The 72,089-nt window shown below is 35.7% G+C and overlaps 2 protein-coding genes across 2 annotated transcripts; both read left to right on the top strand.

Moving 5' to 3' along the window:
• Positions 1 to 32,340: 32,340 nt before the first annotated feature.
• On the top strand, positions 32,341 to 39,805 carry LOC122000762. Its single transcript, XM_042555216.1, has 4 exons — positions 32,341 to 32,512; positions 32,597 to 33,215; positions 36,298 to 39,309; positions 39,493 to 39,805. Exons 1-3 carry the CDS (start codon positions 32,484 to 32,486, stop codon positions 39,220 to 39,222), a joined length of 3,573 nt encoding a protein of 1,190 aa, XP_042411150.1. The 5' UTR covers positions 32,341 to 32,483; the 3' UTR covers positions 39,223 to 39,309; positions 39,493 to 39,805.
• A 6,554-nt stretch (positions 39,806 to 46,359) lies between these two features.
• Positions 46,360 to 66,637, top strand: LOC121999851 (MADS-box transcription factor 3-like). Its single transcript, XM_042554485.1, has 7 exons — positions 46,360 to 46,555; positions 50,439 to 50,520; positions 65,887 to 65,948; positions 66,026 to 66,125; positions 66,214 to 66,255; positions 66,352 to 66,393; positions 66,467 to 66,637. Exons 1-7 carry the CDS (start codon positions 46,374 to 46,376, stop codon positions 66,635 to 66,637), a joined length of 681 nt encoding a protein of 226 aa, XP_042410419.1. The 5' UTR covers positions 46,360 to 46,373.
• The last annotated feature ends 5,452 nt before the right edge of the window (positions 66,638 to 72,089 follow it).

Raw genomic sequence — 72,089 nt, 5'->3', positions numbered from 1 at the left:
TAAAATGCCAAGGCATTTAAAGAAGAAGTAATTAAGATTATAAGTATTTTACTTTTAAGAAGAGGCTAGTACCCGACATCCAAGAGCTTGTTGTTAAACAAATCCAGGTGACCATTTCCGAGGTCTTGGCCCTGGTAGACCGAGGTCTGCTCTTTTAGGATTGGTGGCTCGCTACCCCAGCCTATTAGGGAACGCGCATAAGATGGTACTATGCCTGGGCCCAAGAAGAAGTTGATTATTATTTTGAAGTATTACAAGTATAAGCTTTTGAACTAATAAAACAATGTGTTTACAAAAGTTTACAAGTATTAAAGAATAAGTTTTAAATAAGTAAAATAAAAGAATAAGTTATTAAGTAAGTTTAATAAGAATCAGAAAGTGTTTATAATTCGGTAAGTTAAATTCTTTATGCTAGCATGATAGTATAGACTTGTCTTACATTTTTAGCCTTTCAGTATGTTTCTTTACTATTAGGAGAGCATGAGTTAGCTTACTGTTATTTGTTATTAATAAGCATGAGTAGCTTTGCATGTTCGCATTCAGTTTTAGCATGTTTCTATTTATATACATGCATATCGAGTTTTTGTGAGTTAGATAGCGCTTACTAAGCAAATTTTGCTTATAGACTACACTTCCTCTTACTGCAGATACAGGAAAGGAAAAGATGTAGAAAGGAAGGCGACAAGGAGGTGTTCGAGGGATGTGTGATGCCAGGACTATGGAAGCCTTGAGACTTAGTTTAAGAATTTATTAAGAATGTATTAGATGAGTCATTTAGCCTTCCGCTGTTAGTTAACTGTATGTTTTTATTTTGTTTCCGCTATTTATTACTTGCATGCTTTGATTTCATTAAACTGCGTGGTGATGTTATTCCTTTTGGTTGTGAAATATATGTTCCAGCCGCCTGTGGCTGAGTATAGTTTGTTTGTATTATTGATTTGGTCACCGGTACAGGGGAGACTCTGCCGAAATTTTTCGGTAGGGTTTCCATGTGATTTTTAATCATACCGGTTAAGTAGAGTTAGTAGTTAAGTAACGGTCATCCTTAGAGAGTAGTAGTAGTAAGAAGGGTGGTCGTTACAGGTTCCCATTCTCCAGCATCACACATCAGCACCATCCTTGCCGTCTTCAAGTAAGAAAGTATTTAATTTTCTTTTATGCTTTCTTTATTATTTGCAGTATAGAGTACCTGCTTATATGTGCTTAGGAAAGAAGACAATTCATGTTTTAATTTTCTATGTTTCGATACATATGCTTAGGAAGAATAGAGACAATTTTAGCTTTGTTTCTCTTATATTCATATGCATAAGTATGTTTAGAAAGGATAGGGAAGATATCAAGTCTTCCAAAGACCACTAATGGGTACGATGCGAGATGAATACTAGGAGACTGAGAAGTTAAGAGATTAAGACACAGAAAGGTACCACTAGTAAAGGATAGTATAAGATAGAAATATCCAGAATTAGTCTAAGTTCGAGGACGAACTTTTTATAAGGTAGGGAGGATTGTAACACCCCAAATTTCATGATTTGGAGTCCCAAAAGACCTTATTAAAATCTAGAAATGCTATAGAAAATTCTAGAGATTTTTAGAAATTTTTAGACTATTTTTATGCGATTTTTGGAATTCGTTTGGTATTTTTACTTAGAGGAAGAAGTTTAAAAAAAAAAGAAGAAAGAAAAATGTTGAAGCTGGGTTTTGAACCCAAGACCTCGGGCTTGACCCGAGTCTTAACCGAACCCAGACAACCAGCTGATCCACAGCAGTTTTGTTATAATTTAAAGGAATTAAATATGATTAAACAGTGTTAAGAAACGAAATAAAAATTCTGTTTAAAAAGAAGCCGAGGGCGGCTCGAACCCGAGACATTAGGGAATTCATCTTTCCAGCGGACCAAGCGCGCCAGCTGGTATTTTGTAAACAAATTTATAAGGAATTGGTCTTAAGTCATAACTGAATTAGAAAAATGCCTAAGTTATAAGAAGAGATTATTCCCTACCCCGTGACCTAACTTTCCCTTCTCCTCTCCTCGCGTCTCTTCTGCGCGCAACGGCCGTGCTCGGGTGTTACAGTTGGTTTTCCTTAGTACATTAGATTATGGACGCTAACTAATGCATGTACAAGGTAGAGAACATGCTATAGAATTATTCTAAGTTCGAGGACGAACTTTTTATAAGGTATGGGGGATTGTAACGACCCAATTTTCTTCATTAGGAGTTCTAAAAGTTCTTAAAAATATTTAGAAATATTTTAGAAATATTCTAGAGAGTTTTAGAAATTTTTAGAGTATTTTTATGCGATTTTTGGAGGTCGTTTGGTATTTTTACTAAACGAAGGAAGTTTCGACAAAAAATGTCCAAGCCGAGAATAGAACCCGCGACCTTTGACTCGGTCAAAACACGACTGACCAGGTGGGCAAACGGATTTTTCTGTTTAGAAAAGGTAGCGAATTTATTTAAGATAGTTAACAGAATATTGGATTATAAAAGGGATAAGTTGATCTTAGATTTGTTTGTTTAGAAAAGGTAGCGAATTTATTTAAGATAGTTAACAGAATATTATAAAAGGGATAAGTTGATGTTGGATTTGTTTGTTTAGAAAAAGTAGCAAATTTATTTAAGATAATTAACAGAATATTGGATTATAAAAGGGATAAGTTGATGTTAGATTTGTTTGTTTAGAAAAAGTAGCAAATTTATCTAAGATAATTAACAGAATATTGGATTATAAAAGAGGATAAGTTGATGCTCTGTTTTCCCGTGACTTAAACCATTCTCTCCTTCTCTTCTGCGTACGATGGCGGAGCTCGGGCGGAAAATGAAAGGGAGTTAGGGTATCATCTCCGGTGAGCGGCCAAGGTCCTAGATGCCCTTTTTGTTCGGTTGTGAGTCCAAGAATCAAGGTAAGTGCTTCTCACCTGCAGTAGGAGTAGTTTCGGACTTTTGTTCTTCTTGAATTCGAAGCATAAGAAGCGCTTATAGTGCAGATTTTTAATTAAGCCTATAGTACAGATTTTAATTAAGCGCTTATAGTACAGATTTTAGATAAGCTTAGTATGCAGATTTTAGATAAGCTTAATAGGCAGATTTTAGTTAAGCTTAATATGCAGATTTCTGTTTAAACTTGTATGCAGATTTTGTTTAAGCATTTCAGTGTTAGAATTTGTTTAAACATTTCAGTTTTGTAAGAAGCATTCTTTTAAAGAAAAGTATAAGAAAGATAAAGAAAAGAAAGAAAAGGCCTAGGCCTTAAGTAAATCCTAAAGTCAAGACTTTAGGGGTTTTAGGCACACAAGGTGCCTATTAAAATGCCAAGGCATTTAAAGAAGAAGTAATTAAGATTATAAGTATTTTACTTTTAAGAAGAGGCTAGTACCCGACTTCCGAGGTTGTCGTTAAACAAGTCCAGGTGTCCAATTCCGAGGTCTTGGCCCTGGTAGACCGAGGTCTGCTCTTTTAGGATTGGTGGCTCGCTACCCCAACCTATTAGGGAACGCGCATAAGATGGTACTACGCCTGGGCCCAAGAAGAAGTTGATTATTATTTTGAAGTATTATAAGTATAAGTTTTTGAACAAGTAAAACGAGTTTTACATAAACATAAAGTATTAAAGATTAAGTTTGAACAAGTAAAATAAGTTTTCACATAGTTCTGAAAATCAGTAAGTTTAGTTCTTTATTCTACCATGTTTATCTAGTGGATGAGTAGTTTTCATGTTTACCTATTAGATGAGTAGTATGATTAGCTATTAGAATTACATGAGTAGATTCCTTAGCTTTTCTTTGCTATTAGTTTGACATGAGCAGTTATGTTTATGCTTTATTTCTTTTTAGAGCATATAGTTTCTAGTTCTTTTCGTATACATGCATATTCGTGATTTTGTGAGTTAGATAGCGCTTACTAAGCAAATTTTGCTTATAGATTGCACTTCCTCTTACTGCAGATAGAGAAAAGGAAAAGTTATAGCAAAGGAAGGCGACAAGGAGGTGTGGATGGATGTGTGATGCTTGGACTATAGAAGCCTTGAGACCTAGCATAAGAATTTATTAAGATTGTCATTTATTAAGAATGTATTAGATGAGTCATTTAGTCTTCCGCTGCTAGTTAATTGTAAGTTTTGAGTTCTCCGAGAGTTTTAGGAATTACTATCAACATGTGAATAAGGATAGTTAAGTAAAGTTAGTAGTCCAGTAGCGCTCCGCCCTCACAGTCCAGTAGCGAGGAGGGTGGGGTGTTACAGGAAGGGTTCCGGGCGCCCGAAGCCCAGAATGGGTTTGAGCGCCCGAACCCACAAATTCAACATAGTTAACTTTTTCGGTCCGAGCCCTTTGCTCCGGTTCTGCTCGCCTCTGTTCAGGTCTTCCACTCCGGCTCTGTTCGCTTGGGTGATTTCGATCATCTAGAATAGGGCTCACCAAAACCCAACTTCCGGCCTTCTCGAGCAACCTTCCGTTTTGGCTTCTTGTTCATCGGAAACACCGCGCGCCTCCTTCTCGTCCGCCCGCATACTCTTCTGCAGGACCTCATCCCTCAAACGCACCAAGCCCGTTGGCTCTCTACTGTGTCATCCTTCTCACTAGCTGCGTCTTTTGCTCGACTTCTTGTGTTCCTAAGCTCCTGTACACTTAGACACAAGGTTAAACACAACAGGACCTAACTTTAACTTGTTTAATCATATCAAAACAACCTTGGGGTACCAACAATCTTCCCTTTTTTGATGTGAGCAACCCAAATTAAGTTAGGGTAAACCAACATAAAGTACTATAAAGTAAAAAATAATAAATTTTGTAATAATGTGCAAAAAGTGTAAAAAAAAAATTAAGCTACCTCCCCCTAGACTTACTTAATTTTCTCTTTTCCCCATTTGATCACATAAAAAATAGAGTACCATAATATCTAAGGGTAATTCTGAGTTTCAAATAATTTTGAAAAAACTTATCAAAAAATTTCTAAGTAAGAAAATTTTAAGCAGAAAAATTTGCTAAGTTTAAAAAATTTGTGCATCGTATAAAATTTTGGTAAAACAAAGTTTATAAAATAACTTAAAAACTTTAAGTTAAATAGATTAAAAAAATGAGAAATTTTTCTAAGTTAAACAAAATTTTTAAAAATAAATTTTGTAGAAATTTATGGAAATTGAAGCTAATAAAAAAACCTTAAGTTTAATTTCTAAGTAAAAATTTTCCAAAAAAAAAAATTCTAAATTAAGGATACTATAAGATATTTAAGTAACTATTAAAGCATTATCTAATTTTAATTTTAATGCTCTATCAGTTAGTCAATTAAACATTTTATTTCAATATTCGACTTCTAGGCTATGGCGAGATACTAGACCTTCTTGGTTATTGGATCATCAACCACTTTTAGACAAAGCCTCTTAAATAAATTCAAATATTTAATTTTCTCACTGAAAGTGTTAAGTTTAATTAAAGTTCAGGTTAAACAAGACTTTGGAACCCAATATAGGTTCTAGCTAACTGGGTTAATTAGGAATTTCTTAGAGACATATTTCTTTGAAATGCTTCTAATTTATCCTTTATGATATCTAAAATACCAGTTCAAATTATATCTTCTAATACCTGTACTATATGTGCATGTATGATTTTTCAATTTTTTTTATTTCTTTTTGTAAATTGTCATTTTCTAGCTTTAATTTATCAAAATCTTCTAATGGACATGGTTTTTCTAGAATTACTTTTAACTCTTTAATTTCTCTTTCTAATTTGCAACAATCTTTAGATAATAATTTAACGAATTTAAACATTTTATCAGGAGGAAGAGATCGTACCTGATTTACCTTGTTGATCTCGTTGTCCGTGGCTCCCCCTGAGCTGCTGCTTTCTTTCGATGTCGCTCCCCCTTCATCGATGCTCTTGATGCCCATTTCAAAAGAGCTTTCTTCGTGTTTGTCTTGATTACTTGCTATCAACGCAAGCCCGAAGAAAGCCTCAACTTCCGATTCGAACGACGTTTCATCCCACGCCGCCTTTAAAGTCTTGTACTTATTCGTTTGGATAGGCTTCTTTCCTTTATCATTGTTTCTCAACTTAGGGCAGTTGTCCTTAACGTGCCCTTCTTCATTGCAGTGGTAGCATCTGATTATCCTTTTCTTTCTACCCTGCAGATGGTTAGTCTTTTTTTAAATAACCTTTTAAAATATCTTACCATCATTACCATTTCTTCGTCGTCGAGAGAGGATTCTGACTCATGTTCGTCTCTCGTTGCTATGAAGGCGATGTTGTGCTTTGGCTCCTTCATACCTGCACATCTTGATTCATGCACTTCAAAAGTTAGAAAAAAAAATCTTCTAAGGTAATAGATTCTAAGTCCTTAGAGATATAGAAGGCATCTATTAGTGATGCCCATTTTGTATTTATAGGGAATGCATTAAGAGCGTACCTTAGCAAATCTCGGTTGCTTACCTTTACTCTGAGATTCGAAAATCCAGTGATGAGCTCCTTTATCCTCGAGTGAAGGTGTGCAATCATTTCATCTTTTTTAAATCGCAGGTTGGTGAGCTGGTTGTGAAGTAAGTCTCGTCTCGCGAGCTTGGCTTCGGACGTCCCTTCGTGTAGTTCAAGGAACTTCTCCCAAAGCTCCTTTCTTGAGTTGTAGGTGCCGATCCGGTTGACTTATTGTGGTGGAAGGATGCTCACCAGATGGAATTCTACTTTGTCGTTTGCCACGTAGTCAACCTGCTCCTTCTTCACCCACTGGTATTTTTCCTTATCCTCGGGTGCTATAAAATCGAATTTCATTATTAATAATAATTCAAAGTCAGTTTTAAAGAATACCTGCATTCGTTTTTTCCAGCTAACGAACTCCCCCTCGAACTTCGGTGGGTATATGCTCGGTCCGGACATTGATTCGGTGCTTCGATTGGCGATTAGTCCTCCTAAAATGTCCTAGCTATGATACCACTTATTGAGACCTATTGGTCGGCTAGAGGGGGGGGGTGAATAGCCCCTGCACAAATACAAAAATAAATAAACCTTTCTTGACTTATAACTTAAACAAACACTTGCATAAATAAAAGATAAACTGAAAGACAGAGGCATCAAAGTTTTACTTAGTTATAACCGGGGAGGTTGTTAATCCAAGAAAGTGGAATGTGCTAATATCTCCTTTAGGTGGAGAAGCCTCTTTACAATAGTGAAAGCTCAGAAAAGAAGAAACTAATTGAAAACTGAAAGTGTACAAGTGTTGTTACTCAAGATGCTTGTTGTTATTTAGCTTCTAGACCAAGGCTGTATTTATAGCCTTGGTCGGAGCGCTTGGAAGGGTTTCAAGTGCCTGGAGTAGGATAGAATTCTATCCCCGATACGTCGGTCAATGTCCACGTCGAACATGATAAAAATCAGGTTCCGAGCGCTTGGAAGGGTTCCGAGCGCTCGGAAGGGTTCCGAGCGCTCGGAATGGGTCCGGACCCTTTGCTCCAGTTCTATTCACCTCGGTCCGGGTCTTCCACTCCAACTCCATTCGCTTGGGTGATTTCGACCATCCGGAATAGAGTTCACCCAAACCCAACTTCCAGCCTTCTCGAGCAACCTTCCGCTCCGGCTTCTCATCCCTCAGAAACACCGCGCGCCTCATTCTCATCCGCCTGCGTACTCTTTCGCAACACCTTGTCCCTCAGACACACCAAGCCCGTCGGCTCTCTCCCGTGTCGTCCTTCTAGCTAGTTGTGTCTTTTGCTCGACTTCTTGTGTTCCTGAGCTCTTGCACACTTAGACACAAGGTTAAACAGAACATGACCTAACTTAACTTGTTTGATCACATCAAAACAACCTTGGGGTACCAATAGTTTAGGTAGAAGAGAAGAATTTGGGTATGTAGATTGTGGATAACGGTTGCTCAAGACGTATAACCGATGATGTGAGTAAGTTCTCCACAATTAACTACATAAAGAAAGGAACAGTATCTTTTAGAAATAGTGGGAAGCTCGGTAGAGGTATACTTGAGATATCACACACAATTGTTATTCATAAAGTCTTATTGATTAAGAATATGAAATTTAACTTAGTATAAGTCAATTATGTGACTTCAAGTACAATGTGGAGTTTCAATCTACTAAGTGTTTGGTTAAACATAGTAGTCTAGAAAATTTCATGCTAGTTGGATATAGGAAAATAAACATTTATTATGTTGATCTTCCTATGCTTCTAACATTTCTACTAAGTGTCTCATATCAAAAGAAGAAGACAAGATCCTACTTTAGAGATCACAGTAGCTAGTCAAATTGCTCTAATATCCCAATGTGAACCAAAATCAATTGATGAATCCTTAATTGACATGGATTGGATCCTAGCAATGCAAGAAAAGTTGAACTAATTTGAGAGAAGTAGTGTATGAGAATTAGTTCCAAGACCCAATGAGAGTACAATTGTTAAAGTAGTATTTCCAATGAGAGTACAATTGTTAAAGTAGTGTTAAACAAACTAATGAAGGAACCCATGTCTACCAAACAAAATATGCTAAGAAAATTATCAAGAAATTTAGTTTGAAAAGTGCTAAAGTAGTATTTACTTCTATGGGAACTAATACCAAGATAGATAGTGATTAAGAAGGAAAAGTAGTAGACCCAAAATAATATAGGAGTATGATTAGTAGTTTGTTATACCTAATCATTAGTAGATCGGATATACTATTTACAGTAAGTATGTGTGCAAGATATCAATCATGTGCCAAAGAGTCTCATTTAGTAGCGGTAAAGAAAATCTTGAGATATATCAAGAGTACTCTTAATGAAAGTCTTTGATAGCCTAGGACTCAGAATTTTGACTTGATTGAGTACACCGATTTCGATTATGTGAGTTATAAATTGGATAGGAAGAGAACTAGTGGTGGATGTCAATTTCTTGGATCTTCCTTAGTAAGTTGGAGTAGTAGGAAGCAAACTTGTATTACTTTGTCTATAATCAAGGGTGAGTATGTGGGCATAGGTAGTTGTGTGACTCAATTACTTTGGATGATGCATATTTTAGAGGATTATGAGCTTCACTACTCCAAAGTCAAAGTTTTGTGTGATAATGTGAGCACCATCAATTTGACCAAAAATTCGGTGCATCACTCTAGAACAAAGCACATTGAGGTGAAACATCACTTCATTCGAGATCATGTGGCAAGAGGAGACATTGACTTTATTTATGTTGAATCTAAGTCTAACCTTGCCGACATCTTTACCAAGCCTCTGCCCGAAGCGAAGTTCACCTTCCTTAGGAGAAAAGTTGGTATGTGCTTTGTAGAGTAGTGGGTCTAGTCTTGCATGTGTTAGAGTGTATACTAAAAGTTTAGATTTTTGTATAAACATATAAGAATCACATTGGTCAAATGTCTACATTTATGCTAAGTGTAGTTGTCCATTAAATTTATATTGTAGATAACATAGTGTGAGGAGACACACAGAAGATCATGTTATCAGATCCTTATAAATTATAAACAGTTGCTCACAACCAAGATGGAATAAGACAAACCATTGGAGTGGTTGTAGTGTAATTAGGTATTAGTTTATATTGACTAATAAATTATACTAGTACACTATGAGTGTATTGAGCATGACCAATTGAAGTAGTATTTTTTTATACTGACTATATAAAAGAACAATACCTCTGTTATTATAGAAGTGTGTACTCTTAATCATGATATAATAACTGTAGGTGCAGTAAGCATCCAACGATCGAACCTCAGTTTTGATAATGGCAAAGGGATTCAAAGTTAAGATTCCTTGTTATCTAGCGTGGTTATATAAGGTTTCAGGAAAGTCCTAACGGTGGTTAGGCAGGGGAAAATCCTAAGGGGGGGGGGGGGGGTAACCTTAGGTCCTAGGGGGTGGTAACCCTAGGTGAAGGAAAATCCTAAGGGGGGTAACCTTAGGTCCTAGGGGGCGGTAACCCTAGGTGGAGGAAAACCCTAAGGGGCGGCAACCTTAGGTCCTAGGGGGCGGTAACCCTAGGTGGAGGATAACCCTAAGGGGCGGCAACATTAGGTCCTAGAGGGTGGTAACCCTAGGTGGAGAAAAACCCTAGAGGGCGGTAACCCTAGGTCCTAGGGGGTGGTAACCCTAGGCGGAAAGTCCAGTCGGTCTGGAGGACTGGACTGGCATCAGGTAAATCTCCTGAGTGGAGTAGGTGAAGACGCGTTCCCCGTAGAGGGAACAGTAGGCGTCGGGTTGACCTAGGGTTTCCAGTCGGAAATTCGAAGTCGGAAATTCGAAGTTAGACTCGAACAGTCCGGAGACTGTCATTATCATATCTATTATGTTTTATGTGCTAACTTTGTGCTGCAGGGTATATTTGGGTTTAACATATCTTGCAGAGACCAAAGTGCAAAATTGGCCTCGGATGAACAGTACCGAGGCGCCTCCATGGAGCTTGGAGGCGCCTCGGGTGCAAAACCTGAGTTGGTTGTGAAGCAAGCTTCAAGGCGCCTTGGAGAGGCTGAAGGCGCCTTGAACAAGCTGATGAAGGCGCCTTGGAGAGGTTGAAGGCGCCTTGAACAGGATAAAGTTCGACCAGGTGAGTTCTGATCCACGCGGGTGACGCGGCCAGCCTGGAGGCGCATTGGAGGGGTTTAAGGCGCCTTGAACACCCTTTATAAGCAGTGTTCGACCAGCACCTCAGAACATCTTCTTCCAAGCAATCCTTCTGCGACTAGCTGCTAACGACACGATCCCGAAGTACTGCGACAACCACCCGACGACCCGGAGCTCCGAATCTTCATTTCTTAATTGTCGTCGGTATAATTAATTCTTGTCAATTATTGTACTTCAGCTTGTAATTATTCCAAACTTATAGTTGTTGCCCACAGAAAGCGATCAAGGATCGCGGGCCTTCGAGTAGGAGTCGTCATAGGCTCCGAACGAAGTAAACAACCGTGTTCTTGTGTGTTTTCTTTTTCTTTATTCCGCTGCGAGTTTTAACTCCGATAGTGTTTAATCGAACGATTTACGATTCCGAACCAAGTGAAAGCCACGAGCGTTATTCACCCCCCCTCTAGCGCTTCTCGATCCAACAATAACAAGCACATATACTTTGTATTTGTTTCTTTGATTTATCAAAGGGTGTAATTTAGCTCGTTAAATCAATAGTCTCGATAAGTTGGGAAATGATATTATTTATATGGTGTGTCGTTGATTATAGAATGAAACTGTGTCCTAGTAATCTAAGTTGATAATGTGCCCTTGAGGAGCTCATAAGGATTGTCATATAAACCTTGCAGGTGGACTTAATCCGACATGACGATAAGGTTGAGTGGTACTACTCTTGGAGCTAGATATTAATTAAGTGAGTTGTTAGTAACTCATTTAATTAGTGGACATTCAATATCTTAAACACAGGGAGACTAACACACTCATGATAAGAAGGACCCTATATAGTAATATGGGATTGGTGCGGTAATGCAATAATAACTCTTTAGTGGAATGAGATATTATTGATGAACTTGAGTTGGGTGTTCGAGGCGAACACGGGAAGCTCAAGCTCATCGGGAGACCAAAACTAATTCCTTCTCTCGGTCCCTATTGTAGCCTCTTATTTATAAAGTCTTATATCCACCCAAACCCAACTTCTTACCCACCTTAAGGTGGTCGGCCAAGCCAAGCTTGGAGCCCAAGCTAGGGTCGGCCAAACCAAGGTTAGATGGGTTCAAGTTGTGGTCGGCCCTAGCTTGGAGGCGAAGCAAGGGTGGCCGACCACATTGAATTCAAAAGGAAGTTTTATTTTGTAAAATCCTTCCTTTTATAGAGATTCATTAAAAGGATTTAAAAGGATGATTTTAATATAAAACTTTCCATTTTTAGATCAGTCATAAAAGGAAATAAAAGGAAATTTTTATTTTGTTGAAAACTTTCCTTTTATGTTGGTTTTAAAAGAGAGTTTTAAATTTTTAAAATCTTTCCTTTTATAGCTTTCTACAAAGGAATAAAAGAGAGATTTGAAATCTTTCCTTATTTGTAGTTATCTATAATGTGAAAGAAAGATTTTAATTTTTTGATAAAACTTTTCTTTCTTGAAACCATGTTTTATTTTAAATCTTATCTTTTATAGATATCCATAAAAGGATTTAAAAAAGAGAGATTTTAAAACATTCCTTTTAGAACTATCCACAAAAGGGATTTTTAAAAGAGAGATTTTAATTTTTGTTTAAACTCTTTCCTTGCTTGGAGAACAAGCATGTGGTCGACCATGACAAGAAGAAAAGGAAGTTTTAATTTTTTTGTTTTAAAAGTTTCCTTTTTAGTCATTGGCAAGGAATATAAGGAAGTTTTAATTATGTTTAAAACTTTTCTTATTTGTCAAGACCAAGGAATATAAAAGAGAGGGTAGAGGTGCCTCACCTCATAACAAGAATACATCTTCTATTCCTCTCCTCTCTTCCTTGGTGGTGGCCGACCCTTACTCTTTCTCTCTTCTCCTTTGTTTTCCCTCTTGGTGGCCGGCGACATATTGGTGTGGAGATCCATTGATGGCCAGTTGCTTGAAGGAGAAGAAGAAGAGAAGGAGGTTCTCTTGTCTAGCATCCCTTAGAGGAAAGTTGGTGGCCGAACTTCATCATCTCTTGGAGAAAGTTGGTGGCCAAAACTTGAAAGGAAGAAGAAGGCTTGGGTAGATTCTCATTTTGGTAGATCGTCGCCCACACGACGTCCGAGATAAGAAGAGGAATACAATAAAAGATCAAGAGGTCTATAAGTTATAAGAGGTATAAATAGTTATAAGTTTTCGCATCATAACTAGTGCATCCTTTTGTATAGATCTTGTAAAACCAACACAAGAGGTTATCGATTTTAATTATCATTTTTGTTATCGATTTTCATTTCGATTTCATGTTTCGATAATGTGTTTCTATTGAGGTCTCTATTGTTAAACCTTGTTTACTGTGAGAATTTTAAATATCCGATTTCTTTGAAAGGTTTTGTCTAGGCAGTGGTGGATGATCCTATACCCAAGAAGGTCTAGTGTCTCGCCACGTTTAACCTGGAAGTCGATCCTTGAAATAGATATTTGATCATCTTCTGTAATATGGTTTAACTTAGGAAGATCACATCGGTTGAACTTGAAGTAAGATGTTAAGTTTCGTTCCCAATTCAAGTTTAACTTCTAAAGGAAAAATTTGGATTAATAATCTTAAGCATCATTTGCAATCCAAATTTAATTTTAGTAGAACACATGGGTAGTTAGGATAGTTCTATGCTTGTACAAATTTTTGAATAGGGGAACTAGGACGATATTCTGAGTAGCAACCAACAGCATGATCCCATAGCTTAAATTTAGGACATGAAACCTTGATTTTTGTATTTCTTTAATTAGACATCGTGTGAGATGTTAGGAAGATACGTTTGGCTCATAATTTTAGTTATGATGCATTATTTTGGGCCAAAATGACATCTAGAGACATTAATACTTTATTGTACCAATCATTGGGAAGACTTGTGCAAAAATTAATGTGCACATAACTCCTTGAATATGATTGGAAATTTCAATCTTTGGATAAGCTTCATGCATAAAAGGTAAGAATTATGTTATATTGCATGAAACTTGGTTTTAGATGTCTAAACACCATGTAAACTAATGCAATGAATGCATTATAGTTTAGTACGGGCGGATATATTAAGAGAAAACTAAAACTTAGACTTTAGGTCAAGACTAAATTGAACCATTTAGATAAGTTTTGAGTGTTGTATCTATCTTACGATCCGTGATGAATTAATTTTCAAGTACATTTTTCTCAAATAGAAAATGGTACAATAGACCTCTTTATAAAATTTGAGAATTTTTTGAGGTCTAGGAAATTTTTTATGCATTTCTAAAATTAGTTTCAGAAATAGGATGAATTTGTGTACCAATCGACTGCATCAGACATCAGTCGACTAGTAACAGTGTTCTTGACAAACAAAATGTCTATGTAAGTTTTTTTATAAGAGCAGATGACTAATGCATCCATTAGTCGACTGGTAGGTAGAGTTTTATAAAAATAATTGGCACGGGTAGCGGCGGACATAAACCCTAGTTTCAGTCGTCTCTCGCTTTTCTCCACCGTGAAATCCTCCCCTTCTCTCTGACCATCGAAACCCTTCAAACTCCTTGGATCTACTTCCTCAAGCTCTTTCCCCTTCAAGTTCTAAGATTAGGGTTAGGGTTTTAGGTTAAAATAACATCACCTTCTTCCTCTACACTCTAATCCATGGAAAATGGAACAAAGGTAATGATTTCTCAACTCAACCTCTCATTTTTTATGTGATTTATGACTTTCACTCTTATGCATGTCTACCATGCTATTTCTCTTGATTGGGTTCATTTTAGGTACATGTGTATTGCATTAGCATGATTAGGATTAGGCAAAAATGTAGGACGGGAGAGGGAACCTCCCGGCAACGCCCGCATGATCCCACGGTGCCCTGGTTTCCTTCTGAGGTTGCACGACAATGATTCGAGATGACTGATTTCTCAATGATGAGTTGTCAGTATTTCAATCAATCCTACTTTACTGATATAACTCTTGACATCACTAAAATTATCATGCATTTTGGTTTAGAGAAGTTAGTCTATTATACGTAAATGATAAATATAGATCTTTGTAAAGAGTTCTAAAATAATCTTCGTGCCATTAGTACTAATGGTAGGACGTATGAGTCTCTTATTGGAGGGACCACATTGAATTCTCTTCTAGAGCATTGGGTTCATTTTTAGCATGTAGGAGGTCGAATAGCATGTTTACATGCTTCCCTCAGGTTGTTGAGCCATTCACTGAGTCATTCTCACATTTGTCCATAGAGATGATCCATCAACATTACTTTAATGCTCCTCGCCCCCCCCCCCCCCCTCCTCAAGCACATTTTTGATGCCACACACATGTCTGCAATCAATAACATACTTTATAAGGTTGTCATTGCTTGTATCTTGCCCATTGTCACTAAAGGCCAATGAGAGATATGGTTGCCTCGTCTAGTCCTCATGTATGCACTAGAGTAGAGGGTCGACATTGATGTCATTCTATAAGTCTTTTCATCTATCATGCATTTTGCTGGCCATGTCCAAGGGAAGTTGTACATGTCATTCTTCCATGTCTTGACCACATTTTTTTTTTACATCTAGAGGTATAGATTCCATTAGGGGCCAACAACATTAGCTATCCAAGGATTTTAACTAGATCGGGTCCCGATAGTTATCTCTAGCAAGGATTGAGCGGCATCAGGGAGTGATGGTCTAGCGTGGATAGGCTATAACGGATTCTGATGACAAGGAGGAGGGTGTTCCTACTCTAGCACCGGCACATATGACCATGGAGGATTGGATGACTCATCTAGAGGAGACGATCCACCCAGGAGTTTCGGGGGGTCTACCAGGACATTGGTGCCTTTTAGCAGCGTCAAATGGAGATATTTGAGATGATGCGCCGTTGGGATTTGGCATAGCAGGGTCCACCTCCTCCACCTAGTGATGATGTTCCTTAGGAGTATCACCTTTGAATTGTTCTATCCAGATGGTGTTGGGTTTGCTATTTTTTAGCCGTGTTATGTCTATTTATCCATCGCAAATATCATTAAACACTAATATAGCAACTTTGAATTCCCCGACTATGTTATTTCCTGACATGTGACTTTTTATGCTTACTTGTTGGTTTGTTATGTTTACTTATTAGTGTGTGTCATTTTTCTATGCTATGCGCAGAATCATATTCATATCTTACTTGTCCATATGTTTTCTCAGCACTGCCTTCTAGATACTTCTTCATATTTAGTTTTCAATTTGCATATGCACTATTATGATAAAGTAATTTATTACCTAAATATTAGAGACTATTTTGGTTTAAGGGGGAGCAATAACCTTACAAGGTTAAGCTAATTTGTGATACTTAGGCTTGCATTGAGGGAGAATATAGGTTATGTTGGTGCAGATTGCATTAATAATCTAGTTTTGATGTATGACAAATAGGTTAAAGTTAAATGTATTATTTGTCTAACCCTTCTATCAAGTGTATAGGAGCTGACTGGTCGGAAGGACCATACACCAGGCTAAAATCTAGCTAGGTCTGCGGGACACGATAGCTGGTGGGAAGCTCAGATAGGTCTGTAGGGCTCGATATCTAGTGGGAAATCCAGTTGTGTCTGCGGAACCTGACAACCAACCAAGCCTAGTTGAGTCTGTAGACCTGACAACTGGTGAGAAGACCTAGTGGGTCAAAGGCAAGTTAAGAGACTGCAGTTGGTAAGTGGAGGTAAGCAACTGGAGGAGAGATCCAGTGAGGATGCATTCCCCATTGAGGGAACTATAGACGTCGGTCCAACTTATGTCCATTTGGAAAACCTAAGTTGAGACTTTGATTAGATCTTGGTCTCAAGGAAACATGATCTAATTACTACCACTATTTTATTATATTGTGTTAACTCTATTTTATAGGGTAAATATATTTTCTATTGCATGCACTAACCTTTTTGCAGGGAAGAAGCTGTTAGAGTATATACTAAAAGCCTAGCTTTTGTATAAACATTTATTTAGAAATAAGAATCACATTGGTCAAGTATCTACATTTATATATACTGAGTGTAGTTGTTCAATTAATTTATATTGTAGATAACATGGTGTGTGGTGTCACACACAAAAGATCATGTTATCAGTTCTTTATAAATTATAAACAGTTGCTCACGACTAAGATGGAAAGGAACAAACCATTGGAATAGTCGTAGTGTAATTAGGTATTAGTTTATCTTGACTAATAAATTACACTAGTACACTATAAGTGTATTGAGTAGGATCATTTTAGGTAAGTTCTTTTTATACTGACTTGATAAAAGAACTAGACCTTAGTTATCATGGAAGTGTGTGCTCTTAATCCTAATATAATAACAAACACATATATTTAGTATTTATTTCTTTGACTTATCAATGGGTGAGATTTAGCTCGATAAATCAATTAGCCCGATAAGTTGGGAAATGATATTACTTATAGTGTATGTTGTTGATTATAGAAGAAAACTGTGTCCTAGTAATCTAAGTTGATAATGTCCCCAAGAGGAGCTCATAAGGATTGTCATGTTAAACTCTGAAGGTGGACTTAGTCTGACATGACGATAAGGTTGAGTGGTACTACTCTTAGACTAAGATATTAATTAAAATGAGTTGTCAGTAACTCAATTAATTAGTGGACATCCGACATCTTAAACACAGGGAGACTAACACACTCATAATAAGGAGGAGCTCAAAACGTAATTTGGGATTGGTGCGGTAGTTCAATAATAATTCTTTAGTGGTATGAATTATTATTGATGAAGTTAAGTTGTGTGTTCGAGGCGAACACGGGAAGCTTAATTTCATCGGGAGACCAAAACCAATTCCTCTTCTCGGTCTCTATTGTAGCCTCTTGTATATAGAGAATTATACCCACCTATACCCACCTTTCTACCCACCTAAGGTGGCCAGCCAAGCTAGCTTGGAGCCTAAGCTAGGGCCGGCCAAAGCTAATGGTGGAGCCAATTTTAGGTGGTCGGCCAAAGCTTGGGTCCCAAGCTTAGGTGGCCGGCCACTAGAAAATAAAAAGGGATTTTTATTTAAAATTATTTCTTATGTGGATATCATGGATTTAAAAGAGAGTTTAAAATTTAAATCTTTCCTTTTATAGCTTTCTACAAAAGATTAAGAAAAGATTTGATATCTTTCCTTATTTGTAGATTGAAAGGAAGATTTTAATTTTGATAAAACTTTCCTTTTTTGTAACCATGTTCATGATTTAAAAGAGAGTTTTAAAATTAAATATTTCCTTTTATAAGTTTCTACAAAAGATTAAGAGAAGATTTGATATCTTTCCTTATTTGTAGATTGAAAGGAGATTTTAATTTTAGAGAAAACTTTCCTTTTTGGAAATCATCCACATGTTTAAAAGAAATATTTTAATTTATAAAATTTCCTTTTATAACCCACCATGAAGAGAAAAATTATTAGAGAAATTTTTTAATAAATTTCCGAAAACAAATTAGGAAGTTTTAATTCTTGTATGAATTAAACTTTCCTTGATTGGAGCTAATAGGTGGCCGGCCATGTTGTTTAAGAAAAGGAAATTGATTTTTAAATTAATTAAATTTTCCTTTTCATGGCAAAAGAATTAAGGAAGTTTTTATTTAAATTTCCTTATTTTCCAAGGCCAAGGATTATAAAAGAGAGGGTAGAGGTGCCTTCATGGGGAACAACTCTATTCTATTTCTTCCTCTCTTTTCTTCCTTGGTTGTGGCCAGCCGTAGAGGTTCTCCCTCTCCTCTTCTCTTCTTCTTTAGTGACCGGTTTCATCCTTCTCTTGGAGCTTTTGATGGTGGCCGGTTCTAGCTAGGAGAAGAAGGAGAGAAAGGAGATTTTGTTTCTTGCATCCCTTGGAGCTTGGTGGTGGTGGCTGAAATTCTACATCCTTGGAGGAGTCTTGTTTTGGCCGAAACTTGCAAGGAGGAAGGAGAAGGGCTTGGGTGGTTCTCATCTCGGTAAATCGTTGCTCACACAACGTCCGGGATAAGAAGAGGAATACGGTAGAAGATCAAGAGGTCGTTGCATACAAAGGAAGGTATAACTAGTAATTATTTTTCGCATCATACTAGTTTTTCTTTTGTATGAATTCCAAACACAAGAGGCATTAGATTCTAGATTTTCGGATTAGATATTCGAAGTTGTGTTTCTTTTCTTTTATTTTTTGAATTTGTGATTCGATTGTTCCTTTTGGTTAAACCTAGAGTTATATAAGGAAATTAAATATTAGCTTTCATTAAAAGACTTTGTCTAGGCGGTGGTGGATGCTCCCATACCCAAGAAGGTCATGTGCCTCGCCATGCAGTCCTGGAAGCTAATTTTGGAAATTAATATTTAATTGAATTTATAACATAAGTGGATTTGGATCAATAGTGTTAAGTTCCGCTTGCGATCCAAGTCTAAACCATTAAGAACAGATAAGTTAAATTTGGAATTAATAATGTTAAGTTCCGTTTACGATTCTTAATTTAACTTCTAAAGAATACAATAGGTTATTAGGAAAGGTTTGACACTTGTATAAAATTTTTGTACAGTGGAACCGGTACGATCTTCCTATGACCAACCAACAATTGGTATCAGAGCTAGGGTTTGCCTCTATGTGTTTTGGTTTTCAAATTAATTATGCACATGTCATACATAATTTAGGCAGGATAATAGTAGGATGTGCTAACTTTGTGGTTGCAAGCTCCGACTATTATGGCATATAGATATTATGTGTGATTGGACCCTTGGACATGTCAAGGGCATTATTTTTGTGTATGCATGATTGTATGTATCAAATACAGCAGGAGCTGTATTAGTTTTAGAATTTTATTTTTTTTTCGATCTAGAATACATGTACATTCCTTTGTGGAATATAGGATCAATATATGTAAAATTTTATATTTCTCACAGATCATATCCTTGCAAGGCATGGTGCTATTGGAGGACCAAAGGTGCAGCGGAATAAGAAGCAAGATAGATGCGACAACTCGACCTGATGGCAGTGGCTAAAGATGGCAGTAGCTAGGGTTGGAGCAGGCAGAGGACAGTGATGGAAAAGGCCATAATAGTTGGAAAATTAAATTTCAAATTTATTGCTTTTATTTACTGTGATGTGTGTGTGCATGTGATGTATGCTTGCATAGGTTAAAATTCCTCCCCTTAAATAACTAAGTGGGAGAGGGATTTTTAAATAAATTTCACGGTCTCCATTACTGGTTTGTAAGTGATGCAAACAAACTTACGCGTTGGCTCTGAGTGTCTTCCTCCTATCGATGAGTTTGTTTGTGGATCACTAGATCAAACTTTCATTTTGGATGGTTATAGGAAATTAATTAAGAGCGTGTGATCTTCCCCATCGGAAGGGGCATAATCTTATTTAATGGACTAAGTATCAAGTAATGGTATACACTTAGGCTCATTTAATAATATCCTCCCTATCGGAGACACTGCTATTATTTGTGTGACCGAAGGAAAACCAACTATTAATTTGTCATAAAGATAGGTTGACAAGATAATAAAATTATAACCCTCCTCTTACAAATGTTGAGATTTTGTATACGTCCACACTATCGCGGCATACAAAATTCATGGTGTTTGAGGAAATTTTATTTGTCAGGTTGACAAGATAATAAAATTAATGAGTAAAACCCCTCTTACAAATGTTTGAATTTATATACGTCCACACTATCGTGGCATACAATATTCACGGTGTTTGAGGTAATTTTATTTGTCATAAAGATAGGTTGACAAGGTTATTAATGGGTATAACCCTCCTCTTACAAATGTTCAATTTTGTATACGTTCACACTATCGTGGCATGTAAAATTCATGGTGTTTGAGTTGTTGGTGAATTTAAATGATATTGTTTTGATAAATCAATATTATTTTAAATTCAAAGTTTTGACCAAATATTTGATCAGAGATAAACCAACTATTAATTTTATTTGTCATAAAGTTAAGTTGACGAGATAATAAAATTAATGGATAAAATCTCCTCTTTGATTTTGTATATGTCCACACTATCATGTCATACAAAATTCATGGGGATTTTAAGGTGTTAGTCTTGACCAAATATTTTTGTTATTCTTAGGATTTCAAATGTTAGTCAATCCCCTAGCTATTATACTATAGAATAGACTTAGTAGTCCCAGTTATGATTGGAAACAATACTTGGACTCTAAGATGGATTGTCTTTTCAGAACCAAGAACAATATAGGTGCATTTTATTCATTAGTTGTTGAAACATGATTAATGGTGTTATCTACCGGTACCTGGTATGTAGATACGGGAGCCACTGATCATGTTTGCAATATATTGTAGGGGTTCCAGGAATCCGACAACTATATGAAGAGAAAATCACCATGGGCACTGCTGCAATAGTAGCAGCTGTTGCAGTGGGAGATGTTTATCCTCCGATAGGAATAAAACATGGATTTTGAGAAATTATCTTTACATACCAAGTTTAGAAAGGACTAGATTTCAATTTCTAAACTATTCAAAGAACTTGATATTCTGCCTCTTTTATTAACAAAGTTGTTATCAAGAAAAAGAGGGAAGTTATCTGTTCTGGTACGTTGGTTGGCAATTTAAAAAATCCAATAACTCCCACGATGCAACAAATGAAAATTAATAACATATTTTCTAACTCTAATAAGAGAAGGCAACCTTCGAAAATGAATCAATCATATCTTTGGCATCTAAGGCTAGGTTATATTAACTTAAGTAGGATTCAATGGAGAATAGCCAATGAACTTTTGGGTTCATTGGTAGTAGAAACCTTTCCAACCTGCGAGTCTTACTTGGAAGGAAGAATAACCTAGAAGCTTTTAAGTCTAAGAGGTATAGAGCCAAAGATGTGTTGGAATTGATTCATTCTGATTTATGTGGATCTATGACTATCCAGATTGACTTCAAGGCCCTCAACACAATCTAGTGCGGGCTAACAAAGGAAGAACTAAATCGTGTCAGCCCACACGAAAATGCGAAAGAGCTATGGGACAAACTCATAGAACTACACAAGGAAACCAACAACACAAAGGTAACAAAAAGGAACCTATTTTTAAATAAATTATTTAACATAAAAAATGTAGGAATGAGAATTTGTCAGTCAATTGCACACGAGGATAAAGGGCATCCTCAACAAGCTCCATACAATCATCCATCAAATGGAGAATCAAGATTTGATAAGGTATGCTCTAAATGCATTTCCTTGAAATGCACTGTGGGCATCCATCGTGAATGCTTATAAAATCTTGAGGAATTTATCTAAATTAAAACTAGATGAGTTGTTTTGTGAACTTGAACTCCATGAGCAGACTAACTCAAAGCAGGTTGAGAAAGGTATTGTATTTTTTACAGGTTCCTCAAAAGAAACCAAACATAAGAACAAACCAGGACCAGAATTTGAATCTGGCTCAGAAGACGAAGAAGAACAATTCATGAACATGGGCAGAAAAATGTTCACAAGAAGAAAGAACAAATTCTTGAAGAAGGGCCTACAAAAGGTAATCAAATCAAATGACATGAAGGCGAAGATCACATGCTACGGGTGTAACAAGAAAGGACACTACAAGCACAAGTGTCCGAAGATCAAAGATGACAGACCCAAAACAACTATAAGGAAGAAGGCACTCAAGGCGATATGAGATGAATCATCTTCAGAAGAATTGGATGTCAAAGATTAGAAGCATCACAACTATCTCGCACTGATAGCAACCGGACTAGAATCAGAAAGCGAGTAGGAGTAAGATGACGAGTTCGAAGACGAATCAAGCCATGAGTCTGCACTCATTTCTAAAGGTTCAAACGAGGTATCTTCTATCTTAACCTCTAAATTTTTTAGAATAATTGCATGTTTGAATAAAAAATTAATTAAACATGAAAAACAAACTGAAACACTTCTTGAGGGAAATCAACACCTCAAGGAATAAATTGAAAATAGAAATCCAAATCAAGATATAAAACTTGAGGAGGAAAACACAAATTTAAAAAGTGAAATTAATAAACTTAAAGGATTATTAGAAACTTTCACCACTAGATCAAAAAATTTAGATTTAATTCTTAAAATCCAAAATATCGTATAAAATAAGTACGAGCTCGGATATAAGTCCAGCTCAAAAAACAAAACTTTTATATCACTTATAAGTCAAAATAAAAACCTAACTAAAGCTTGGGTTCTGAAAGCGTGTCTAACTAAGCAACTAGGACTCAATCAATTCTATGTACCTAAAAATAAAATTCATTATCTAAAACCAAATCTAACTAAACCTATTAACTCAAAACTAAACCAAAATAAACCTTCAAAGCTAAATTCCAAACTTAAGAATAAAATCAAATCAAATAATTCAAACTCAAATAGAAAACATAAATTTAAATCAAATAACTTCAAAGCTAATGTAAATTACCATCAAATTTATTTTAACTACAAAAATAATCGACATAAACCTAAAACCTAAACTAAAAAGTTCAATAATTTAGGGAGATACTCCAAACTAGTGGCACCTTCAAAACAATAGTTTACCCGACTGGGTAATTAGGATTAGGTCAAAAAAAGGCAAAAGTTTAACTTGAAAAATAGCACTAGAGAAGTTTTGTATGATAGTAGGTTAGAGAAGCTCTGTCTATGCATGTCTAGGAAGATATGTCTTCGACCTGGTGCATTTGTCTTAGTGGAACTAAGTGAAACTCTCTATTACCAATCCTAGCTGATTAGACCAAAGTTTTGTTATTAAATTCGATGGATAGGACTATTTAGAAAACCTCGAAGGCGTGGTTACTTTAATGATATCTAGATGACACACCATAGCTTAGAAGTTTATCCAAAGAATGTCTACTTGTTGAACCCAAAGCTAAACTTGAATCTAACACAAGTTAAAAAAATCTCTAAAATACAACGTAACTCATCTCACAAAATAATAGGACCCCTTTTTGTCTAAAAATTTAGACTAGTGAGATGATTAAGGTCAAATTAAAGTAAATAAAATTTAATCCTAAAATTCAATAATTATTTTTTTTTACTTTAGATTAAGGGGGAGGACATTTATACAACTAATTTTCAAATTCTAGGAAAACTATTTACTTTTCCAAAAAATTTCTCATCTCTCTAGCGTTGTAAAAATTAGTTTAGCCTTAGTCTAGATCGTACCCATAGAAAGCATGATCCTATACATCTAGGAATAGAGTATCTCACAAACACATTAGGTTTACCTTGATTGTGTATTCAAAAACATAAAATGACGTGAGATGGTAGGCCTCTTGCCTGGACTTGAGATGCTTATATCAGTGCATCAATATAAGTTTGGGCAAAAATATAACAGTACATTAATCAAGTTAAGTAGTTCTTTTTCAGCTATTTCTAACTGGACATTAATACTTAACTTAACTAATTAAGTGAACACTGCTATCTTCTTATAGTCAATTAGTAACTGAATGTTAGACATTTAAGGACCAATTTTAGATGATACTTTTAAACTAAGTTTTTTTTGCTAAATTATTCTTAATTAAATTTTTTACATAGTCAATATTATAAATTCCTAACTTAAGTTATTATTTTTAAATAACTTAGTTACTAAACAATTAAACTAATTACTTATTAAACAACTTAATTAATCTCTACCATAAATTAATTCTCAAATTAAATTAATCTTTTATTAAACAATTAAAATAATTAATCTCTACCATAAATTAATTCTCTACTTAAATTAATTTCTTAATTTAATCAATTTTTAACTTAATTAATTCTTAACCTAACCTAATTACTTCTTAACTTAAATCTATCTTTCAACTTAATTAAAATCCTCTCTAATTAATTATCTCTACTTAAATTTTTTCCCTAATTAATTTTTAAAACAACTTAATTATCATTTAACTTAAACTTAATTAATTTCCTAACTTAAAGTTTAACTTGATATATTTTTAACTTAATCAATTTCTCAATCTAAGTTAATTCCTAACTATTCAATTAATTAATTTAATTAACTTTTATACAACTCAATTAAAAAAAAATCTACCGCACAAACCAAGAGCCCAAAACTAGGGGTGGGCCCCCAGTATCAAGCTCCGGGCGCCCGGGTAGAGTTTCCCCTCTCCCTCACTTCCTTTACATTTCTGCTTATCACCGAGCTGAAGAATTGCAAGGGAAAAATCAAAATTTAAAATTTTGTCCACAATCTCTTAAACTTTCCTCCTCAGGTTATTGAGTTGTGGTGCTGCGAATCAATCGAGATCGTCAGTTCTATTATAAATATTCATGAGGCGTCGGTAAAATTTTAAACCTAAACTTTATTTTTCATTTTTTTGTTTAGAATTTTATTTTTAGGATTTGTTTTGTTGTCAATTAGGAAAAGATAATATCCTGGTATTGGTCCCTCGATTGCTAGTACGATCCTCAGATTTCCTATTGATTAACTTAGGATTAGATTCTCGTCTATTACATATGTCATGTTACTATCTAGATATCTAAATAGACACTTTTTCATGTAATCATGCATTCTATCTGTAGAGGTTATTGACTATTACAGCTTACAGCGTTTAGTTTATTGCTCTAGCTCAGTTAACATAGGTCTGTGTGTTGAGTTGTATAGCAACTTAGTTAGAGTCGATGATCTTATCTACACCACTAGGGTCGTCGGTACAAATATTATGTTATCCCCCACTATTATTCGTGACTTTTTAGGATTGCGCCCATCCGCATGTCCCTTTTAGTGCTACCCTCCTCGGGATCCATCATTTGGTGATCCCTACTCGCATATCACGCACGATACGATCTATTCATATTTGTTTAGGGGGGTGAGCATGTACCTACTGTGACCCTATTTAGATCAGTCACCCTTAGAGTCCAGTCTATGCCCTTTATAGGGTCTTAGTCACATGCATTTTGCCCTTGACCACACGCAACGTAGTGATGATGTGTCCTTTCCATTTATTTCACCTTTATGCATTATATCATAGGTTAGATATAGATATTAGTTTGCACATATTTCATACCATCCTCTATTCAACTAGTATTACCACTAGTTGGCGGGTCCACATGCCCTATTGCTACATTTTGACTATCTACATAGCCTCATTGGGCATTAATATCACCATAGGTGATGTCAGAGCCCTAAATGAGTTTGATATGGTAGGTGCTAGAAAGTCTCCTTAGCTGGTGTACATATAGATGATGAAGGTGTCCTATCATGGAGGAGAGAGGCCCAACACCAGCTTGACCCAACTGCTCAACCTCTACCTGATCCGGCAGCCCAACCCTAGCCTGATCCTGCCGCCCAGGATCAGCCTGATCCAGCTCCAGGAGAGGAGGCAAAGCTAGATGAGTACATCGTTGATCTTTTTGAGGTACCCACACCTCCAGTCCCTCATACGTTAGATGACAAAGTTACCAGACTTGAGAGATCTATGATGAGTTTTCGACAATAGGTCTCCAGCCTTCAATAGGAAGTCTCCAATCTTCGAAAGGAGGAGCAGATTTGTCATACTGAGTTGATGGATCTGATACGATCTTTGTGTTCTAACCCCTCTTTGTCGTCCTCTTAGTAGATCAACTTCTAGTTTATCTGACTAACGTCATTTAGTGTTCCCTTGAGATATATCTTCTATCATATTAGATTGACTATTCATGTTCACCGTGGTTACTAGTTGTTTTAGCTCTTTTATCTCATTATTCTTATGATTTCACCTACTTTTCTTTTAATTGTTTAATACAAATATCAGGTTCAAGGGGAGGATTGATTTTTTTTTATTTTTTAAAAAAACTTTTCCTTAATTTTTTTAGAAATTTGTTTCTACTTTTTTTAGAATTCCCCTTTAAAATTTATTTAGAAAATATTATTTAGTGAATTTTCTCTTAAAATTTTTTTCTTACTTTGGAAATCTTCCACTTTGAAAATCTTTTTCTATAAAATTATTTTCAAATTTCTTTTCAAACTAACATTGAAAATCTATCTTAAATTTTTTTTTTCAAATTACCATATTTTCATTTTTTTCAAAATTAATTTGCTTAAATTCTTTGAAAATATTTTTTCAAAATTATTGCAAAGTTTCAAAATTCTTTATATGTCTTTGAAAAGTGCATATTTGAAACATGTTTTTTATATACGGTTTGAAAACTTCCTTGAAAATATTTTAAATCCTCTTAAAAACATTTGAATTTCCTTCAACATTTTTGAGAAGATTGATTTCAAATTACTTTAAATTTTTTCCTCCCTAAAATGAATCTGAGTTATTACCTTTGTTTTTGAAAACACTTTCCATTTGAAGTAGTTGGTTCTTCAAAAACTTACTTGCAAAACTGCTTGTAGTAGTTGATATAATTATTTGAAAACTTACTTGAAACACTAAGTTTGCAAAGTCCTTTTTGATAAACTTTTGGTTAATTATTTCTGCTTCATGCATTAATGTTTGATGTATGTCAAAGGGGAAGGATAGTGGGTTAGGTTAGAAAAATCAAATCATGTTAACTCACTTTTTTGTTTGATTACTTTACTACATTTTTTAAAATTGAACTCAGGTTATCATTACATTAAAAAGAAAAAAATTATTGGTGCAGATTGTACTAATAATCTGATTTTGATATATGATAAATAGGTTAAAGTTAAATATATTATTTGTCTAACCCTTCTACCAAGTGTGCAGAAGTTGTCTGGTCTGAAGGATCTGATACCAAGCTAAAATCCAGCTAGGTCTGCAGAATCTGATAGCTGGTGGGAAGCCCAGATAGGTCTGCGGGGCCCGATATACCCCCCCTCTAGAATCTTTCCAATCCTATAGGTCATGCCCTAACCTTAAAATTTCTCCTGTCCTCACACTTCTGGGTGTTGCCTTGGTTACTAAGTAAACTCCATTTATTTTGATGTATGTCAAAGGGGGAGAAATAGATATGTTAAGTTAGAATCTTCATTTTTTTTAAGTTGAGCTTTAGACTCATATGACTATACTTATGATTTATGATTATTGTATCTTTAAAGACCTGACTTAAACATTTTTCTAAACATCAAAAAGGAAGAGATTATTGGAGTAATCTTGCTCCAAGTATTATTTACTTTTGATATTTAGCTAAATAAAGTTTAAGTTATGTAATATTTGTAATCTAACATGAATGTTGAGTAACAGGTACAAAGGAGAGTTCAGGTATGAAGACTTGGCAAGAAAAATTCAAGAAGATAGTCTTGGTGAATGAAGTCCCGAAGTATGGCTCTTGGCGGTAAAGTCTCGAAGGTGTGGCCTCTTAGTAAAAGAAGACTTATCATGACGTAGCTGAAGGCAAGCGCAAGGATGAGGAGTCACGGGCTCAAAAGTATCCTAAGGGCGCGAGGCTGATGGAAGGTACTTGAAGGTGTAAGTCTAGGATAATGGTAAGCTTCAAGTATGAAAGGATTATAGTTGAGTTGTTTAAAACTTAACTTGAGGTGTATCAGCCGACTGATGATTATATCAGTTGATTGACGCTTGTATTATAAACTCATAGAGAGTTTGCAGCAACCTATCAGTCAACTGATATATAGTATGTTGGTCTCTTTGGCGACCGGCTAAAGGGGGTGAATAGCCTACACAACAAAAATACAAAAATACCTTTCTTGACTTTATAGTTTAACAATAATCAACACTTGCATAAAGGAAATAAGAAACTAAAAAGGAAGAGACACAACGGGGTTTATTTTGTTACAATCGGGAAGGTTGTTAATCCAAGGAAGTTGAAAGCTCAATAAACTCTCCTTCAGGCAGAGAAGTCTCTTTACAGCAATTAAAGCACTAGATCAAAAAGCTAAATCAAAAGAGAAATGATTACAAGTGTTCTATCTAAGCTTCTAAGACCAGAGCTGTATTTATAGCCCTAGTCGGGGCACCTGGAAGGGTTCCAAGTGTCTGGAGGATAAACTTTTATCGCCGTCGCAACAGAATGTGGCACGTCGCATTCCGAATACTTTTGAGATTATCTATGGGTGGAACCCATCAAGGGTTCTGGGCTTAGCCATTGTTCCACGTGCAAGACAATTTAGTTCTAAAGAAGATGAGATGGCAAAGCGTCTTCGAGGCATTCATGAGTAAGTGAAACTGACAATTCTTGAGAGCAATATCAAGTATAAGACTTCGATTGATAGTCATCGTCGTCAGATGGTTTTTTAGGTCAGAGATATTGCCTGAGTTATATTAACTCATGATCATTTCCCTATTGGTAAGTATACTAAATTGAAAGAACGGAAGATTGGACCATGTGAGATATTATAAAAAATCAATGATAATGCATACAAGTTGCATCTTCCTAGTCATTTGAAGACTTCTGATGTCTTCAATATGAAGCATTTGACTCCTTATTTTATGGATACTGATGACATTACAACAAATTTGAGGATGAGTTCTTTTCAACCTGGGATGACTAATGTAGGACCAACATGGAATACTCAATTTTCAACGGATCATAACTTTTGCATCAGAACTCGGAATTAGGATCTGTCTGTGCTTACATAGGTAGAATTTAAAGATCTACGTTGTTACTTGAAAACTTGTAACCTCAAAGTTTTGGCCCCAAAAAAATCATTTAGGCCCTTTTTGGAGTCTCCGAATATATTCTTTACTATTTTTAGTAACTTCAATTTTTATAGTATTTAGAGTATTTTTGGTATTTCTGGTATTTATGGGTTAAGGATTGTCTATATAAGCATATGTCTAGATAATTTTTTTTCGTTATGAATGTTCTTTTTCTAATAGGATTTTTTCCTTTCTTTACAAGATAAGAATTGAGGTTTGTATATTAGGATTTCTTTCTTTTTTAAGTTGTAGGATATAGAGTGTATATAAGCATCTGTTTAGCTGTTTGAGGGATTATCCTCTATTCTGAATAAAGTTTCTTTTTTTAGTAATTCTCTTTTTGCCTTTTACTCTAATCACCTTTTTTGTTAGCCCACAGGATAATCACTATCTTATTCGACATTAGTATTCCCAACAATCCTCCCTTCAAACGAAGGACTACCATTATTCTCATGATCCGAGCCTCCCCTCAAGTATCTGGTCACTTTTGAGTTGTTCTAATTCTCCTTTCAAGTATCCAATCACTATTGACCTACTCTGCGTCTTTCCTCAAGTATCTGGTCACCATTTGATCTGCTCTAGTCCTCTAAATCCTTTTCACCACTTAGTGTTCACTTTCCTAAGATTTTCGCCAAGCATCTAATCATCATTGACTTGCTTGGACTTTTTACCACCTAGCGTTCACTCCCCCAGGATTTTTGTCAAGCATCCGGTCATGCTTGACTTGCTTGAACCTTTTACTAAGAGTTAGCTCCTTTGGAAGTCCCCACTTCCTTCATTCAAGATCACTATTCTGTCAACATGGTTAGATTTGAATCATGGCTCTGATACCACTTGTTAGGACTAAACGAATTCACATATCTTTATAATAATATGATATTATTTAATTTGAGCATGGACCGTCATGAATTTATTTTTAATCTTTATCCAAAAATCTCAAATTAATAGAAATATCTTTTATTTATAAATACATAATTTTTTTAATATAAAATTTTAATTGTATCTTCAACAATATATCATGGGCTGGGCAAATTACAAAGAGATAGACGAACTATACATTTTCAGTCAAAGTCAGCGAAGGAAGGAGTCATTCTAAGAGGAGCGTTAATGGCTGATTTCATCAACGGGCCACAATTATAAGTGCGGAAATAGAGGCGTGAGTCACCACGGTCATAAAAGAGGAAGGTTACGTAGTCACCTGAAATGGTATAGTCGCCCATAGTAAAGGTGCTACATAAAAGCAGGAAAGGGGGACCAGTACAGGGAAAACGTCTTCTTCTTTTGCTGTTTCTATAAGCCAATGATCCCAACAGATAAGGTATGCTCTCTTCGCAAAACACATTACATTTCTTCTTTCTTCTTTCAGCCTATTTTTTCCATTCTCTACGGTGTTAGTATCGGAGGGGCTGAGCCGGATTCCTCTCGACCGCTCTCTGACCTTTTGTGTAAGTTTTATTTTCCCTTACAGTTGCTAGGGGCGGACATCTACTTTCAGTTGGAAGAGGAACATTTCAGTAGAAAGCCTACTCAGGAGGGGATGCATGTCAACATTTGGCTATATGTGGCACAACGTCAAATCAACAACATCAAGTTCCGTGAGAATTGATCCATCCCTCCGATTCGGAACGGAACACATGCTCTGTTGGGATAGAAGGAAGGAAGATTCATTAATAAAAAAGAAATGAAGGGAAGAAGAGGAAGTGAAAAGAAGTAAAGTATTTAATTTTTGGGATGAAAAAAAAGTTATGTTACTTTGTTTGGGAGGGAAGGAAGATGAATGAAGGTTAATTAGATATTTTTAATAATAAAATTAATTTTTTTATATTATCATTTAAATTAGTTATTTTTTTAATAAAAAAATAATTTTTGTTACTATTCATAACAAAATAATAAATTATCGATAATCAAGTAATTAAATGAGAAATAATAAAAATAATGATTTTAGAAATCTTAAATAAAAAATTTGAAAAATAACGCTCATAACGAGAATTTCTATTCTTTAAAAACTTATTAAATTTTGATGGAAAAATTAAAAAATAGTATATATCCTCTTAAATTTTGAATAAAAATGATTTCTCCCTCCAATTCAGTTAGAAGATATGTCGGAACCCCTCCTCTAATAATATGGAGCAAGCGAGCTATGAAGAAGGCGAGAAAATTGGACTCTGACGACATAGCAAATTTTGAAATTGGAACATTTCTTGAACTATTAAGAACAGGAATAAAATTGGAATAAAAAATTTTTTGTTTTCTCTTCCCCTTCCTTACATCCCAATTCGGAGTATAAGAAAAAAAATTTTCCATAGGTAACGAAGGTTAAAACTTATCCTTCCTTACCTTTTCTTTCTTTTGCTCACTCCTTCCCAAATAAAGTTCAAAGTTTCCCTTTTTTTTATTTCTCCTTCCTTCTCCACCCTCACCTCTTCTCAAACAGATCGTAAGTGTAAACATGTTCTAGGATATAGTATAGATTTCACAATTAGATAGAGAATTATAAGTTTTTGAAATTAACATAATATAAATTTTTTTTATCACGATCTCGTTGTATAATTTAACAATTGATTGAGACAATCATTGTCTATAATAATCAATTGATAATGCAGTAGCAATCAATCAACTACTAATAAAGAGATAGTTAATGGGAAATGAGTATAAGTTTTGTTAAATATAAAATTTAGGTTCGTATTTTAATATTTCGAAAGATTACCTTCTTAGTTCGGTCCCTTTAATTTCTTTTCCTTGCCCGGTTATACTCGCTCCGCGTGCCCAGCACGTGGCCAGGGGGGGGTACGTGCGATCGGATCGCGACCATCGATCGCTACCCGTTTCGAGGCGAGTGACCACCGAAGCTCCTGGGCCCGCTGTCGTCGCTACGGTATCAGTGTCGAGACAGAGGAAATAAACAAGGGGCACGAAGCCACGACGTGTTTTCCCCGTCTGTATACCTAGAAATCAGTGGCTTCATAACTTTCTGATCGTATGATTAAACTGGTAGACACTTGAGTGGTAGAGAACGGTGCGCCAGCAGTGCTGCCGCAGCGGGACTGGATCCATGTGCGACCACCACGGCCGTCGTGCCAGCGACAGCACCAGCCATCATCATGAGAGTGGGGGCGCATCCCGCACGATCACGACGCAAACGGACGGCCTATAACGAGTCCACGTCGCCTTCGCATTGTGATTAAATGCTCCATGTCGCAGCATAGGTCGCTTTCGATAATGAATGGAGTTTAGGGGTGAAGTGGGGTCCGCCTTCGGGGATGTTGAGCGGGAAAAGAAAGGCTGTTCTTTAATTCTGAGAACATCTCTCTCGTTCACTAACTTTTATTATTATTACTTTTATTTTTTTGACCTTTTGCTTTGATTCTTTCTTCAGTTCTCCTCTCGTCTCCCGTGAGGCTCTCTCTCCTCCCTCGCCCGTCCGAGAACTATTAAGATTCGTTCGCCCTGATCCGTGTACCCGATCGAAGTCATGGCAGTCGCCGAGATCTTCTCGATTCGGTGGGTATTTTTGATTGATTTTCCCTTTATTGACCGGATTGTTTGGTTTGTCGATGTCTGATAATTTCGTCTCGGAAATGGAAGGGAGTTCGCGTGGAAGATGAGGGGCGTCGACTATGAGAAGTGCTGGCCATTTTTGGAGGACCGGAAAGGGCGGTCTCTGCCTCCGATGCCGATTCGGAAGTTCCAGTGGTGGGCAGACGAGCTGCGGGAAGTTCGATCCGTGGTCGCGGCGGCCGGTGGTCTTGATTTACGCAAGGTTTCCGTGGATGCTGCTGCTGTCCAAGTACAGCTAAATATTTCGGCAGAGACTTCTGGAGTCGACCTGGAAAGAGACCGAGAAGCTTCAGCGGAGGAGCGGCAGGAGAGAACTCGCCCTCCGTCTTCCCGGGCAAAACAAAGAACGCCCAAGAAAAGGTCCATTATCGAGCTCTTTGCGGTGGCCCCGCCGATTCGTATCACACATGAGGAAGATCGCCAAGATCATCGACGCGGTGGCGGCAAGAAGCAAGGAGCTGCCGTCGCGTCACATAGCAGTTTGCGGGTTGGGGAAGGGATCGAAATAAGGGAAAGAAAGAAGCGGAATAAAGATGGATCATGCCGGAAGATGCTGATGGATAAGATTGGGGCAAAGAAAAAGTTAAAGCCTAAGACGAAGGTTATGAAGAAACACAAGCAAGATGAGATCCGTGCAGCCAAAAAGGTATGCGGCAACTTCTTCGAACGACAGATTTTACCCTCATCCTTTATATATCTATATGTTCGGAATAATTCCTAACTCAAACACTGTGCATAGTAGATTAGTAATGTGTGGCTGTAGCTGTCAGCTGTCGACTGTAGTCGTGCGGATCTTGTGTCTTTTTTTTTTCCTTATCATTAATTCTTCCATATGTTTTACAAGAATATGCATTACTTAATCAAGTTACGTGGTCAGTGGAGGGAGGCCACTTGTGGGTATGGAAGTTTGGCAACTTTAGGAGCCTAGGCTACTGATATTTCATGCGGTAAACATGCTTGTAGGGGCCCGACCATAGCTGGAATATATAGACTAAAAAACCTACACTGAACCAACTAGCTGTGAATTGAGTGTTTATGTGGTGTGTCTTAAAAGCACACCTTTCAATTTTCATCCTTTCCTTTTAGTAATTTCATCCAATAACGGTATCTATTTTTCAGAGAACTTTGAGTTCAGTGCTTAATACTAATGGTGTGGTCCTGGTACACGACCCACGGATTTGAGCTTATTCTTACTTTCTGCAAATTGTTCCTTCTGTAGTTAACTTTGTTGTACATGAGATATACACAAAAAAGCTGTTATCAACAACTTAGGCTAAAGTTTCCATTTGGAGAACATAGTTACTAAAAATAATAATGATTGTATATGAAAAAATTTGGCACCTTGACTGACTATCTCCGAGGCAATAATTCACTTTTATACCTCATCTTAAAGGATCATGTAGATGTAGCGACTTAATTAAAGGTCTCGTTCACATTTGAGTCAAGAAATTTATCTGAGTTGATTATATCTCTAGAGTGTAAATGGTAACTGTAGATTAATCCATCTTCATATCTCAAAAAATACTACATTTTGAACTTATAAACTCGCTAATTAAGCTGGCAATGTTGTGAGTGTAACTGTAAGCACAAAGGATATAATGGACCTCCACTCAGTAGGTACTGACTGAAAAAATTGAGGGCAGCAACCATAGCCACTCAATAAGCCCTCCTCTGCATATATATTTTCAACTTAGTATTTTCATAATTAAGTTAGCCATTTGGTCCTCTTATTTTTGTATTAGTGGTATTCAATCGGGTGTTCAGATAGGGTGAGTAGTTAAACTGAAATGTTGAGGTGCCAATTATTCCAATAGAGTTGGCCTTGCCTCATTTTAGTACAGGATGCGTAGCTTTGCCTCCCGAATCTCAATCTAGGACATTTGGTGTGTATGCCATCCCTATGTTATTCTATATGATTTAATTTGATCTACACTACTATACATAAAGAAAATGATAAGCTTTTTCGTTTTTATCTAATAATTTCCTCCTTTATTTAATGATTATGATGTTTGGAAGATGAAAATGGAAATTATGCTGCAATTTTAATATGATTATGGTGAATAGTGAATTTAAGAGATGAGGAGCCAAGTTAGAATACATCTCTGAGTGATGTTGTTCACTTGTATTAAAGAAATCATTTGGATATCAATCAAGTGATGCTAGAGCCGTAACCTAACCCAACCAGTTGTTATTAATGAAATTTTTTGGAGATTTATGGGAGAAAAAAAATATATAAAGGAGGCACAAAGCATAGTAGAGCATACTGCAAGAAGAGTTTAAAAGAAATCATAAATTTTGAAAAATTGAATTTGTCTTTAAGAAGAGATTTAGAGAATCCTAAAAAGGAGAAGGAAAAGAAAAGATGAACTATTTTAAAAAGTTCATGCTGATAATGAATCATGTGAGGTAATATGCAGATAAAATTATTGATGAATAGACGTGCAAAATATTTTAATTGACATGTTAGAGAAATACGATTATGAAATATAGCTTCTATCAAAGAATCAAATATTGTTTTGATTTACCAGTTCAAGTGATGAGCTACTTTTATTATCTTTTGAGCAAAGGAAGTTAAGAAACCTTGATGAGTTAATGAAATGCATTTCAGTGTAAGTTAAATTTCACACTTAACAAGATTGTGAAGAAAAATGATAAACAAATCAACAATGAGAAGATAAATCCTAAAGAAACAACAATAGAGGTATGAACTCCTTCAACTAAAAAGTCTCATGAGATATTTACATGAAGACAAATTATAGTATTAATCAATTGATAGTGGAAAGGAAAGTTTCAATGCAATATATACAATAAGTTAGGCCTTGTTACAGATAGTTGCAGATGTGAAAAAAGAAAAAAAAAAAAAATCAAGTCAATTTTTTTAAAGAGATGGTCAATCATTCTTCCATATGTTAAATGCATTTGTAGAAAAGATAACATTGGAGCAAAAGGTAAAGTCATCATCTTAGCGGCCCCTCAGGGCAACCCCACATTCTCCGAAGGAGGGTAAATCACAGGGGGCATTTGCCCTAGTGCAGTAGCCTTTTGCATGGGGAACTCAGGCACTCAGCAAGACATTTTGTACCCACTGGTAATTGACCCCAAAACCTATTGGAGCAACCACTCATAAAGATACCAACTGCGTCAATCCATGGAAAAGATAACATTGGGTATATACATGGTAGTTGTAGTGATCATATATGTTTGGAAATAAGCGTACATTTCTCGACACATAGATACTACAGTTACTTCTAAAGTCAAGATGGGAAATGGAGATGTAATTGAAGCTAAGGGCAAAGGTACCATCAGAGTAGAAACTAAAAGAGAAATCAAGTATATAAAGATGTGTTATATTAGCATCTGATGCAACTAGTAGGGCATTGATATAATATCCAGTTGAAAATTGAGCCATGCACATTTTTTGACAAATATAATTTGTCGATTACAAAAGTCAACACGGAGAAGAATAAAAATTAAAGGGTAGGAAGAACTATAACTTTGGTTATGCAAAGTCTGAGAAGCTCTAAAACAAGGAATACAAACTAAAAAGACTCCTGTAAAGCAAATAAGTAGAATGAGTAATGCACGTTAAGAATTGAAGTTTTAAACATTCTAATTGTTTAAGAGTTTGTTTTTGTTACGTTCTCCTCTTAAGGAGAATAATCTTTAAAGGAAGTCTCCTGCTTTATGCTTATGTGCTTTTCTTTGATCACTTGCCCTTCCTCTTCCAGGAGGAAACTTGTAAGCTTTACATGCCATCTCCAGCTGATGTGTACAAAATACTGAGAAGCAAAGTGCATGAGAAGCAGGTTATAAAGATGCACAAAAAGCTTGTCCATAAACAGGTGAAGACAGCAACCATGAGAACCTTATTAAAGAAACATATCTTTAGACTTGTTCAGACTTCAAAGTTTGTACCCAGAAATCAGGGGGTCACAAGGATACCTCCTGGAATTACTAGAGTCAAGAAGAGAAAATGGAGCAATTCTACAAAGAAGAGAAAGAAAAGGGTGAAGCCATTGGATAGTGACCTTGTGGAGCTTTATCATGATCCAACCGAAAATTTGACTATTTCTGGTAAAGGTGACACTCTACTGAATGCCAGAGGCAGTTTACCTCTGCAGCTGCCTCATTTGGGAACACTCTGCAAAATAGTTTCTGATGTTTTGACTGCATCATCAAGTACAGACAGTTTAAGTAAATATCCTTCTGCAAGTGAAGGAGCTCAGTTAAACACGATTGATGAAGAAACACAAATAATTTTGAATGGTAAAGAGCTTATTACTAACAGCATCCCACCCAGTGAAACTTCCTCAGAAACTCAATTCAATGGCTGTTTTGCTCATGCTGCTGCTAATTCCTCGATCGCAAAGAGGACTCCCATGATTGAAATTTTGGATCTGAATCATCCAGTCGATGAGAACGTGGATTTAAATTGCATATGTCAGGATGGCTTCATGTCAACACCTAGTTCCAACTGCTCAGTTGATATGAATAATCTTGGACTGGTAAATAATAGTAGGCTTGATCCAGAAACTGGGGTCTGTCAAGAACAAAGTCTTTCTATTTCAGCAGACCATACAAACAGGTCAAAAGATCCTATAGGCAAGGGTATTTCAGTTTCTAATGCATGTAGTAATCTTACTCTTCTCTGGAACCAAGATAGTTTATCTTGTTTAGGCCAAAGTCACTTGAACCCAATTGTTGGAAAAACTCATCCAATGCACCAAGTAATAGATGCATGCAATGATTTCCCTAAATTTCACCAAACATACCAGTTAGCAAAAGATACATTAACTAGCACTCACTCTTCTGTTTATACAAAAACTTTTGTAGAACCAACATCAATTGGAGGACCAATTAGGAGGGACAAGTTTAATGAAGGTTTCATCGGATTGCCTCTTAATTCACAGGGAGAGTTTATCCAGTTTCATCCAAGGACAAGATATGATTCTTGTGAGATGGATAAGGTTTCAAAATCACAATTAAGCTCTCTTCAGTTTTTTCCTTCCACTAGTCATTGTCTGCCACACTCTAGCTATGTCTGGACTAGAGGTAAGTTTCCTTTTATTTCATCAAACCATGATGTTGATCAGAATTGGTTCTTGAAGCAATACAATTCACTTGGACAAGCTGTGTTATCTGACTTGGGTTCTGTTGAGTTGCAAGCTCTTGAGAAACTGAAGAATCAAACCTACGATGAAAAGGCTCAATTTAATCACTGTGATCCTGGACAACTGGAATTTTCTCATCCCACTTGTAGGGATCATATTATAACTGAAAGTTGCTCTGATAGTATTGAGTTTCGGTCAGACAGAGCCTTTGAGCTAGGCATGCAATCTGTCATCCAACCAACAATGCGCTTGATGGGAAAAAATGTGACTGTTGGTAGCTACAACAAAGAATACCATGCTACAAATTGCCACAACTTGAGGATGTATAAACCTGTTTCAAAGAGATCGCCTCATGACGATTGCATTGTTCAAACAGAATCTGGGTCATTGGAGATCCCTTCAAACTATTGTTCCATATCACCAGAGAAATGTACACCTAATTGTATGCATCTTGGTTTTGGATATGAGTGGACGTTGAATGGTGGATGTTCCTCAACCAGTGGAGACTGTGGGTTTCATTTTGACCTTTCACGAAGTTTAGTTCCCTCTCAATCATTTATGAATAGACACTCTACGGTTCATGGCAGAGTGGAAACTCAGTCTGTTGATGTGGAGAAAAGGAAAATGTTTTGGAGTCCATATCCCCCAAACATACGCCATCATATGCTAGTAAATTCAAACAATTGCGAGCATGGTCAAAGTCTATCTTATAGTGTTCCATCAACTTCCCATCCCACTTTTCCGAGTCAAGTTTCTACTCAAGCATCAAGAGCAACGCCTATACAAAAGCTTCCACAGTGGATGCAAGATTCAACAAGTTCCCATCATTTTATTCGTTATCCTACTTCAATGTACCATTCGTGCAACATGCAGGCCAATAGTGGTTATCCTCACGCTTCCATGCATCCAAGACCAGTTGTGTCTTTCCCTTCCAGTAGTAACAGAAGTTCACATACATATGAATCATATGCTCCCATCATGTTTGACCCTTCCTCCATTACTGGGTCGGCAACAAAAAATTACAGTTTCACATCCTCAAATTATGGAGACAAAATCAAAGTCAATTATGGCGGTGGATTCATCTTTGTTCATAATAATAGTCAAGATCATTCAAACAAAGGGAGAAAAAGATTTGCTTCTGCAGACGAGAAAGACATGGAAACGGCAAAAAGGCCTAACCTCAAACTGCAAAAAGACTTGAATTTTACAGCATCAGTGAGCAGAGAACAGCCAGTTGGACAGAAAGATAATGCAGTTGCATCCGAAGTGAATGCTTGTGTGAGTTCAGCGGTTGATGTCAGCTGTCCAGTTACAGATAATGAGAAAGATAATGTGGTAGCTTCTGGTGGATTTGTTTGCTCAAAATCTAGCCATAAAAGATCAGGACCTGTCAAACTTAGTGCAGGAGCAAAGCATATACTGAGGCCCAATGGAAGTCTGGATCAGAACTCTCCACCAATTTATTCGACTGTATATTTTACTCAAGCAACTAGTTCTAGCAAAGATGAAAAGGAGAAAGCAGAAAAAGTCTACAGGTTGTAAATTCTTACCGAGACATTTCCTCCATGCAATGGGATTCCAGAATGCTACTTTGGTTTGATGGAGACATCCTTAGTAGGCTTTTAACGGGTAATGTCTATTTGTTATTATCATAGGGAAGGAATGGTATTTAATATCCTTCTGTCTAAATTCAATTAGATTAATCATTGTGCTTAAAAGTTACTCTGTATTTTCTCACTGTTATGGGCACCTTTAAATTGTATCAGCAAGCTGCACATTTTGTTAATATTCCATATCTTCTACATGCCCCAGGTTCGGTCGTTTAGTGACTCTATGATAACGTCTAGCTGAATGTGTAAGTATCGTGCCAGTCAAAAGGAGAAATTTTGCGGGCTTAATGTTGCCAAAAGGAGATAATTATGCCGGCTTGATGCGGACTTTATCCGTGTTCGCAATAGTGAAGCGTCTGTTTTCATCAACAAGACAATGTGGATTGTATTCTATTGTCCTCTGTTTATTAGGTTTGAAAGTCATATTTCTGCTGTTACTTTATAAATCATAAATGATGCATATTCGGTGTTAGAACCTTATGTGACTCTAATTTCAGCGGCATTCATATTCTTTATGCACTGGTGCATTTTTCTTTTGGCGTCTAGTACTGGAAATAGTAGTTGTTAAAATTGATTTTGAAGATTTTTCTTGCCTCAGTCCTTTGAATTTGGTGTGTTTCAACTTTCAACGTGTACAATTAGAGAGCTGCTTTTCCCCCTCACGGCCTCACATCCCCCTCCCACCTTCTCTCTCTCTCTCTCTCTCTCTCTCTCTCTCTCCCCGTTTCAAATGTCTCTTCTACCCTTTTCTTTTTATTTTCTTAATTTTATTTATTTTTCATTTAATTTTATTTTTTTATTAATTTTGTTTAAAAATAACTCTCATATTTATATATCTTTAAATTTATTTAGTTTTATTTTTAATTAATTCAATTTATTTTTTTATCAATAGGATATTTTTTTATCAATTTATTTTTATTTTTATTTATTTATTTATTTTTATGAATAAGATGACACTTATATAAAAAATTTGGAGGCAATATTGATTAAAAATTATAGTTTTATATATTTGAATGTTTTTATTGTATTATTACATATACTAAATAAACAAAATTGATTAATGAAATAAAACTAAATAAAAACTAAATAAAATTAAAAAATAATAAATAAAATTAATTTAAAAAACTAAATAAAAATTAAATAAAATTAAGTATTAATGAAAAAGCAATAAACAAATTAATTAAAAAATAAAACTAAAAATTAAATAAAATTAAAATATATATAAGTATTAATGAAAAATAATAAACAAACTTAGTTAAAAAATAAAACTAAATAAAAATTAAATAAAATTAATATGTATATATATATATATATATATATATATATATATAAGTATTAATGATAAAATAATAAACAAAATTAATTAAAAAATAAAACTAAATAAAAATTTTAAAAATCTATTAATGAAAAATAATAAATAAAATTAATTAAAAATCAAACTAAATAAAAATTAAATAAAATTAAAAATATATAAGTATTAATTAAAAATTAATAAACAGAATTAATTTAAAAATAAAACTAAATAAAAAAAATTAAAAAGGGAGATAGAAAAGGTCATTTGAATGGGTTTGTAATTGTAAAGTACTTTGGCAATGTCAACTGTTTCTGAGAGCTACTTTATACAGGCAGTTAGGACGCTCTCTCCTCTAGTTTTTGTTTCGCTTTGTGCATAATCTATCTTTCATTTCATTGTCAAAAATACTCAAATGCTAATTTCATTACTTTTTCCTTGATTTGGTCATAATATGTACTGCATGGATTTCGATTAGGAATAGTTTATTAGTTTCCAACGGCTTGCTATCACTCTATGCCCTGATTTAATATTAGTTTTCCTTCCATCTTGGAAACTGTTAATTAATATATATAATTAGTATGCCTGGAAATTCCTTTTCTAGTTTGCTAGACATTATCTTAAATTGGAATATAATGCATCATAGATTTTTAAATTGTGCTGCCAATGCCTAGCTCATGTCTATATGCGCTTTAATATGATGCCTATTCAACTGTTACACCATTGAGGAGATGAAAATGAATGATTGTGGTCTACTTTGTTAATCATTAGCAATTAATTCCGTTTTTAAATATATTTTATAGATGCTAGACCAGCATACTAAAATTACTAATGATGGAATTTGGGTATATTTTGCACCTGAGATAATTTTATCTTCCATACACGAACAAAGTTACTGTATTTCAACGCGCAATGTTGCCAACTATAACAATCTAAAACGATTGACTGTTATTGAAAGATGTTGGATTATCGAGGATTTGCATGCATCTCATTATAAATTATGGTAAAACCTGACCTGTTCAGTGGAAAATGTGTAGAGAAATTATTCATATTAGACAACTGTAGACTATCCTCCGAGTCTGAGTCTCTGAGATATCAATTTCTATGCAAGAATTACTTGATTTTACTATTTGTTTTTTAGTAAACTCAGTTTTACAAATATCAAGTTCACTCATAGGTTAAAGCTTCTAATCTGGATGAACACTGTTTATATATATGTTGTGATGATGGTTTGCCGATCGATTAGCAACTTAATTTTTCTCCTATATTTTATTGTGAATATTAAATGATTCATATTCATAAAAATCTCTTCACTAGTTTCTCATGATTATACGAGACGCTGCCTCACTTTCCTACACAACAAGAAAAGAAAAGAAAAAAAAAAAAAAGATAATCAGATTGGTGTTAGAACTGATCTCTTTTGATTTTGGGGGCAGAGAACCATTTTTAAATTTTGAATTCAAATGGATGGTTCAAAAGGTCAATAGACAATGTAAAAGGTCCTTTTTGAAAGAGTTAATGACTCAAAAATTACATATAATAATTTTTTTACCAAAATAATTACATGAGATTTTTTCTTTAAAATTTAAATCTAAATAGATTATAAAACCAATACAACCATTTATACTAAAACTAATCAAAATATTTAAAAGTTATTACCAAATGAGTTTTTTTTTCTTTTCAAAATTGGAACGGCAAATTAAGAATCACGTATCTACAGTTTGTAAAATCATCTAAGTTTAAAATTATCAAATTACATATCCTATACTCATTTTATCCCTCTTTATTATTCCTAATTAATTATTATAATATAACAATCAATATGAGATATTATTCACCAACATAGTAAGATCCTTAATCGATAGGCATATATGGTACCAATTGATTATTTTTTTAAAAAAAATTAAAATGATTGATTTATGTTTAAAAAATTATTTTTTTTAATATAATATGTCAAATTAATGTTTAAGAGTGAATATAATGAAAAGAACAAGATAAATACATAAGATTTAGTTCTATGTTATTCCCAGCTCTCTAGATCCATCAGTCTAATTTTAGAAGAAACCAACTGATGGACCTAGGGAATTTTGAATGACATAAAATCAGATTCTGTGTTTATCTAATTTTCTTAATTATATCTATATTCTTAAATATCAATTTAGCATAATATATTAAAAGTAATGATTTTTTAATATAAATCAATTATTTAAAAATAGATGAATTATAACATTGTGACAATTGATTAAAGTTACTTTTCATAGTCGAATGATAATTACACGATAGTAATCAATTAAAAAGTTTAATTTATGTTTAAAAAATTATTATTCTCAATATAGTATGTCAAATTAATATTTAAAGGTATAAATATAATTCAAAGAATTATATGAACACATAGAATCTAATTTTATATCATTTCGAGTTCTCTAAATTCATGAGTCAGTTTCTGCTAAAATCGGTTGATGAACGTAGGGAGCTCAAAATGTCATAAAACTAGATTTTATGTATTCGTCTAATTATTTTGATTATATTTATATTCTCAAACATCAATTTGACACATTATATTGAGAGCAGAGATTTTTTTAACATGAATGTATTCGGAAATTTTAATTTATATTAAAAAAATCACTGCTTTCAATATATTCAGTCAAATTGACCGGAATCAATATTCAGTTAAATTGATCTCTTGATTCCATTATATTACTACAAAAAGTCATACGTTGACCTCGAGAGCGCCACACATCTGGCCCGGAGTTCTTTGTAGAGAGGTAAATCAAGAAATCGAACAGATTATCATATGGGAGGGTATTTTTCTGTCGGCTTCGTCGGAAATCAATCCTTACCCATTTCTACAAATCTATCACGTGGTGATCAACTTGACTATGCCTTGGGGTTGTTTAATTCCATTATATGTAGCAAAAGGTGATTATGTTCATTCCAAACGTCTCTCACATCTCATCCTCAAATTATGTGAAGAGAGGTAAGTCACGGGATCAGTTTATAGTCAACTGTCAAATGATTATGGGATGAGAGGAGTTACTTGATTTTGTTATATTTTTTACAAAAGATCATATGTTAACCTCGGATATCTCATACTACCGGTCTCACCGCTATTTATAGAAAAATAAATTAGGAAAGCAAATATGACCATCACAAATGAGGATATTTCTATCCGCTTCCTCAGAAATCAGACTATTGCCCATTTTTATAAATCTCGGCCACGGGGGCAGCTTGATTCCGTTGTAGAACCTTGCTTTGTTGCTGGGGTGGGAATAGGATTTTATGTATTGGTCGGAGCACATTTGACCACCTCGTCTCCTACATTTCCTTTTCGATGTTTAACTTGATTCCTTTCTTTCTGCCTCTCTCTCTCTCTCTATCGTTCTCTTTTCTCTCCCTGTAGTCTGTAGATGCCTTGATCGCCAGCCTATTCCCTCCCCCTTTTGGCCTTCCTGTCACCCAACTGGCCAACTATATAAGAAAAGCTTGCTCCAAAGCTGCCGTGCTCTCTGCACCCCATTAATTAGGATCATGTGTTAATTAGTAATCTTGTTCCAAGTTCCAACTAATTAGAAGACAGAGGTTGCGTGCGGTGTGTTTATTTTGTGATTGTCCAGACTGATGCTTTATCTCAACATAGACGTGCAGGTAAAGGAGAGTCCCAGAGTGTTATTTAGACTTACACAGAGGGTAAAGGGCCGGGGTTTCAGGCCAGGTTGGGACTGGCCGGCGGAGCTCTTGGAGGAGGTGAAGCCAATCATTTGGTGGAATCGATGGCGTGGATGAGAAGGGCCAATGGCGATTCAATTTTTTATATATCAAGCCTTCAGAATATATCATGGATTATTTGTATTCGACGCGCGAGACAAAAGCCCTTCAAGGCACACCCTTGAAACTCAAAGCTCTTTTACCCCTCTTGAAGATATCCCTTTCTAAACTTAAAGTGCATTTTTAAATATTTTAAAAAATAATTATTGATAAATTATAAGCGCTTGGAAAAAGCAATATTATCACTTAGAAGAGAAAGAGTCCAAATTTTATCTTAGATAACTATCAACAATATTAATTTGTTAACTATTAAATCTTACATCCTAAGGGATGTATCAACATTCTAAACGAATAACTCAACTTGTAATATTAAGCTACAAATGACTACACTTGTAAAGGGGTGCATTGACTAACTGCTAGTTGTTGCCATGCTAATAACCCCATAGTCTACTCACTAATTACAACAATTAGTCATCGCACATACATATTGCATATGTAATATAATACATAAATAAATACATGTAAATTAGTACCCCAAACCACACTCGAGAACTCTAACAGTAAATGACTATAATAAATTTTTTTTTATAAAAAATTAATTTAATATCACACTTGGTACTTTTTAACTTCATCAGCCCAAGATATTTATAAAATTTCTCTAGTGGAGGTGTTGTCAATCCTAAAATGTAAGACTAAAGAGAATCATGACCATGTATATTTTTTATATAAAATAATTAGAGAAAATTACTATAAGTTTTAAAATTATTTTGAAAAGAAAAAAGATATTAACATAATTTCATTTTAAATTTTACTAAAATTAATTAGCAAAAAGTACATATTCTTAAGAAAACAGTGATAGTAAGATAGTAAGCAAACAACAATTAATTGCATTCAAATATCTGCAATTCTATTAATCAGTCCCATCCTGGACGACCAAAACTTAGGTTTCCTCAAACTTCAATTCACCAAACCCGATCACATGCATCGAATTACTTTCGACTGACTAAATCCATAGTTCCAGAAAAGTAGATCGAACTGAGTTGGATTTTTTGCTGTCAAATTCAATAGTTTAGTTCCAAGTCAAGTCAGAAAGAAGGAACTGAAGCAAAATGATGCGCTGTTCAAGCTGTGTCTGATTTATTGATTCTCAAAATTCCGAAACACATATACCTACCCTTCGTCGCATTGGTTACTACCCATCCAATTGTCTCCGACATCAACAAATGAGGAATTTAATTATACTTCATAACCAATTAACTTTAAAATTTCAAGAAAAAAAAAAGAAAAAAAAGAGAGTCGAATCCGAAGCATATCGACAAGCCTTGCTAGCCAGATGATCAGTACTGATTTCCCACTGGAAAAAGATGAAAGATCTAGATGTCGGTCGATGGAGAAATGGGGTAAAATTAAAGAAGAAGAAGAAGAAGGAACCAATTGCAAAACCCCAAAGGACAGCGTATGGAGCCCCCTAAATTTGCCTTCTCTCTTCCCTCGATAAAAATTATCTAGTGCAATTCAGCCTGAGGCCCTGTTCAAACCCCAACATTAAATACGCATTTTCTTCATGTCCCTTTCCCCCTTTCTCTCACAAGCCCATGGTGGCAACGGAAGCCACATCTCCATGAGCAGTGCTAGTGCCTCATCATGTCGTGGGGGACTCGTTGATGAGAGGAACAGCTAGCTTAAGGGCGAGGAGCTGCGAAGAAAGACGAGTAAAAGTGCTGCTTTTACCGTCACATACATCTATGTGGATGGGGAGGGAGGTAGAGGAGGATCGAAGAGGCTACAAATTGTAGAAGTAGTTGCTGCTACTTTTCGCTGTCCTGATCAAACATTCTCCTCTCTCTCTCTCTCTCTCGACCTCTGCGGCCGCCCTCTATTTTCCAAACCCTAGATTGGTGAGTTGGGAATATGAATTCGCATAAATTGAGTTTATATAATTCTTCACTTGGACTTAGAAAGTTCGATCTCTTATATTGATTGATTGATTGAAGCAGCTAGCGGTGGGTTAATTGCGAGATCGATCGATGGGGCGAGGGAAGATTGAGATCAAGCTCATCGAGAACACGACGAACCGGCAGGTTACCTTCTGCAAGCGCCGGAACGGCCTCCTCAAGAAGGCTTACGAGTTGTCCGTCTTGTGCGAGGCTGAGGTCGCACTCATCGTCTTCTCCAGCCGCGGACGCCTCTATGAGTACGCCACCAACAGGTGAAAGTGAAACCCTAGTCTGTCTCTTCCCTCCACATTTTCTTTTCTTCTTCTCCTTCTTCTTTTTAATCATGTTGGTTTGCCTCTTTATGCAACTTACAAAGGAATGGGTACTCCATAAGCCGAAGGTGTTTGACATTTTTTCTCACTGAGAGGAAGACTAAATTAGAAATCGTTTCTACGTTTTTTTCAAAGGAAGATTGGAACCTATCCTCTTAGATCTCAATGTCATTTTTGGCTTTGGCTTTGACTTTGGTTTTAGGAGCTGTGATCCGAATTGGTTATGAGTAGATAGATTTTACAAATGGAAGGCCTTGTTTAGATGTTTAGATGGATAGATCTATTATTTGCGAGCTTACATTTCTTACATGGTGGTCCTCTTCTTTCTCTATTTGTGCTTCTTTCCTTTCTCTAAGGCTGGTGTTTGGTGTTATAGTATGTTATTGGAGCTTCCTTATATAATGCTTTTGTTCTCTTCCTTTCTATTGCTTTGTTGGGTGGAAAGCACGGAGGTGAGAAGGCGCAGCAGTTAGAGAATACAGTAGGAATAGTAAAGGTGATGTCTTGGTATAATAGTTGAAGCATATATGCCTCCTTCTCTAAAGACCTACCTCCCCATTTTGATCTTTCAAGCTTAATTTGCCACTTCCTCTCTCTTTCTTTTGCTCCTTTACGATTCTTCATCCTCCTCACTTGTCTCTCCTCCTCTTCAGATCCCGTCACCCATCACTCCATCAGTGTAAGAAAGCCTATTCCGAGGGCTGTCACGCTCTCTCTAGCCCTGATCCTTAACCAAAAGTACCACCAGCCTTTACACCTGTCACACTTCTGTTTAGGGTTCCTCTATGCAGATTAGGGTTCTTGAGTCACTTCATTTCCCACTCTACCCCTCCTCTGCTAACTAATAAATTTGCCTTACAATATATTCATTGTTTAAAGTGCAATGTTCAACTTCATTTCCCTCTCTGCCCCTCTCCTAACTAAAAATCTATTATTCTCTTTACAATAAAAAAAACCTCTATAACTTTTTTGTGGGCTCTATTTTATAAATCATATAATTCTCTATATCACAAATCATAATATAATATTACTTTATCATTAATTATGAGCTCCATATTCCATAGAAAAAATATAGATTTAAAATTTTAATACGGTTGTTTAATTACAAATCCCAAACCTTTCCAACTTTTTTTATTACAAACCTCACCGTTGGAGAAGAGTTTCCATTACAGTCATTAATTACAATGCAACTTTAGAATAATCAAAAATAATTGCAAACGCGCAAGTGTACGGATAACGTACATATAGAACTGAGAAGCCAATGGGGGTGAATTCACTGTTCCGGACACTTTGCATTGCATAGGAAGTATAAAAAGTAAAACTCACCACAGGCAATAAATGTCGTTTCCTTCCGCTGTGGGTTTCTAATAAATTCAAAGCGCCGAGGTGTGAGCAAAAGAATGAGGATGCTGCTTTTTGCACCGAGGATAATGGGATTGTGAAAGCCCACTCGGCCGTGAGCAGAGTATCGGCCAATCATAATCGTGGGATCACGTGCTAACGTGGCAGAGAAGGCCAATAGGATCCTCGAGGAAACTAAGGTTCGTGCAAAGGCGGGTTGTTTGTGTTTTTAAGGACGACATTGGAAATAGGAGCTCCTTCTGCACGCAGTGTCTAGCTCCAGTAGTATTTGGCCGGCACCTCTAGGTGACCATTGGCAAAGCCTGCAGGTAGCTAGCTCCTGGAACATGGTATTTGTGGAACTCGGGGCATGGCTTATCGGGTAGACATACATATATATTTAGGATTCCCCGTTTGAAGAAAAACTTGCGGATGAGTCTAAATATATATTATTTTACAAAGAAAATGTCATTATTTGGTACTATGATGTGCATGTTTCTGAAATGTGATAGATGTGGCCTGGAAAATATTTTGGTCACTCTACTTCACATAAGATACTTGAATATCCTTTCTTTTGTTACCTCGCGATCTTATTTTCCAGCATTTATTATAAAATAGGTTACAAGTGAAGCTTTGAGTATATGTTTCTAAGATTTGCATGCAGCAATTAGTTTTACTTGAGCGTGAAGTAGCAACCTCGTACTAGTAACTACAATTGTGTTAATTTCTCCGGAGCTATCGTGTCATGCTAGGATATCTATATTATTATCTAGATATTCATGATTCGATCTCTAACTATAACATATTTAAAAAAAAGATTCTCTAAATGAGTGGCACAATCAAAAAATGCTGGACTTCTGGGCTGGTCACCACGTGTACTTTCCGATTTATCTTGGTGGTTAGTAAAAAACTTCCGTAGGATTAAACCGATCATCTCAAAAATAATCAATGAGGATTAAACCGATCAAAACTTCCGTAGAAAACTCTCTAAATGAGTGGCACAATCAAAAAATGCTGGACTTCTGGACTGGTCACCACGTGTACTTTCCGATTTATCTTGGTGGTTAGTAGAAAACTTCCGTAGGATTAAACCGATCATCTCAAAAATAATCAATGAGATTAACTGAAATTATTATTTTTTTACAAATTATGTCAATAAAGTGAAACTAAAAATTTTAGGATAAACAGCCACATTTTAATTATGTTTTGCTTCTAAAAAGCAATATTATCTTAGTGCCCTTTGTAAAAGATTAGACAAAAAAAATCGTTCTAATTTAATCTGCAAATTAAAAATATATATATGTAATTATGTTTAATTTAATCCAACTGTTATAAAATATTTAAAATGATAATTCTTGACATATTAAAACTTGGAATCTTAATTTCAGTAAAAGCAAAAAAAAAAAAAAATCATTGTACTTCCAAACTAATGATGCACGTGCTAATTAAATGAAGGGAGAGTGCAATATATATAAGAAACTAATGTTGATTATATTTCCTATCATTTTATCTATTTTCAAAACTTTTGATGTGTACAGAGGTTGAATGGAAGAATAATAAATTGGAGATAAAGAAACTATATTTTTATTTGATAATGCTAATGGTTAACGGAACTTGATTTATATAGAACATCTATTAAATTTTATAAAAATAAGAAATTAGATTAGATACATAGATAATTAAATTCTAAGTCTTGTTCATAACCATTTTAGACGAACATTTTATAAAACTTGTTCGTATTAAATTTTATAATACGAACATTTTAGACGTCCGCATTGAATTTGGAGTTAAGCATGTGTAGATGAGAAGTAGGAAGAGGCTTCATGAATATATCTACTAAGTGGTTAGAAATGGAGATGGAGAATAATTAGATATTCATTGCTTATTATTGAGCGAACTGAAAATCAACTTTTATATGTTTGATTCTTGTACGGCGAATGTCTTTGTGTTTGAATTGTACTTTGATTGTCACAGTAAATTAATGTGGATACGAAAATGTGATTCTCATATTATGTGAAAGTCATCATAATCAAATAACTTGGATAGGAGATGATGTTGTATGTAATAATGAATAAATTATAATCGTCTATTCTTTTGCTTTCCTAAGATATTAATAAATTTACTAGTACAATACTAAATCCAATGGTAGATGTAATTAGTTTCTTTGAATTTCATATTTTAGTCAGTAATGGTAGATTCAATTTGTTTTTCTGAATTTTATATTTTAATCAAATACAAAAAATTCTTAATTACATTATATTTTCATGCATGAAATTTTAGCAAAGATTCTTTGTGACCACAGTATACCGATTTGCATGTACGTTTGCGTAGTTGCAAATGTATTATAGTAGCTTAATGATATGCTACCTTTATCTGATACTCAAAACCTCTATTGTTATAAGAGGATATTATTACAAAGTATCTACTTAGACGTTTGTCATATAATTTAACAGTAAATATATATTTTTCTTTCTGATTGTAGTGTAAGAGCAACAATTGAGAGGTATAAGAAAGCAAGTAGTGGTACCGCCAACGGTGGTCAAGCTTCAGAAGTCAATGCTCAGGTAATATTTTTCTGGTTAATCAACATCCATTGAATAAGCCATCAATTTCTACACATAATGAATGATGCAAAGGGCCAACTTATTAACTTTGGCCTAGTTTTGATGTAGCTTAAGATGTATGCATCCACTTGATTATCAAAACCATGCATGTAGATCTGTCAATCATTTTATGTCGAATAGAAATCAAGAAATATGCTAATATTGGAGCCCAAATAGATTCCTAGTTAGTATTTTTTGTGCTAGTGTCACTTTGGAGCTCAACCTCCTTAGAAGATATTACAACAGTTACAACAAACCCAAGTCTTCACTACCGAAATAATTATACGATACCGGTTTCTTCCAGTACTTGGACGAAGAAAAAACCAAAAGAGCTAGACTACTATTTAAATCCAATCTCTTTAATCCTATATTTATCGATCATGTTATCTAAGTTAATTCTTTACCTTTTGTGTTGCATCTAGTTAAGAGGAAGGAAATCAAAATAGAGGAAAAATTATTGTTTCCTTATCTATTATATGGAAGAATGAAAGTTAAAAAGAATTATTTAGTTTTTTTTTACTTTAAGTTCTTTTAAAAATGGACGAAGAAAATGAAGGGGAGAAGATTTGAAAGGGAGAAGATATGATATTTGAGAATAGAAGAGTAGTATAATAATTTAGAGAAGGGATATAGGTAAAGAAGAAATGTAACTTTTTTTTCTCAATATATTTTTTCATATCACAACTTGGCTTATATAGCCATGACAAAGGAAGTCCAAAGAACAATTTAGATCTTTCTACATTAAACACACCATATATTTTTTTAAATCAAATGTATGTACTTGATAATTTAATTCAACATGACTTAAATAGTCATACATAATTCAATTAAACTTGACTTGATGAAGGCCAAAGTAATTTGGCTTTGAGTTCTACAATGCAATTTGGTTTAATCTTCCAAGTATGTAATTTGTTTTAGAGTTCCAACAATGTCCACCGTATCCAAACTTGCTCTTCATTCCTAAGCTTGCTCTAATTTTTGTGAAAGTAGGTCATCCAAGTGGTTTAGTGAAATATCAACCTTTTGTTCATTTATCCTACAATATTCAATGGATACCTCTTCGTTCACAAGCTCCCTTAAGAAATAATACCAAATTTGAATGAACTTTGTTTTTCCATGAGGAACTCGATCTTTTGAAATTGAAATTGTTGAGTTGTTATCATAAAATAAGATTGTTGGATCTTCTTGATCATGCTTCAGATTCTCCAAAATTCCACACAGCTAAAGTAAATGACATCTTGCAAAAGAAGCAACAATGTATTATGCTTCTCTAGTAGATAGTACAATAGTAGATTGCTTCTTTGAACACCATGCCATGACTTCACTTTCAAGATCAAAAACATAACCTAAGGTGCTTTTGCTATCATCAATATGTCCTGCTAAGCTACTATTAGTATAATTAATAAGATTAATTAGTACACTTTCTTGATAGAAGATATCATAATCAAGAGTTCATTATTTTACATATCGAAGGATTTATTTTCTCATCTCTCAATGATTTGAGAATGATTTCTCCATAAACTTGCTCATCAAACTTACAACATATATAAAATCTGGCCTTATAGTAGTCAAATACATTAAGGGGGCGTTTGGTTTATTTTTTTCCACGTTGTTTTCTGTTTTCATTTTCTGAGAAAATGGAAAACGCGTTTGGTTTGCGTTTTCCACATTCATGTTTAAGAAAATGAGAGAGCGTTTTCTAAAAAAACGAAAAACGAGGAAAAGTCATTTTCTGAAAAATGAAAAATGCACGTTTTTCAGAAAATAAAAATGAAAATGAAAATGGAGCAAACCAAACGCACCCTAAGTTTCCAACCAAACTTTGAAACATAGTTCTGTTAGGACCAAAAGTAGCTAGAGGGGGGGGTGAATAGCTCGTCGCGTTCGCTCGGTGCTTGGCGTTGCTTGGCGTTGATTGTTTCTTCAAGAATATGCAGCGGAAAATACAGAAACAAATACAACCACGCTAACACTAGGATTTTACTTGGTATCCACCTCCAAAGGAGGTGACTAATCCAAGGATCCACACCACGCACGCACCCTCCACTATGAAACACTCCTTTTCGGTAACTACCGAGGGCGGAGAAGCCCTACAAGACTCTCGGTACAAGAAGAAGGAAAGGGAAACAAAATACAAGCACAAAGCTTACAATGAATGCAGAAAACCCTAACCCTAGCTTCTCTTCTTGCCTTTGATCCGCCTCTTGACTCGGAGAGCTTCCAAGAACCTTCAAGAACTGGCGATCACGAGCTTTGAGAGTGCTGTGGAGGAGCTGGCGAAGATCTGAGATGAAACGGTGAAGAGATGCCGAAGGAAATGAACGCCTGCGGCCTTTATCGACGCCAACGGTCGGATCCCGATCGATTCGAATATTCCCAATCGATCGGGGAGGCTTTGGATCGATCCACGGATCGATCCAGAGCGCCTCTGTGCTCTAGAAAAGCGCCTGGATCGATCCAGCGCTTATCGCACGAAGCAGCCGCGTCCCAATCGATCCACTGATCGATTGGAACATCTGGATCGATCCACGGATCGATCCAGAGGCTCTCTGTTCGCTTAGGAGAAGCCTGGATCGATCCACTGATCGATCCAGATCCTGGATCGATCCACTGATCGATCCAACACTTGGTTTTTGCCCAAAACCAAGTTCCAAGCCTCTCAAACCAACATCCGGTCAACCTTGACCTGTTGGTACATCATGCCTAGCATCTGGTCACTCCTTTGACCTGCTAGGACTTCCCACCAAGTGTCTGGTCAATCCCTTTGACCCACTTAGACTTTTCTATTCATGCCAAGTATCTGGTCACTCCCTTGACCTACTTGGACTTCCATCAGATGTCTGGTCAATCCCTTTGACCTATCTGTATTTCCTCGTGCCAAGTATCCAGTCAATCCTTTGACCTACTTGGACTTCCCAACACCAGATGTCCGATCATCCTTGATCCATCTGGATTTTCCCTTGCTTGGCTTCACTCACCAGGACTTTCACCTAGCTTCACTCACTAGGGTTTTCCATCTGCCTAGCTTCACTCACTAGGGCTTTCACCTGGCTTCACTCACCAGGACTTTCACCTAGCTTCACTCACTAGGGTTTTCCTTCTGCCTGGCTTCACTCACCAGGACTTTCACCTAGCTTCACTCACTAGGGTTTTCACCTGGTTTCACTCACCAGGACTTTCACTCTGCCTAGCTTCACTCACCAGGACTTCCCTGTCAAGTATCCAGTCAACCTTGACCTACTTGACTCTTCTTCAATCAATTTCTTATTGTCAAACATCTAAACTCAAACCAAGACTCAGCTTGGTCACCCAGGTCAACCTTGACCTGAGGGATGTTGCACCAACAATCTCCCCCTTTTTGATGTTTAACAATACCACAATAACACTTACAATACCACATGTAAGTTAGGCTAATCCTATAGCCTCAATTTTCATGCCACTAGGTAATGAACATATAAATTAAGCTCTTCATTCTCCCCCAACGAGGGCACACTCCCTCTAGGTAATGAAAGCCTAACTTACACCCATTCATAGGTCCTTTCATTCTCCCCCTATTGGCACACATCAACCCATCTTTGGGCATACATCAACCCATGCCCCAATTTCGGGTACACATCAACAAATCCATTTGTTGACGACTCTCCCCCTGAAGAGTTACTCATCATTGTTCACAACATCACTCGTTGTGATCAACACGATAATGAAGGTCCCATACCCTTCATTTATCCTTAACTTCTCCCTCAATGTAGACAAATACCCAACCTTGAGCATTATCTAACCACTTGAGTTCCCACTTGAAATAATGAGGATATCCACTCCCCATTTCAAGTTCAAAAGCTCATACATGAGCATTTTCTTTAAAGAAGGTTAACCACCTTCCAAGGTTCATGAAAAGTAATTTTTCATGTCTTTAAAGAGTCCCTCCCCCTAAAGACATGGTGGTGACTTCTGTCATTGCACCAACAATGACTTGGAATCCCTAAACCTTTAGGAAACCCAAATTTAGAAGTTTTGAGGTTCAAATACTCAAAATTTGAAACAACCTCAACCTAAACTTCTACTTAGTCTTCGTTAACCAATCCATCCTTGTTTTCAACATGAAAACACCCTTTGTATGTATACAAATGTATTTTAGGGGTTTGGAATGGTTACCTAGACTCAAAGAGGTTCAAAGATGCTGAAATCAAGCCTTCCCAGCCAAAATCAGCAACTTGGATCGATTGGAGTTGGGTTCCAATCGATTGAACCTTTTTGAATCGATCCACTGATCGATTCAAACTACATGGATCGATCGGCTGATCGATCCAGCGAGCTTCTGCTCGCGGGAGACTTGCCTTCTGAATCGATCCACGGATCGATTCGGGCACTCCAATCGATCCATGGATCGATCGGAGCTCTGATAGTTGCTGAAATTCCATTTCAGTCAACTTCAGAAACCCCTAGAAAATTCTACAAAAATCCAAAAATCATGAAATTTTGTGTAGACATTATTTAGGGTATAATTTATCATGGAAAAATAGTTTTCTATAAAAATACATCATATTTTCAAAGATTGACACAAACTTGAGAACTTGCAAAAACTTTAGCGTTTTCTTCAAGTTTGTGTCTAACTATTCAATGGTGATTACTATCAAAAGATAGCCTTCACCAAGGTTTTCCAAAAGTCTTTTAAAATAATTTTCAAAACCAATATCCCATCACATTCCTTGGGCTTAATGCACATAACTTGTACATTAGCTTTCCCAATGATGGGAAAACACATAACTATGTGTTTTGATGAACCTAAAACTCAAAAGAATGCACTAAATCAACATCTTGAGTTTTGTTCATCTTCCTAACATCTCACTTGTATCTAATGTACACTAAAACACGGACAAGTCACCTTATAGTCCTTGTGAGATGTGGGATTTTGATTTTTCCCTAATCTAGGGATCATGCATATCTATCTAGGCATTCTAGAGATATTAGACATCCACCTAGGATGTCACTTGTCAATAAGTGTCGTTAAATGCCATTCGTCCTTAATTACAAGGAATTAAACTTAATGCATGATTATGTTATGGCATACATCAAAAGAAAATAATTTTCAAAAGAAAATATCCTATTACTACATGATGTATGAATGTCATGACATGGTATTTTTGGATTTTTCATAATAAAACATGAATGCAAAACTAGACATGATGTCATGGCATATGATGGGCAAACAATCATGGCAAGATTTAGCATAAATAAAATATACCTAGATTAACTATCTAAGTATCCTTAAAGTCTTAGCTAAACTTACACCTTAAACCTAGATTGCCCTAAAGTGCTACAAGAGAATGCCAAAGCCTAAATTGACATTTCTAATTTCCTTGATTTAATGTATGCCAATTGAAAATAAACATGTCCTCAAATGTTGGCATATTCCATTTTTCCTCAAGAGTGATTACATAAATCAAGGCCCGGATTGCCTTAAATTTCCAAGAGAATACCAAAATCCCAACTTGGTATTTCTCAAGGTTTTCCCAATTTGTGCCATTTTAGATTAAAATCAATTCTTCCACCATTAGGCACATTTTACTCTTTCAAGGAGTAAACAAAGATCCACTTCATTTTCAAAGGTTAACAAAAACCTTGAAAATGCTCCTTGAGTGTCAATTTCCTCAAAGTCAGGTTAACTACCCTTCTAATCGGAGTTGACACTCTCTAACCCATCTATGGGGTAGAGAAGATGCTCCTAGGAACCCAACACCTATTGGTGCTCCTTGGATGCTCTAGGTACTCACTAGGGATAACTTCCCTAGATACCTTCCTAGTGACCTTGTTGGGCTTCTTAGAAGCCTTGGTCACAGTTTCTAGGTCAACTCTAGGGATAACCTCCCTTGTGACCTTGTTTGTGACTTTCTTAGACTTCTTAGAAGTCTTAGTCACATTTATTGCAAAAATACTCTTAGGGATGACTTCCCTAGTATTTTTGGCTCGACCACTAGACCTAGGGTTTGTTCCATAACTATATGGAACTCTATGGTAAGAGGGCACATCCTTCTTAGCCTTTGGTTTGTATCCCAAACCTCTATGGCCATTGGATGGCTTTTGTACCCCTAAACCTAGGTTATGCTCATTTTGCCCTAATAGGATATTTTCCATCTTTTTTAGGGTCTTTTCCATTTTATCAAGTCTTGACCTCAAGACTTGATTTTCTATCACTAAGTCCTTAGTTTTAGATTTTTCATTTGATTCATGAGCATATTTGTTTTTGGGCTTGTATCTAAAATCTTTAGAGTTATTGCCCAAGTGTCTATCTACCTTCCTAACCTTAGGTTGGGTAGTTTTGGCATGTAGGGCCACATGTTTTTCCTTAAAGCCCTCATGCTTTCTATTCTTATGGTAAATTGCATTAAAATGATATAAGTTAGAACTATCATGTTTTTTACCATAATGTAAAGGGGTAGACTCAATAAATGTTACCTTCTTCTTTACCTTGGAGGCTCCCCCTTGACGAATGCCTCCTTGAGCCTTGACCATCTTCTTCCCCTTGGGGCATTGACTTCGGTAATGCCCCTTTTGATTGCAAGAGAAGCATATAATATGCTCCTTGCTCTTCTTTGTGTTGGGGATGATCTCCTTGGGCTTCGCCTTGCCCTTTTGTGCCACTTGGCCCTTCTTCTTGGCCAATTTAGGGCACTTGCTCTTGTAGTGCACATGTTCCCTACACTCAAAGCATATAATATGATTTTTATTTTTAATTGAAATATTTATACCTTTGCTTGTAGGGGTGGCATCTTTCCCTTTGGATCCGGAGGTAGAAGCTTCCTCTTGATCCGATCTTGATTCTCCTCCATTTGATTTTTCTTGACTCGTGGAGGTAGAAGCTTCTTCAATCTCTTCATCTCTTGACCCGGATGTAGAAGCTTCTCCTTCTTCTTGATCCGGTGTCACCAAGGATTGCTCCCCCTCAATCCTAGAGGTGGAGGCTTCATCATCTTGAATATGAAACAAGGAGTATGCTCCTCCTTGTTCCCTTCGTTGCATTCCCTTGAAGATGAAGCTTCTTCTTGAACTTCTTCTTGGAGGTTGAGCATCTCTCAACCTCGGAGTCCTCCTCTTGGTCTTGATCCAATGAGTCGCCCTCTTTGGATTCTCCTTGATTTGGTACAGTGGGGATCTCATGAATTCTTGCCAATTTGCTCCAAAGCTCCTTGGCATCTTCAAACTCTCCAATTTGTTCCAAGATGTTGCTTGACAATAAATTGACCAAAAGCTTGGTCACTTTGTCATTGGCCTCACATCTTTGGATTTGGTCTTTGCTCCACTTGCTCCTTTTGAGTACTTTGCCCTTGGAATTTGTGGGAGCTTCAAAACCTTCCATGAGAGCAAACCATTGCTCTATCTCCATCATAAGAAAATTTTCGATTCTTGATTTCCAAGAATCGAAGCTTGTAGATGAATATGGTGGAGCCACCCTTGTGTCAAATCCAAGTCCATCTTGGAATTGCATCTTGAAGTTGAGCTTGATAAAATCTTGAACTTAAAGAATTTGCTCCAACTTCTTCACCCCTCTAGCTTTTCTTGTTATGCTTGACCCTTCCGGCGATGATTCCGGTGAAGAGCGGCCTCGCTCTGATACCACTTGTTAGGACCAAAAGTAGCTAGAGGGGGGGTGAATAGCTCGTCGCGTTCGCTCGGTGCTTGGCATTGCTCGGCGTTGATTGTTTCTTCAAGAATATGCAGCAGAAAATACAGAAACAAATACAACTACGCTAACACTAGGATTTTACTTGGTATCCACCTCCAAAGGAGGTGACTAATCCAAGGATCCACACCACGCACGCACCCTCCACTATGAAACACTCCTTTTCGGTAACTACCGAGGGCGGAGAAGCCCTACAAGACTCTCGGTACAAGAAGAAGGAAAGGGAAACAAAATACAAGCACAAAGCTTACAATGAATGCAGAAAACCCTAACCCTAGCTTCTCTTCTTGCCTTTGATCCGCCTCTTGACTCGGAGAGCTTCCAAGAACCTTCAAGAACTGGCGATCTGAGCTTTGAGAGTGCTGTGGAGAAGCTGGCGAGGATCTGAGATGAAACGGTGAAGAGATGCCGCAGCCATCGGACGCCTGCAGCTATAAACGACGCCAACGGTCGGATCCCGATCGATTCGAATATTCCCAATCGATCGGGGAGGCTTTGGATCGATCCACGGATCGATCCAGAGCGCCTCTGTGCTCTGGAAAAGCGCCTGGATCGATCCACGGATCGATCCAGCGCTTATCGCGCAAAGCAGCCGCGTCCCAATCGATCCACTGATCGATTGGAACATCTGGATCGATCCACGGATCGATCCAGAGGCTCTCTGTTCGCTTAGGAGAAGCCTGGATCGATCCACTGATCGATCCAGATCCTGGATCGATCCACTGATCGATCCAACACTTGGTTTTTGCCCAAAACCAAGTTCCAAGCCTCTCAAACCAACATCCGGTCAACCTTGACCTGTTGGTACATCATGCCTAGCATCTGGTCACTCCTTTGACCTGCTAGGACTTCCCACCAAGTGTCTGGTCAATCCCTTTGACCCACTTAGACTTTTCTATTCATGCCAAGTATCTGGTCACTCCCTTGACCTACTTGGACTTCCATCAGATGTCTGGTCAATCCCTTTGACCTATCTGTATTTCCTCGTGCCAAGTATCCAGTCAATCATTTGACCTACTTGGACTTCCCAACGTCAGATGTCCGATCATCCTTGATCCATCTGAATTTTCCCTTGCCTGGCTTCACTCACCAGGACTTTCACCTAGCTTCACTCACTAGGGCTTTCACCTGGCTTCACTCACCAGGACTTTCACCTAGCTTCACTCACTAGGGTTTTCCTTCTGCCTGGCTTCACTCACCAGGACTTTCACCTAGCTTCACTCACTAGGGTTTTCACCTGGTTTCACTCACCAGGACTTTCACCTAGCTTCACTCACTAGGGTTTTCACCTGGTTTCACTCACCAGGACTTTCACTCTGCCTGGCTTCACTCACCAGGACTTCCCTGTCAAGTATCCAGTCAACCTTGACCTACTTGACTCTTCTTCAATCAATTTCTTATTGTCAAACATCTAAACTCAAACCAAGACTCAGCTTGGTCACCCAGGTCAACCTTGACCTGAGGGATGTTGCACCAACAAGTTCGATTAACAACTTTAATCCTACAACACAAAGAATTGAAATAGGATTTGCATTATCCATTATATTGTTTTTTTTCAAAATTGATTTTGTATAACTCTCTTGAGTGATGAAAATTCCGTGCTTGAATCTTAGAACTTTAATTCCAAGAATATGGTGTAACTCTCCCAAATCAATCATCTCAAATTTATTATTTATTAAGAGTTTAAAATCATCTAGCATCTTCAAATCCAATGTTCAAAATGGTGGCCACCTAGGCGAGAGGCGGGCATCAACTGCATCACATTTGCCTGAGACGGTGCTTTAGACGGTAACTTGCCTCATTCTACCACACCTGGAACCCCACCATGGTCGGCGCCATCGTTTTGTCACTGCAAGGCATTCAGATGTCTCACCTAGGCTCGACGACGAGTCCGTACACATTGCGCAAGCCCAAAAGCGTTGTCTGAGCCCAACAACGAGCCTTGACAAGTCGCTCGAGCCCTATAACTCATCCAGATACGTTACTTGAGCCCGGCGACATGTCTGGACGTGTTTCCTGAGTCCGAAGATGAGCCCAGAGGTGTTGCCAAAGACCGACTATGCGTCCGAAAGTGTCTCATGGTCTTGACGAAGTGTTCGGACTCATTGTGCGGTCCCAACGATGCATCAAACTCATCGCTCGGCCAAAACAGGGTATACGAGTAAGTTGTAAGTTAGGATTTTAAATAACTTTAGGTTAATAATTTTAAACAATTTATAGGTATGATTGAGATAATTTAAATAAACTCAATTAAAGCCTAATAAAATTATCTCATTATATATATATATATATATATATATATATATATATATATATATATATATATATATATATATAATTTTAAATATTTAGCTTAAATTTAAAATTTTTAAATATTATAAAGAATAATGATTATTTATAATATAAATGTATAAAAATACTAAAGAGAAATTTAACAATCTAAGTGGCCAAAGCAATCACTGACCGGCTTGCCATTACCTATCTCCCTTTACAATATTTTTCAAATCATTACCAGTAAAAATAGATCATCAACATAAAGACTTACAAATATAAAACCTTCAGATAGATTGAATTTGGTGTAGAAAGTATGCTCTAAAGATCATTTTAGAAAACCATTCTTCTCAAAGTAATAATTGATACAACTATACCAAACCCTTACGATTGCTTTAGCCTATACAAAGTCTTTTTCAACTTGTAGACTTTATCTTCTTCTCCCTTTTTAATAAAACTAGGAGGTTGTTCAAGATATGTTTCTTCTTGAAGAACACCATTTAGGAATATTACGTTGATTTGACATCAACTTGAAAATTTTTTTAATTGTTTTGAGCTGCAAGAGAGATCATTAATCGAATAGTATTAAGTCTTGGTACAGGAGCAAATACCCCTATAAAATCTTCTCCTTCTTTTTGTTTGTATTCTTTTGCTACAAGTCTTGTTTTATGCTTGTTGATGGAGCAATCTACATTCATTTTTATCTTGTATACCTATTTAATACCAATGGATCTTTTATATAGAGGAAGATTAGTGAGCTCCCAAGTTCCATTTTTTTCCATTGGCAACTATCTCCTCTTTTATGGTATTTTTTCCATACTACTTCCTTATTTGCATCATCAAAGGAAATTAATTCTTCTCCCGCAAGAATACAAATAATACAAAATCATCATATTAAATAGCCTCGATTGAATCTAGGAATTCCTGAACACTTCACATTTTTCTTGGAGGAGGATTTATTGAGAAACTTGGTGAATGAGAAAAAGTTTCTTCTAATTCTTGTTCACTAATTAAATGAATGTGGATCTCATTTGCTTTGAATTTTGGATCTTCAAAATTTGCATCTTCATCAAAACGAACATCACAACTTATCACAATCTTTTTGGTCTTTGGATTATATAGCTTGTAGGCTTTGCTTCTTTCACTGTATCCAACGAAGATGCATTTTTTAAATTTGTCATCAAACTTGTTTCTTTTGCCTATGGAATGAGTGAATAAGCAACGCTATCAAACACCTTTAAATGTTAAATATCAAACTTTCTTCCATACCATGCCTCATGTGGTATGCAATCTTTCAAGTTTTTTTTTTGTTAGAGAACGATTAATAAGATAATCTGCAAAAACAACAAACTTCTGCTCAAAATTCATTTGGTAAATTTTTTCTTTTGAGCATGCATTTCATACTTTCAAGAATAATTCTATTTTTTCTTTCAGTTACACTATTTTGTTGTGGTGTAAAACGAGTTGTCAACTCATGCCTTATACCATGTTCTCTAAAATATTTCTCGGCTTCATTTGAAATATATTTGCCACCAAGACTAGTTCTTAAAGTTTTGATACTAAGCCCAGTATAACTCTTAACTTCAACTTTAAAATCCTTAAAAACTTGAAATGCTTGGGACTTTTCTTTGAGAAATTTAATCCATACATTCCTTGTGAAATCAACAATGAAAATAACGAAGAACTTACTCCCACCAAGTGATTCTGTTGATATATTTCAAACGAGGTCAGAATGACCAAGCTCCAATAACCTCTTTGCTCTCCAAGTTGCTTGTTGTAGGATTTGTGAATCTCTGTGTTGCTTTTCCAAGTTAGCATGCTTCACAAACTTCTTCAATTTGGTCGATCTTTCGTAGTCCTTTAATCATCTCTTTTGTTGAAAATAACTTTAAACTTCCATAATTTAAGTGTCCAAACCTATCATGCCACAACTTTGAAACCTTTTTTTTTGTCAATAACAGCAAAATAAGATAAATTTGTAGTTTCAAATTTGAGAGGAAATAAGTTGTTAGAGGTCACACCAATCTTTACAATAACTTGATTGCCTTTTGATATAGTGCAAGCATTATAATGCATATGCAAATCATACCCTTTCTTCATAAGATAAGATGACTAGCATTAAGCAAGTTACTTTTAAAACTAGGAACAAGATAAACTTCAGACATTTTTTCAATATTTTCAAACTTAGTTTTAAAGAAAATCTCGCCAATTGCCTCAATTTGTGAGTACTAGCATCATCAATCATCACTTCATCATGTTCAATTTTAGATAAACTAGAAAATAATTTTTTGTTACATGTCATATGTTTGCTAGCCCCACTTTCTAGGTACAACATTTCATCAACTTTGCTACCATGGGAAGCAAGCAACCATGTTTCTTCATTTTTTACTTTTATGAATAAGATCACTTTTAGTTTGTTTGTCATCTTCTTACTTAAACCAATAATCTGTAATTTTATGGCAGTAGTTAGACTTGATATAACTATTTTTCATATCATCTATTTGTCTGTGCTAACAATCTATAGCTTTATGTTTTGATTTTTGACAATAACTACATTCAACATAACCACGTTCTTGACCTCTTTGATAACCATCATGTTCTCTTCCTTTTTGAAACCTGAAGCTTTGACTTTCATTGTTGTCATTTTGATGATATTGTTGATTATTTCTTCCTCTTCAACGAGAGTTTGAATCACCATGCCCTTTGAAATTTTTTCCCTTGTCAAGATAGGATGAACCATGACCTCTTAATAGAAACTTATGATTTAAGAGCTTGATCATATTGTTGTGATGGAGGAAATAATAAATTAATTTTCATTTTATGGGCTTTCAGAATGCCTTGTAGATCCTTTAAAGTCAAGCTCTTCAAATCTCGTGTCTGTTCAATAACAATAACAAGACTAAAATATTTTTCAAGAAGAAAATGAAGTGCTTTTTGTACAATTCTGAGATCTTCCAAAGTTTCATCATTCAAAGCCATTTGATTCACTATAGAACCAGCTTTTGTAAAATATTCAACAACACTATCATTTTCTTTTATCTCCAATTTTTCAAATTCTGATCTCAAAATTTGAAGTTGAACATTCTTCACTTGTTCATCATCTTTATAAGCTTTTTGTAGAATTTTCCAAGCTTGTTTTGATGTTATTGTTTTACAAATTTTCTTGTACAACCCTTTGTCTATTGCAAGATTGATTTGAATGAGAGCATGAGTATCTTTGTTTTGATTATTCATCAAAACTTTTTTTTTAGCATTACTCAAGGATTCTTCATCTTCAGGCTCAATAAACTCTCTATCGACTATATTCTATAAGTCCAATTCTTTCAACCAAACTTCAAATCTGGTACTCCAATAATCATAATATTCTCCATTGAAGTATGCAAAAATGGAGTAGCAACATTTCTAGATGGCATTTTTTTTAGCCTCATCTTGCTCTGACACTAATTGAAGGAGAGAAGATATTTGGGGATAGAAGAGGAATGTAATAATTTAGAGAAGGATTATGGCTAAAGAAGAGATGTAACTTTTTCTATCAATATATTTGTTCATATTACAACTTGACTTATACAGCCATGACAAAGGAAGTTCAAAGAACAATTTAGATCTTCCTACATTAAACACACCATTATATTTTTCTAATCGCATACATTTGACAATTTAATACAAAATGATAACTTAATTAGTGACACATAATTCAGTAAACATGATTTAATAAAGACAAAACAATTTGGTTTTGAGTTCCTCAATGTAATTTGGTTTAATCTTCCAAGCATGCAATTTGGTTTAGACTTCCGACTGAAAAAAAAAATAGTTGAAAAAAAATTAATTCTAAATGTCTTAGAATTGACACATATCAAGATAAACTTTATCCCTTTTACCTCTATTCCTCCCTCCTACTCATGTTAAAAAAAGACAATTATGTGCACGAAGCTCCCATCAATACAAGATCTTAGGAAAAGATCTATTGTACTCAACCTTATCTTGCTTTGCAAGAGACTAATTTTGAGATTCAAAATAGTGACCTTCAGGTCATATGACAACATCTTTATCATTACGTCAAGATTCCTCTTTAGCAACAACCTATGATATCATGTGCCAGCATACTCATATGTTACTGGTGCTATTTTATTTAGATCAAAGATTAAGACACCACTTCAGATATGAGATTTTAAACATTGATCCAACCTAAAATCTAAATTAATTAATATAAATAAATATTTTATAAAAATGTAATCATAAGATTATAAAAATAACTGTTAATGATTCTTTAATGATAAAAATATCATAAGAATAATTTAAAAAAAAATAAAATTCCTCCATGTTTTATATATAAAGTCTTGTTTAGTAAATTATGTTTTACATTGTTGAATTATATATGACCTGATATGATATTCATTAAAAAAGTCAATTTATTTGTTAAATGGGGAGCGTTATAGTTTGGTCAAAAGTATGTGATTGATCTATAATTATTTAATCTCAAAACATTTTCTAGGAAGTATTTTTTTAACTCAAAACTCATAAAATGTTGCACAATATTAACGTTAACAAAATGCTTAGAAATTATTTAAAATTTGGCAAGCAACTGTTTGTTGGATGAGTCTTAAAAATGTTACACAATATTTTGTAAATTTTAAAGTTCGAAATTGTCTTTTATATGTTATAAAATTATTAAAATAAATTATAAAAGTTCTGTTTGTTGGATCAAGTTTTAGCTGATATAGACACGCAAATTTTTCTTTAATTAAACTAGTAAAGGTTTGAGCTGTGTTCAAGCTCAGTGATCTTTTAATAGATAAGTTTGAACACAAACTTTGTGTTTCATGAACTCAGCGGAATTTTGAGTTCCAAACGGTCAAACCTAACTTGGCTCAGACTCATCGTGTCTACAATCCTACTTGATCATTTTAGCGGTAAATTAATCATTGAATTCATTTATAGAGCCAATTAAATCGAAGTCTAGCCTTACACAATTTTAGATGACAGGAAAGCAGTGTCCGATTGTATTTGTGATTCAATAAACCAATCCAAGTGTAACTCTCGCAATTGTCTTCCTAAGTTCTTTTTGGTTAGTTATCATTTCTTTTGTTATTTTTCTATTGTCTTTTTCCTTTCTGTATGGTCTATTATTCCTTCAGGAACAAAGATTAGAAAACTGTCCAACTGCATTCGACCATTGTATTTTCCAAGAAAAGAGAGACGTTTTTACGTAATGTAGATCCATAAGATTGTCTAAGGAGAGAAAAAATAAAAGCTTGATGAACATATATATATAATTCGATTTATTGTGATATTATTTTAACTATTCTTTACGAAATCTAGAGTGATGTAAAATGTTGGCATCCATACATGGTCCAATCTGTTGTCTTGTTTATTACCAGTATTACCAGCAGGAATCATCAAAACTCCGTCAGCAAATTAACCAATTACAGAGTACAAACAGGTTAGTAGCCTAACCTGCAGACTTTTGATAACTAATTTTCATTCAAATAGAGTCCTTTAGGTATGCTACTTCATCAGAAACTTGCTTGGTGAGTCTCTTGCCTCCATGAGCCTACGAGACATCAAGCAACTTGAGACCAGGTTGGAGAAAGGCATAACTAAAATACGATCCAAGAAGGTAATGTTAGATGTCTTAATGCTTCTTGGAAGCTTACATGCTACGAGCATTTGATGTATTGCTTACTTTATGCCATTGGATTTTGTAGAATGAGTTGATGCTTGCCGAAATCAATTATATGCAGAGAAGGGTAACCAGTATAAGCTGAATTTGTGATAGCTATTGATTAAATTATTATAAAATTGATTCAATTTATGCATTATGCACGCCTAAATATTGTTCTCAGGAGATGGAGCTGCAAAATGGCAATATGTACCTGAGAAACAAGGTACTCTAACCTTTTCATCTCTAGGTATAGATTACTTTTTCTTCTGTGACAATTATACACCTACTTGCAGCAGATAGCTGAGTATGAGAGAACACAGCAGATGCCTGTGTTCCCATCATCAACAACAGCACTTGGTTTCGAGGTGGTGCCACCTTATGATTCCAGAAACATGTTGCAAGGAAATACTATGCAGCCTGATCAAACTTATAACCACCAACAGCAGATCAATCTGCAACTGGGGTAGAAGCAACTTAATCTTCACTGCACTTCTTGCTAAATTTATAATAGCTTCATTCTTTTAGTTTACTAAATTTACTACACAACAACAACAACAACAACCAAGCCTTTTCCCACTAAGTGGGGTCGGCTGTATGAATCCTTTTACGCCATTGAGCTCTATCTCCTATTATATCATCATCTATATTTAAATAAATTTTATCTTGTTTTATTGTTGCTAACCAAGTCTTTTTTGGTCTTCCTCTTCCTCGTTTTATATGCATGTTTATCATAGTTTCACATCGCCTAACTGGAGCATTTATTGGTCGTCTAAGTACATGTCCGTACCATCTTAAACGTGTCTCTCTGAGTTTTTCCTCAATAGATGCAACTCCTACTTTCTCTCTAATGCTCTCATTTCTTATTTTGTCCATCCTCGTATGTCCACACATCCACCTTAACATCCTCATCTCTGCAACTCTCATCTTCTGCTCATGTGCTCGAGTCATAGCCCAACATTCAGCTCCATATAACATAGCAGGTCTAACTGCTGTTTTATAGAACTTACCTTTAAGTTTAAGAGGTACTTTACGGTCACATAAAACACTCGACGCTCCCCTCCATTTCACTCATCCTGCTTGTATTCTATGTAAGACATCTCTCTCAATCCCTCCATCATTTTGTAAAAATGATCCTAAATATTTAAATTTCTCGGTTCCAGGCAACTCGTCCTCTCCTATCTTAACAATTGTTTCATTACTTCTAATATTGCTAAACTTAAATTCCATATATTCCGTCTTTAATCTACTAAGCTTAAAACCTTTCCCTTCTAGTGTTTCCCTCCAAGATTCTAGCTTAGCATTTACTCCTTCACGTGTCTCATCTACCAAAATAATATCATCTGCAAACAACATGCACCACGGTACTGTGTCTTGAATGTGCGCAGTGAGTTCATTCATAATTAGTGTAAAAAGATAGGGACTTAGAGCTGATCCTTGATGTAACCCTATCTTTATTGGAAATGCTTCAGTTACTCCGCCATCTTTACTCTGGTCGTTACATCCTCATACATATCCTTAATTAGTTCAATATATGTTACGCTAACACCTCTCTTTTCTAAAATTCTCCATATAATTTCTCTTGGGACTCTATCATATGCCTTTTCTAAGTCAATGAATACCATGTGTAGATCTTGTTTTTGCTCCCGATATTTTTCAATTAATTGTCTAAGAAGATGTATAGCTTCTATTGTCGACCTTCCAGGCATGAACCCAAATTGATTTTCTGTCACTGTGGTCTCCTTCCTTAATATTTTTTCTATTACTTTTTTCCAAAGTTTCATAGTATGACTCATTAGTTTAATACCCCTATAGTTTGCACAATTTTGTATGTCTCCCTTGTTCTTATATAAGAGAACTAGAGTACTTATCCTCCATTGATCAGACATTCTTTTTGTTTTCAATATCATGTTAAATAATTTTGTAAGCCATTCAATACCTTGTTTCCCTAAGCACTTCCATACCTCTATCGGAATATCATCTGGTCCAACGGCTTTTCCATTGTGCATCTCATTTAAAGTTTGTTTTACTTCTGAAGTTTGAATTCTACGATAAAAATTAAAATTTCGATGCTCATTTGACCTAATTAAATTACCTAAGTTAAGTTGGTCTCCTAAACCTTCATTAAAAAGTTGATGAAAATACCTCTTCCACCGCTCTTTTATTTCTTCATCGCTTACTAATACCCTATTACATTCATCTTTAATACATTTTATTTGGCTAAGATCTCTTGTTTTTCTTTCTCTCGCTTTAGCTATTCTATAAATATCTTTTTCCCCTTCTTTTGTATCCAATTTTTGATATAACCGTTCAAAAGTTTCATTTTTTGCTTCACTCACTACTTTCTTAGCTTGTTTCTTGGCTATTGTATATTTTTTTAAATTTTCCTCGTTCTTACAAATATATAATTCCTTATAAGCTATTCGTTTTCCCCTCACTTTCTCTTGTACTTTCTCATTCCACCACCAAGATTCTTTACTTAGCGGTGCATGCCCCTTTGACTCACCGAGGACACTCTTAGCTACTATTTTCAACTTTGATACCATCTTATCCCATGTTGTATTAGAGTCATCGTATATTTCACCTAATGCTTGTACTTCTACCTTCTCTTTAAATATATGTTGCTTCCCATCCTTTAACTTCCACCACTTAATTCTAGGAATTGTATATATTTTCTTTCTATTGATACTATGTTTGAGGCGTATATCCAACACTACTACCCTATGTTGGGTAGTTAAGCTTTCTCCAGGGATGACTTTGCAATCTTTACAAATCTTTCTATCCTTCTTCCTAACCATAAGAAAGTCAATTTGCGATTTATTCTTCCTACTTTAAACTGACTAAAGTCAGTTTACTAAATTTACTAATAGATTATAATTTAATAGTATAGATATATAACAAAACTGGTTCCTTTCCTAGCAGTTTAAGATCTAGAATAAAACTAGCAATCTTTTAAAACTTAGAGAGAGAAAACTGATAAAATTCAAATTTAAAGATAAATTACGAAAAAGCTTATAAGATTTTAGCCACAACAAATATTAAATAATTGTCATCGAAAGTATAAAAATATTTTGACGATAAATTTATAAATAATGATTATATATATGATTAAACATTATCATAAAATATTACTATTATATTATTTAATAATGATATTATAAAATAAATTATCAATTAATAATGAAAGAACATTATTAATATCACATTCAGTGATGGATCAATTTAATACCATCGTTAATAACTTAGTATTTCTACCCATAAATCATACTGCATAAATTATACTACTGTATGTGTACGCAATTTCGCATTTAGAATTGTTCATTGGTAGGCTAACTGCATAAATCATACTATGTTTATGCAATTTCATAGCCTTGTTTTTGGCTTCTGCAGGTGAAATGAAATAATGGAGATGCTTCTGCAGGTGAAATGAAATAATGGAGATGCTTCTGCAAATATGTATGTCTAATTAGGGCAACTGGTTATTATAGAATAATTAACTATTAGAACGGGAAAATAATGTATGGCCAGGATTTGCTAAACGTAAGTTTTTTCCATTTCCAATACTCCAATTGTTGGTTATTATATATTTGCCTTTAAACAAACACTTTGTATGATTTATCTTTTATGTTGTTATTATATATTAGTATCCTAATAGTACACTCACAGATCATTGTTTGAGCTAAGTTGGTCTTCCTTTCAGGGGCAGGTTCTGCTACCTGCCACCTTGGTAGCAGATTATTAAGTTCATATTTGCTTTAATGATCATGCTACTCTTTGTTGGTCCTCTTTTAACCATAAAGTACCTTCAAATAATCTTGTCGTATGGTTTATCAATCTATGTTGTCGTAGTACACACATAAGACTTTTAAAAAAATAAATTCTTTTTAGAAATAGAAAATTAGAAAATTTTCAAAGATTAAACAGTGCCTAATTAATAGTTTATGGTTCTAGAAAATTTCTGCTTTTTCACCAAATTTTGTAGATAGCCCAACTTAGGTTGGTACCATATATATTGTTTTCTTAATTGGTCGAGATGTGTGTCCATTGTGAAGTATTGTATATTTTTTATAAGCCCATATTCATTAAAACTCAATGGTATATATATTATGTTGGTAACCAAGTGTTAAGGTTTGGGGTTTGGGGTAGTCTCATCCAAGCAATAAATTTCATTCAATCAACCTTAGTGATTAGATGGGAAACTAGTTTAAAAAGTTGTGCATTCTGACATTATTAAGCCAATATGATAATCTTAATGATCCTTTACCTTTATTTGGTTTATCAGCTACTGTGTATGTTTTGTACCCAGCCCAGATCCCATTTGGAGTTGTTTTTTGTTGCCTAGGTTCATCCAAGCTTCCCACATAGCATAGCATAGCCTTTTTACTATGACTGAGAGGTCAACATATATAGTTTCTTGCCTGAAGCAGATTCTCTTTATTTTTAAATTTGGTATAAGCAAATTTGCTGGAATAAAAATTCATGCATCCATTGTTTTGTTTTGTTTTTGTTTTTTTTAATCTTAGTCTTATGCTCGTCTCTACTGCCAATCTCTACCTAAACTGTGCTTTGTCGCTACAAGATATCCCCTTTTAGTAAATGCACATTGCTTAGTAATGTCTTAATGTCTGGTAGCAAGTCAGTTAATTGGGTGCTAACAACAACCCCAAGCCTACAACTTTTGCCATTCCTCCATATGTGGTCGGTGTATTGGTGAACACGGTCGCAGTTTTAGAAGTGGATAGGAGACTTTAAGGGAGAGTATCTTGAAGGCAGATTGATTCTTCACTTTCATACATTAGATCGCCTCCTAATTAGTGTTGACAGGAGAAAATTCAATAGGAGTTAGAGGCTCTTTCTCAATCATCCTCATAGATGTTATGTTTCCTTTCTTGATCTGGGGTTTCTTTCCTTTAAGCAGGAATGGTGGCAAGATTTCATACTCCTTTGCATCTTGCACCTACTTGATGACCTCTTCGAACTAGCTAGTGGGTCTATCCTATGGGGGGTGGTAGCACTTTCTACGCAACTAGTCTAGATACGAGGAACAGGAAAGGATGTAGCTTTGGCTTTTTGTTGAACTTATAGGCGTAGTTACCAAGGAACTCTCTTTCCCTTTCTTTAATGTTGAGCATCCCGGGGCATGGACATTTGTTAATGTGCTTGGTGGAGCACCAACCGAGCCAAGGAAAGTTTGAGACGGGCGGGCCTCTTTACCAAATTCCTTTATCATTTTCGTAAAACTGCCTTTACGTGGTGGAAAACACTTGGACTTTTGTGTTTGTCGAACCATTCTAAATTGACAAGTTAGTCAGATGAAATCTGTCTCCTCAATTCACTAGAGTTCCACCTATCTTCCTCGACCCAAGGGCGGACCTTGTCATTGTTGTTCTTGTTCCTCCTTGGCTGCTCCTACTAGCTAGCTCCAAGCAAGAACAATTTGCACAAGTGTACGAGGATGAATTTGCTGTGTGTCTGAAGTTAGAATTTCTCCTGATTGCAGAAGATAAACGTCCTTATGAGCATAGGTGAGGTTAAGTTGGTCTAGGTCCATTCGAATGTACGTGTTTGTGCATAGTTGAGCAAATTTTCTTTAGCAAAGATATTCTAATCCAAAAGTTTGGTTTGCTTTAGGGTTTTCCAATTATACGAGTATTCCATTTTAACCACCTCCCTGTTGGTCTTACTTGGCCCAAGGCTACTCCCGGGGTATGGTACAACGGTAGAGTATTTAAGTTGTCACCTGGTTATTCGTAATTCGAGCCCCATCTACGGTGAGTTTGTAAAAAAAATTCTCCAAATGAGGCACGCAACTAAAGGATGCTGGGCTTCTGGACTGTCTGCTGCGAGCGCTTCTCGATTTATCCTGGTGGTCGGTAAAAAATTTTCGTGCGATCGGATCGGTCATCCCAGACTCGACGTTAC

Source organism: Zingiber officinale, chromosome 7A (genome assembly GCF_018446385.1).
Source record: "Zingiber officinale cultivar Zhangliang chromosome 7A, Zo_v1.1, whole genome shotgun sequence".
Classification (NCBI taxonomy): Eukaryota; Viridiplantae; Streptophyta; class Magnoliopsida; order Zingiberales; family Zingiberaceae; genus Zingiber; species Zingiber officinale.
Note: the sequence above shows the minus strand (reverse complement) of the source record. Positions and strands in the feature narration are given on the sequence as shown.

What these genes read in the sequence shown, in the direction of transcription:
- LOC122000762 (XM_042555216.1), top strand. Translation starts at nt 32,484, where the DNA reads ATGGCAGTCGCCGAGATCTTCTCGATTCG. An exon ending in GCCGAGATCTTCTCGATTCG is followed by an intron (nt 32,513 to 32,596) that starts GTGGGTATTTTT and finishes CGGAAATGGAAG; the next exon opens with GGAGTTCGCGTGGAAGATGA. An exon ending in AGATCCGTGCAGCCAAAAAG is followed by an intron (nt 33,216 to 36,297) that starts GTATGCGGCAAC and finishes TTCCTCTTCCAG; the next exon opens with GAGGAAACTTGTAAGCTTTA.
- LOC121999851 (XM_042554485.1), top strand. Translation starts at nt 46,374, where the DNA reads ATGGGGCGAGGGAAGATTGAGATCAAGCTCATCGAGAACACGACGAAC. An exon ending in CAATTACAGAGTACAAACAG is followed by an intron (nt 65,949 to 66,025) that starts GTTAGTAGCCTA and finishes CTACTTCATCAG; the next exon opens with AAACTTGCTTGGTGAGTCTC. An exon ending in ATATGTACCTGAGAAACAAG is followed by an intron (nt 66,394 to 66,466) that starts GTACTCTAACCT and finishes TACTTGCAGCAG; the next exon opens with ATAGCTGAGTATGAGAGAAC.